The sequence below is a fragment of the Mesoplodon densirostris genome, chromosome 3 (genome assembly GCF_025265405.1).
Source record: "Mesoplodon densirostris isolate mMesDen1 chromosome 3, mMesDen1 primary haplotype, whole genome shotgun sequence".
Taxonomy (NCBI): domain Eukaryota; kingdom Metazoa; phylum Chordata; class Mammalia; order Artiodactyla; family Ziphiidae; genus Mesoplodon; species Mesoplodon densirostris.
In genome coordinates, this window is record NC_082663.1 from 147317808 (window position 1) to 147381776 (window position 63969).

Here is a 63969-nt window from a genome sequence, read left to right on the forward strand (position 1 = left end):
CGCAAAAGCGAGAACAGGGCCTGGGACACCGAGCGGCCGGATTGGTCAATTGGGCACGAGGCGCGATGGTCCCGCCCCCTGGTTGCCAGGGCCCAACCTATCCGCGTCCAGGCGGGCCTTGGTCGCCAAGTAGTTGGGGTGGGGGCCGGGGCAGGTGTGTATGGCAGGGGGTGGGGAGAGGAGGTTAGGCTGAGTCCGGGACCCCAAGGGATTCCCCTCGAAGCCCGACCGGTTGGGTGTCTGGGGTCCTCAGGCGCGGCCGCGGAGAAGCAGCCCCTCCCTCTTACGCGCTCCCGCCCGCCCTACTCGGCGCGCTCCCGCCTCTGCCTGCCGGGTCTGCATCCAGCGCGCGCGGCCCCTGCTCCCCCGCCCGCCGCCGAGGGGCCGGCCGGCCTCCCCGCGCCGCCGCCCGCCGCCCCCTCCCCTCGCCTGCCCTCCGCTCGCGGCCGCCGCGGCGCTCCCACCCTGCCCCACCCCAGGCGACCCAGCGTGGAGCGGCGGGAGGCCGGAGCCCAAGGTGAGCTCGGCTCGAGCAGGTGGAAGGGTGGCGCGGACCAGGGCCCAGCTGGGGGAGGGGAAGGGCTCGGGACCCGGCTCTTTGTCTCCCCGAGCCCGTGCGCGGGCAGCCAGGGCCGCTTCTCCTCCCGGCAGGTGCCGACATCCCTCCGGGACGGCGCTGGTGGCTGGCGAGGGGGACCTGGGCGTGTGCTCCCGTCCCCTTCATCTGGAACCTGTGGCAGTCCCCTGTCCCGACGCTGGTGGTCAGGGTCCCTGAGGGGGCGAGGGGTAGGGGGGTGGATCTCCGGTCCTGAGAGGGAGCAGGGGGGTTGGCTGAGGCTGGCATGGCCTGGAGGAAGGCGGTGAGGGTGGGACTTGGGAACAACCGTGAGGAGCTGCGCTGGTGAGTGGTGGGTGGGTGGGAAGGAAGTAGATCCAGGCAGAGGTTTGGGCGCGCATGGGTGGCGACGCTGGGGAAAGAACCGAGAGGTGCCAGGACCCAGATCCCTGCAGGCAGCTTAGCTGTCCAGGACCTGGGATGCTGATCGGTCTGTCTCCTCATCAGGTGCGAGATGGACAAGAGGGACAAGTACAGAGCAGGGGCCGCCGGTCGGACGCCCTCTTCTCGCCCTCCCAACCTTCCGACCCCCAAGCCCCCAGGGTCTCCACGACCCCCTCCCCCCGTAACCAGCGCGGCTCTTCGAGTTCTGGGAGCAGCGGGAGCTTCAGGGCGAGGGCCTCTGGCAGAGCGAGCCGGGGGCAGCCGGGGAGCCGCTCTCCCGGAGGCTACTCTCCGGGGGGGGCCACCGCGGAGTGCTGGGACAGGCCCCCGGAGCCCAGGTACTCCAGCCTCTTTCCCTGATTCAGACCCCATCTTCTTGCCTCCCTCTCCTCTGAGGCACCAGCCTCCCCTTCCTTTCCCGGGCACCTGCGTTGACTCGGCCTTCTCCCCACAGCCTCCAGGCCCCCAGCAGCTGGGAGAGGGGAGCGGGCCCCTGCGAAGACCCCAGGCCCAGGCTGTATCTCTAGCTCGGGGCATGCCAGCGGGCCCACCAGGTAACAAGCCCCCTCTCCCCTGTTGCCTTGGGCAAGGGTTAGTGTCTCCATCTGGACGCTTTTATTTAAAGTGTGTGGGAGTACTTTCTCATCACTGGGCGCAAATTGGTGAAAGCTATTATTGGTTGGCAGAGAGGGCATATGCCCTCACCCATGGGGAAATGTAGACTTGGGAGACGAAACAAGGAGCTGGAGCGCTGTCCTGAGCGCAGACCCTTTTGTCCCCAGGCCAGGCCCTCTTGGGCAGAAGGGGCTCCGGCCCCCAGCTGAGGAACCTGTGGCCAGAGGAAAAGCCCCTGAAGGGCCCAGAAGGAGCGCCCTGAGCGCTGGGGCACGGAGAGGTACGTGATCTAGGGAGGAAGGGGGTTCCTCGGATGTGATGGGGACCAGCCTAGAAGTATCGGCGACCCTTCGGTCTTCTGCTTTGTCCCCAGACTCTTCTGGGTCCACTCCAGCCGTCTCCTCCTCGGCCATCTCCCGTCGATCCCGGGCTGCGGGCGCTGAGGTGGGTGTCCCCCGGGCAGCTCCGAGTGCCCGGCCCCGGCCCCCGACCGAGGCTTCCAGGAAATCAGTGAGCAGTGCTCCAGAGCGCAGCGCCGCGGAGCCGAGTCCTGCCACCAGGAGGCGACCCAGCGCCGGCGGGGGCCTCCAGAGGCCAACCTTGCGCCCCCTGGGCTCCAGCGCCACTCCTCTGTCCTCCCCAGCCCGCTCCGGGGCTTCCCCGGCTGGAACACCCCGGGCTCTGGGGCATCCCTCGCAGCCCAAGTCCAGAGGACTGCAGGCTCTACGCCCCCCGCAGGCCACACCCCCAAGGAAGGGCGCAGTCCCCGCACAGGGCTTTTCTCCTCCTTTGGCCACCTCCTCCCTACCCTGTCCTATTGCACCGCCTTCCCATATCACAGCCACTCCCTTGAGGGGCTCGCTCCCTCCATCTCCACCGACCACGCCCCCTCCCCAGGCCCGTATCCACCCATTGGCCACGCCCCCTCCACTAGCCCCTCCTCCCTCTGCTCCACCCTCTCTGCAGACCCTCCCCTCTCCACCGGCCACACCTCCTTTGCAAGCTCCCCCCGCACATCTGGGTACATCTTTTCCGGAGGTATCCGCCTCTCCCTTGGCCACGGCCACTTTTCTGACTTCAGTCCCTCCATCAGTTTCACCCGCTCTGCAGAGTATGCCCACCACCGAAGCGTCTTTGGCTTTACCTCCTTTTCCAGCTCTCCCCTCTCCCTTGGCCACACCTCCTTTGTCGGGTCCTCTGCCACCAGCCACTGCCCCTCTACAAGCCCCTCTATCTCAAGCAACATCTCTGAGGAGCCCGTCTTCTTCTCTAACCACACCACCTCTTCAGGCTCCTGCTCTGCCCACGGCCCCTCCGCAGGCCGGTCCTTCTCTGTCTCCACCTCTTCAGGCCACGCCTTATACACTGGCCACGCCTCCCACACAGGACCCTTCTCTGGCCACATCCCCTCCACAGACCTCTCCCCCTTCCTCTCTTCTGACCACACTCTCTCTGCCAGGTGCTCCTCCTCTAGGCTCACCCTCTCCCCTGGCCACGCCTCTGGCCGCTCCCCCTCTACAGGCCACCCCTCCTATACAGACACCATCTCTGGCCTCACTGCCTCTGCAGGCCCCTCTTCCACTGGCCGTGCCCCCCACACACACTCCACCTTCTCTGGCCGCGCCTCCCTTTCAGGCCGCTCCCTCTCCTCAGAGCTTGCCTCCTCTGCAGGCTCCACCTCCTCTGTCCTCGCTCCCTCTGCAGGCCCCTCTCTCTCCCCCTGCTTCACCCCCTCTGCAAGACCTTCCCTCTCCCCTGGCCACGCCCCCTCCGCGGGCTCCACATTCTCTGGCCTCACCTCCTCTGCAGGCCCCTCCCTCTCCCCCCGCTTCACCCCCTCTGCAAGTTCCTCCCTCTCCCCCTGCTTCACCTCCTCTGCAAGACCCTCCCCTTCCCCTGGCCACACCCCCTCCGCGGGCTCCACCTTCCCTGGCCTTGACCGCTTTGCAGACCCCTCCCTCTCCCCCTGCCTCACCCCCTCTGCAAGCCCCACGCCGCCCCCCAACCCCGGGTCCCGATGCCCCAATCTCGGGCCCACGGCTGACCCTGGCGCTGGCCCCGGGCCCACCGCCGCCACCATCGCGCAGCCCGTCCAGTACGCTGAGCGGCCCGGACCTGGCGGGCCACAGCAGCAGCGCCACGAGCACGCCCGAAGAGCTGCGCGGCTACGACAGTGGGCCCGAGGGCGGCGCCACAACCTCCCCACCCGCCGATGCGGAGCTCGCCGCCTGCCACCCGGCCGCCTGGAGCCGAGGTTCCACTCCGCCGCTGGCCATCCGCGGCACCTCAGGTAAGCAGCCCTCTGGACACTGCGGACCAGTAGGAGGGGCGAGGTCTGGGGACGGTAGGAGGGCGAGGTCGGAGGCGAGGCTTTGCAACTCGGGGGCAGGACAGTTGGGTCTGAGAGCGGAGTTGAAGGAAGGGGCGGGGTCTTGTGTCGGGGGCGGGGCTTCCCGCTCCGTATGCCCAGCCTGGCTCCTCTCCTCGCAGGAGCGCCCCTGCCTTGGTCTCCTGCTGCCGGGTCGGGCTCTGCTGACGGCTTGTGCACCATCTACGAGGCTGAAGGGCCCGAGTCGTCGGCGACTCCCGCCACAGGCGCGCTGGATCCGGGGCCCGGGCCTTGCGCGGGCGGTGGGAAGGCGGCGGCTGGGGCTGGGGCTGGGGCTGGAGCGGCTTCGCGGGGAGCGAAACCGGCGCGTCTGGGCGAGCTGCCGCTGGGGGCGCTGCAGGCGAGCGTCGTGCAGCACCTGCTGAGCCGGACGCTGCTGCTAGCTGCGACCGAGGGTGCCGCGGGCGGCACCGGTGGCTCAGGGGACGCGGAAGGTGCCGGCAGCGCGGGGGGACCCCGCACTGCGCTCAGCGACGCCGAACTGGGCCGCTGGGCCGAACTATTGTCTCCCCTGGACGAGTCCCGCGCCAGCATCACCTCAGTCACTAGCTTTTCCCCGGATGACGTGACTTCCCCGCAGGGTGACTGGACCGTGGTAGAGGTGGAGACCTTCCACTGAGCGAGACCCTAGCCCCGCCCACCCGCCCCACCCCTGCCTTAGGATCCGTCCCTCAGGTTGTACATCTTTGTCTTAGATCTCCCTCTCCCCTCTTCCTGGAGTCCGGCTCCCTGTGGATTGGTCTCAGAGCCCTTAGACCCCTAGAATTTTGGCCCAGGCTTGCGACCCACCCACACCTTTGGCCAAGGCTCACCCTTGAGCCCCACCCCTTTGGCTTAGGACAAGCTCCCGCTCCCCTCGAGCCTCGTCCCTCCCTCGGCCTAGGCCCTGCCCAGAGTCCAGTGTATCATCTACCGCGCGCAGCCCGAGTTTGCAATAAAGCCGGGACACTGAAGCCTGTTCACTTTCGCCTTCGCGGTCGCGGGCTGGGGCCCTCCAGCGGCGCAGCTGACCGCAGGGCGGCGAGAGGGGCCAGGCCGGGCTGTACTGGCAGCTGTGCACAACAGGTTGTAGCTCTGGTTGAAGGCCTTCCCGAACACTCCCCGGCCTTGCGTCTTCTCCACTGAGGATACGGGCGCGCGAGGAGGGGCTGGGGTGGGACCAGGCGATGCCGAGTCCCCGTGGTCCAGCGCCGCGCATCCACCCGCGTTCGTGAACGTAGGTTTTCTCATGCCCAATTTCTCATGGAAAAATTAGGTGCAGGATGGGCCCAGGTGGGGCCGCGCGACCGAGTGAGCAAGGCGTGGGCCGTGTGGCCAGTTGACCAAGCTCTTCCCACGCTCGGCCAGGGGAGCGCGCACTCCTGCGGGGAGGGGGAAGGCTTGCTTGGATCCAAGGAGGGAGTGGTCCCTCCTCACAGTGTGCACCGCCCTACTTCGCACACCCTGGGGTGTAGGAGGGAGACAGGGGTGGCCTGAGACCCATGGCCATCTCGGGTCCCTCCAGGGCCTCTCAAGCGCACACACTGCCCTCTGCTCACCGAGGAGGCTGCAGTGCAAAAGGCGGGCCTGCAGCTGGGTCCAGGGCTCATGAAGGGCATTCCCTGCCTCCTGGGTGGCCCGCAGTAGGAGGGCCTGCAGGGAAGGAGCAGCCTCTCCCAAGGCTGGGTGGGAGATCAGGGAGTCCTCACAATGCCCATTCCTCTCCAGGTGCCCTCATCATGCCCCTCTGTGCCTCCCAACCATGGGCCTCACCTTTCATCCCAACTTCAGGTGTCCTCCCCAAGCCCCTCCAGCCAGGCATTCTTGCCTGTGTCCCAGAGTCAAGCGTCCTCACCAGAGCCAACCAATGTCTTCACTTGTCTCCCCCAGTCAGAATTCCTTGCCCTCCCAGTCCAGTCACCCTGACCCTGTACCCTTTAAGCCCCAGCCCAGGCTCTCCTTTCCAAGTGCCCCTGCCGGAAATGCACCCCTTACACCTTCCCTCCCTGAGGGTGTCCTGCTTCATACCAAGAATGATGGAGGCCCAAGGGGAACCACAATCCCCGGGGCAGGTAGAAGGACAGAGTGGGACCCTGTGTTGGGCCCTCAGCCCTATCTCTGCTCCTAGACCCAGTCCCCGAAGCCAGGTTCCTGTCAGACAGGAATCACCAAGTCCTGCCTGTCCCCCACCCCAGAAGCGGCTGCCTCCCAAGCTGGGGTCTGAAGAGACATTGGCGTTGTCGCAGTGGGACACTGCCACCTCCACCCCTGGGAGCCAATCAGTTAGGTGGCAAACTACAGAAGTTCTTTTTTTTTTGGCCACACCTAGTGGCATGTGGGATCTTAGTTCTCCTGACCAGGGATCGAACCCATGCACCCTGCATTGGAAGTGCAGAGTCTTAACCACTGCACTGCCAGGGAAGTCCACAGAGGTCTCTTTTTTAAGCTGGGTCCTGGTGAGGACCCAGGCGTCCTTGTTTCCAGATGCTGAGATAAGCCCAAGGGTAGGGGCTGACTCTTGACATGCTGGGCAGCCAGGGCTCCAAGGCCAGCCCCTGTGATGGAGCAGGGCAGAACCTCAGACACTTCCCCCAAGGCCGTGCCCCCTCCTGGGAGCCAGCCAGCTGGAGCCACCAGCTACCCGGTGGCAGCAGGAGAGGCAGACAGCAACTGTCAGGGTCTCAGTGTTAAATCTGTGTGACGGGAATGATGCATGGGCCCACAGGAGCTGTCGTGGGAGGGAATAGAGCTGGGATTCGGCTGTCCTGGTGCATAACCAGTGTCCTGCCCTGCCGCTTGGCAGGTATCAGGCAGCAGAGTGGGGGACACTTGGTGCGTCCACACTGGGTGTAGAGGGTAGGGCCTGGCTGGCACCTGGCTGGACCCAATTAAATGTCTCCTCCTAGGAAACCTTCCTTTGCCATCCCTGGCTGTGTCAGCCCTCTGCTAGCTGGGACTCCGCCTCAGCTGCATGGGCAACCCCACAAAGGATGCTGCCTCTCTGGGCCTTCTTCCCCCAGCGGAACCCCCACTGCCTGGCTGTTTTGCCTCTGCACTGCCCCCCAACACTGTAGTCTACCTGCTGGTGCCCCTCTCACCTAAGCCCTCCATGGCTCCTCATCGCCCTTAGTTCACAGTGCAAACTCTTTCTCCTGACTAGAAAAGCCCCTTCCTGTTCTGGCCATGCCCACTCTCTCCTGTTCCTTCTTCACAGATCTCACGTGGCTCCTGCTGGCCCCTGCCACGTCTCACCGCTATGCTTCTGCCCTTGTGGATCCCCCCTCACCTCCTCCAGGAAGCCTTCCCTGATCTCCTTACACATTCATCTAGGCACTTGCCACACTACTGTGCAGGCTAAGTCCCCGCCCCGACCCCAATGTCTGTCTGCTCCACTACACTTGGGACCCCTCAGAACCAGGCACAGTGGAGCACCTGGAAGGCCTTGGGAAGTGGGTGCCGAATAAACCAGATACTGAATCTTCCTGAGGCCCTAAGACCCTTCATTCCTCTGTGTCTCTCAGGGGAGGCCCCAGCTGAGTCACCCAGGTGGGAAATCATGGCCCATCCTCCCTCCCCATCTCCAGAGCCACCCTCCTGAAAATGCCCTGCTCTAAGGGTCTGTCCGTACGCCTGACGTCCCAGGTCCTTGCTGACTCGTTCCTACAATACTAACCGTCTCTTCTGACGCCCACACTTATGCTCACACTGTACGTGTGAATGTCCTTTCCTCTTCCATGCCGCACCCGACCTGGACAGCCTCTTTGGCGGCCCCCCTACTGGCCTGCTATGACCTCCACCTCTGGTTCTCTTAGATGGTGGGAGGCTCCCAAGGGCAAGGACAGCCTGCTCCCTTCCCTGCTGCTTCACTGGACAGGGGGCCGGGGACCCATGGCTGCTGGTGATTCCCCTACCCCAAGGCCTGCCCCGCTCAGCATCCCTTGTCCGTGACTGTGTAAATACACTTTATTTTCCATCTTTCCCGCCTGGGCGACATGTGGAGTGTGAACAGGCAGTGTGCAAAATGGTGGTGGGCAGTGTGGGGGGCACATGGGAGAGCCCCTCAGATGCCCACCCTGGTCCCCAGGCTTTGTAACACTGAGGAGTGGGCGACCGGGAAGGGGGTACTGAGCATGGATCCCCACCCCAGGAAGTGCCGGGGAGACTGCTTGTGATGCTGCTCTAGGCTCCAGGAGCACCGAGAGGGTCAGCCCGAGGGTCGTGAGGCCCCAGGGAGTAGGGATCTGGGGGCATCGTTGGATTTTGGCACCGTTCTTGGTTCTAACTCAGCAGAGACCATGGGACCACCACGAGCAGGTGCGGGGAGGCAACCCAACTGGGAGGCCTCCTCCCCTGGGGCCTGGCTCTGGCCAGAGAGTGGGGCCGGGGATACTGAGAAGGAACGGAAGTGGAGGCCGGGGACCCCCTGGAGAGGAGGCTAGCCTGGGTCGGGGAGCCCCTTCATCACTGGCCAGCCTGGGGCGATGGGACTGTCACAGAGGAAGATGTGGTGTGCTGGGGAGAGGGGGCTCTCTTCACTTCCTTACAGCTGCTCTGGCCCCCAGGAAGCAGGGACAGACACTACCCAGGCCCTGGCTGGTTCCGGCTGGCCACTCACACCCTGCGCGGCCCTGCACACAGTAGGGGGGGCTTTGGTTTCTGTCGCAGGGGCCACAATGCCTGCCCCAGGCAGGGAGACCCAGCCTGGCCATCTGTCCCCAGAGGCCAAGGGTCCCGAGGGTGGTACGGGGTGGTAACGATGGGCCTAGAGCGGCCTCTTCTTCCTCAGGCCTCCTCTAGCTCCTGGGTCCTTCCCAGCCGGGCCATCCTTGTCCCAGACGGAGGCCAGCTAGGAGGGGGGAGGTTCCTGCTCCTCCAGTCCTGGGACTCCTGGGTCCGCCCCTGCCCTGGCTGTTAAGAGGGGCAGACCCTCCAGGAAACTGGGCCCAGAGGGCTACAGACCAAGATGGGTAAACACTGCTGGGGAGAGTGGGCCTGCCAGGTGACTCAGGATCCCCAGAGTTCGGTCCTACCCTCTGCGCCCTGCCACGCTGGTCCTGGCCCTCAGGGTGGGCGGGACCATCAAGGGCCTGGAGTTTGTTAAGTGCGGGCGGCGTCCAAGGAGCGGGCAGGCGGCGGCCCCGGGCTCCGAGCACGCGGGGCACTGCCTCAGTTGTCCAGGCCCTGGCTGTAGGGCGCGGCCAGCTCGTCGGCATCGCTGTCTGAGCTGCCCTCACTGTCCTTGGCCGGCCGCTCCAGACGGCGGAAGAAGCGCGCGTCACGCGGGGACAGAGGGTAGAGCGCGTCCTGCAGCGCCGCGCCCACGCCCACGCCGAGCAGCTCCTCGTCCGACGACGGCAGCGAGTCCTCATCCAGGTGCCGCGCCAGGCCGAGCCCGTCGAAGGCCAGTGGGTCCTCGAAGGGCGGCGGGCCCTTCAGAAGCCGCACCTGGGGCGGGGGACCCGCGCGCTGGAGGCGTGGACCGACGTACCCACGGACGGAGTCCGGCCGCCGGGCCCCCTCCTCTCCCGCTCCCCGAGGCGCCGACTGCCGGCCCGTCACCGGCCGAGGACACCGGGGCTCTTACGCCCCTCCCGCGCTCACCTCGGCTTTCAGCTCCTCGATCTGGTCCTTGAGCTCGCGGATGTACTGCGACGAGTCCGAGTGGTTCAGCTGGCCCTGGATGCGGCCCTCCTCCCTCTGCGGGCGGGCCAGGTCGCCGGACTTCAGCGCGGGGTCCCGCCCCGCAGCCCGGCCCCAGCCCCGGCCCCGCCGCTTACCTGGATTTCCAGCTCGGCGATGCGCTGCCGCATCTCGGCCACCGCCGCCATGCTGTCCGCCTCCCTCAGGCGCACGGCCATCACCTCCTCCTTGCTCTGGGGGCGGGGGGACAAGCGGTCAAGGGGCGCGGCGGGACGGGCGGGGGTGCGGGCGCGGTGTGTGTGGGGGTGCGGCACCTTGCACTCGGCCTCCGCCTGCTTGCGGCGGCTCTCGCTGAGCTGCGTCTGCAGCCCTTTGTTCTGCGCCGCCAGGTACTGCAGCTTCTCCTGCAGCGCCGCTCGCTCCGCCTCCACGCGGTTCAGCAAGTTGCGGTGGATGTGGTCCTGGGGGCGGACGGGCGGGGGTCACGGCCTCGCCGCGGGGCCGACCCCGGGCTCCGAGTCCCCTCCCCAGGCGGCCAGCGGCCCACCTGCGTCTCGAGCTCCACCACGCGCTGCCGCAGTTCTCGGCCCTCGGCCAGAGCCTGGGCCTCGCGCAGCCGCACGCTCATCAGCTCGTCCTGCAGCTCGCCCAGGACCAGCTTCCGCGGGGACTCCTTCCAGCGGCCGCCGCGGGACAGATGGGCCTGCGGGGAGAGGTCGGCGGTCGGCCTCCGCCTGGGAGCCCCGAGGCCGCTTCGTGCGCGTCGGGCGAGGCCCTCCCTCACCTGCCAGGTGTCCGAGAGCTCCTGCAGCTGCAGTTTCAGTTCCCGTGCCGAGGCCAGGGCCTCACCCTCCCGCACCTTGAGCGCCTTCAGCTCGTCCTGCAGCTGCGCCACGTTGTTCTCGTCGGGCAGCGAGCTGTTCCTCTGCGGGGAGAGGAGCGGTCAGAGCCCAGGGGAGCTGCGCGGCCACGCGGCCCTTCCCGCAGGCCCCGCGCCCCGGCTCTCCTCTCCTCTGCGCTCCGCCTTGGGCGGCTGGGAGAGGGCGCACCCTGGACCCCAGTATGCGCTGGGGGAACAAGGACCAGGCCCGAGGCGGGAGACCCTGCCCTTGCCGCCCCAGCTGGACATCCTGGTCTGTAAAATTGGTGTAATAACAGCACCTGCTCTCTGGCACGACTGGCATAGGGCAACCCCCTCACAACACGTGACCGCTAGTAACACTGGGTGGGCTGGGACAGGACGGGTGCTACTGCCTGGGAATCTGAGATCCACACCCTCCGGGCCCAGACCCGGGACCTGGCCCAGCTGGAGCAGAGAAGACCGTGGATTTCAGCACCGTCTCCCTGGGGATGGACTGAGGGCCGGCTTAGGCCCTATCCTGGCCTCCCAAGGGCTCAGTGATGAGAGATTCGTGCTCCAGCCTCTGGGACCAAAAGCCAACTCACTGCATGAGGTTCTCCCTGACCCTCGTTTGAGTCTGGTAGTTGGGGTGGGGGGGTGGTGACAGACCTACTGGGCCCACATTTCCCTCTGATGTGGAGGGAGGGGGGTGGGAAGCCCAGCTCTGGGCAGGCGGGCAGTTGGGGACCGAGAGGCCGATGGCCCCATGCAAGGCTGTGGCAGAGACACCCCACCTGGGAGGGCACCCAAAATAACACAGCTTGGAGGTGGGGGGCATGGCTCCTGCCAGTGGGTGAGTGCTGCCCTCTGGTGGCCGGGGCACCTCCCTTCTGTCAGCGCCTTGGGAATTGAGACAATAACCGGTGTGGAAGGAGCTGGGAAGGGACCAAGAGACCTGGTGCCCCCTGAGGGCTGCAGGTGGGAGAGGATGGCCCCCTGGGTGGTGTCTCCATGGAGGGGAGCAGCCCTGATGGGCCTGGGCCTTGGCCTTCCCTTCCCCCTCTCCATCCTGGAACCCAGGGCCTGAGGGGGGACACATACAGCCCAGGGAGCCCATGAAGGCCACCACACTGGTGGCCTGGTGCCTGGCACATGAGGGCGGGCGCACCCCTTGTGGAGTCGTGTTGCTTTTTGTATGCTCGTGTGTGTGTATGTGCACGCACGTGTGTACCTCCAGGGCTTGAGAGGGTCTGAGGGTGAGGGGCCCAACTTCCCATCTGCCCAGAACCTGGTGTGGAGACCAAGGAGAAGGAGGCAGGGGCCGAGGGAGGTGCCCTGAGCTCCTTGGGGGCTGCTGGGGCAGGGGGCTCTGTCCCACTGGTCCCCCTGGCCGCCCCTTCTCCTTGGCTAGGGCCTCTTGTCACCTCCCCTTCCCCAGGGTTCCCCCAGCACCTGCCCAGTCGCACCTTCTCCATGTCTAGAACCTTGTCCTGCATCTCCCGCAGGGCCCCCAGGGTCTCGGTCTCCCGCAGCCGTGACTGCTCCAGCTCCGTCTCCAGGTGGGCCACAAAGTCCTCGGTGAGGCGCGGGTTATCCTGGGGGCGGGTAGAGGGCTGCGTTGGGCCCCAGGCTGCAGCCAGAGGTGGGTAGCCTTCCTGCCAGCCGGCTGTGGGCCCATGCCTGGCCCCACCCCGTCCACCTCCAGGGCCGGGCTGTGGGTGGAGAGGGGGGTGAGGAGAAACTCCAGATCTGCCGGAGGGGCCGGATGCCATGGGGGCCCTGATGCTCTGTGTCTAGGGGTCCTGGGAACAGAGGGGACTTTCCATAGCCTCAGGATGCCATGGAAAGGGACACCAGTGACTGGTTCCCAGGATCACTGGGATGAGGACGGAGGGTGAGTTCTCCGGGGACCCCTCCCTGCTATGTGGCCCGTGGCCTAACCACAGGGTGAGGGAGGCATGGGGCAGATGGGGAAAGAGTTTGCTGAGATTCCTTTCTTGGTCAGTGCCCAGGGGCTTCTCAAAGGTACCCTAGGAGTCCCAGGGGTGATGGGTGTGCCCAATAAAGGAGACCTGGCCGTGGGACTTCCCTGGCGGTCCTGTGGTTAAGACTCCGCACTTCCACTGCAGGGGGCACAGGTTCGATCCCTGGTCGGGGGAAATAGGATCCTGCATGCCGTGTGGCACAGCCAAAACAAAACAAACCTGGCCAGTGGGGGAGGGCAGCCCCTGGGGTCAGAGCGGGGCCTGCATCTTGCTGCCCTGGGAGCCTGGCAGGGCAGCTGCCACCCTCTTCCCCCACCTGCCTAGCTGCCCAGGTCTGCTCGCTGCCCTTGACCACTGGGGGTCTCTGAGGCCCATGGATACCAGTGGCTCTCCCTTGGCTCAGAGGGGCTCCGGGCCCCATGCCAACCTCTTGCCAGGCTGCACCTCCTCCAGGAGCCTATGGAGACGGTGCTCAGGGGCTGCACTGGCACCTCCAGCACTCCCTCCCTCTGCCTGCAGCGGCCTCCCTGCCTCACCCCTAAAGGCCAGAGCTCAGAGGTGGCAGGTGAATGTCTCTCTGACTGGCCTGACAGGGGGCATCATGCCATGGGTGGGGTTAGCCCAGCCTCAGTTTCCCCACTGGCCTGGCTGCTTCAGAGCCAGGTGGGGCTACAGCACTCAAAAAGTTGCGGGGCAGGAGGTGGATGCAGGGGAGCAACGGTGAAGTTCCACCCCCCTGAACCCGGGAGCGAAGAATCAGCGTGCATCCCTCAGGCCAGGTCTCCAGGCCTAGGTGAGGGGGCCCTCCTCAGTGAATGACCCTTCCGTCTCTCCACCCACTGTTTCTTGAGCAACCTGTGGTTTCTCCAAATCAGGGACCCGCCCCCCCGGCCCCTGCTCACTGCCAGGCCCTGCTGGGTTCAGCCTTGGATTGCAGGGAGCCTACAGCATCCTTCCCTGCCCCTCTGGGACCTGCGCTGGGGCACGCATGCTGAGTTTGCAGGCTGCAGCTGCTGGTGGGTTGCCACATAAGGCAGGCAGCCTGCTGGGTACGGCTGAAGGAAAATTCTGAAAGCCCTCTCTGGGAGAAGCGGACTCTCTGCAGTGCTCCAGCCCATGGGTCCTCCCACTACCCGTCTGAAGTTCATGACCCCACAACAGACTTGGGCTGCCCCCTCACCCCCATCCCACCGGCTCAGACTGGTGGGCACAAGCCAGACCCTCTTCCAAGGGCAAAGTGCTGGGCGCTGGAAGGGGTTACCCTCTCCCTTGTCCCAGCTCCTGCCCTGCATGGCTGGCCCCACCCCGGGAAGCCCTGAAACTGAGTCCCCCTAAAGCTGAGTTCCCCTGCCAAGCTTAGGATTAACCTCTCCATCCAAAACTTTACTGCCTTTCTGTGCCACCCCTCCCCCCATCGGGACTGACAAGCTTCAAAGAAAAGGGGGGATTGAAACCGAGCAGGACCCTGTGGGGCCTTTCCGGGTACAAAACCCCTTTGGTGTCCCCGTTGCTTGTTTGTAGAAAAAGGCTTTAGTCTCCTAGGCCTTCCCTGAGTTCCAGAATGCAGCAAGCAGTTAATGATGAGGACGGTAGGTCACAGGACACCTAGGTCCTCCTGAAGGGACACAGATGACCATGTGACACGGATCTTTGAGCTGTTCTGCAGAAACTGAGACCCCCAGCCAGGTGGAGGACAGTGACTACATGCTGAACACAAGCACGCACACCCCAGACTGGCTGGAACCAGAAGGCTGATGACAGAGATTCCCGAAACATCATCCTGTGACCTCACCACCAACCAATCAGAAGGAGGTCCCATGAGCTGATCGTGCATCCTAGGACCCTCTCCCCTAACACCGTCTTTAAAAACCCCTGCCTAAAAGCCATTGGGGACTTTATGGGTTCTTTTGAGCATGAGCTGCCTGTTCTCCTTGTTTGAAATAGATGCTTTACTTTCCCTCGCCACAACCCAGTGTTGATGGATTGGCTTTGCTGCATGTCAGGTGAGAGGACCCGGGTTTAGTTCGATAACAGCCCAACAGCCCTTCAGACCCTGGGGAGACACCAGGGCTCCTCCAAGGAATCACAGCCCCATCGGTGGAAGGAGGGGTCCCGGCAGGGACAGCTGGTCCCCAGGGGCTCTTGTGCTGAGGCTGGGGGCCGGGGAGGGTGACTGCCTTGCTCTCAGTGTGGTAGGCCAGACACCCTATTGGGGGGTGGGAAACGGAAAACACGGGATCCCCCCTGGGTGTGGGGCTGTTCGCTGCTGAGGATGGGGGAGAATCTGCACTCTGCTCTGGGTCCCCTGCCCCCCAGCAAGGAACAGGTGGGCCAGGGGCTGAGGCAGGGCTGATTTGGAGCCATGTGCTCCAGAGCCCTGCAGGCATCTGGGCACGGGGCGTGGCCTGGCCCTGGGGGCCCCGCCCACCCAGCCTGCTACCTGCTGCTCCTGCAATTGCCGGATGGTGCTCTGTGCCTTCTGCAGGTCCTCGGCCGCTGAGCTGCACTGCTGCCGCACCACTGCCAGCTCCCGCTTGATGACGTAATTCTCCTCAGCCTCCTGCGCTCGTGTCACCTGCCCCTGAGCACAGCGAGGAGAGGGGGCCGTGACCCTCTGCTCACACCCCAGGCGAGGCCCAGAGAGGGTGGAGGTGGGGCGGAAGGAAGAGGGGTGAGGCCTCCCACACTCAGAGCCTGGGATGGGGCGCCCCACGGGGCCTGGGGATGGGGGGACCGGCAGGAACAGGACACTCGGAGGAACCTGGAGGAACACAGCCACCCGGGGCCCAGGCTCTGGCTCTCAGCCTCTGTCCCAGGTGAGGAGAAAGAAGTCCTCATCCAGGGCACATGGCACAGCAGAGGCTGGGCTCGGCTGGTGACGCTGGGGATGTGGGGGTAGCCAAGGGCCCAGAGGCTGGCTCCTTAGGGCCAGGTCAGGGGGTGGGATACACCTCTCGCGGGGCCTTCTCCAGTCCTGGAGCCCGGGACTTCCACCTGCCCAAGGCCCCCCCCAGCCTCATCCCTTCAGCCCACCCAATTTAGGCCCCCCATTGCAGGCTCAGAGCCACTAGGTAGTGGGCAGAAGCTTCCAGATCAAGCCATTCACGATGAGGCAGCAGCAGAAGCAGGTGAGTGGAAGGAGATGGCGGCCTTGCAGGTGGGAGCAGAGAAGAGCGTGAGGGCCAGAAGGGGTGTACGTGTGTGTGTGTGTGTGTGTGTGTGTGTGTGTGTGTATTGGGGAGGCTCAGCCGTGCACACACCAGGGCCTGTTGCTGATGCAGCCTCAGGGTCCCCGAGCCCTCCTGGGTCCCCACCTGTGTCCCCTGGAGGGAGGAAACCTGTGCATGTGCGTGTGGGTACACTCACAGATGCACCCACACGCACCACGCGTTCACATGCACGCCCCCTCCCCCAGAGGGAAGCCTCTGTCTCCCGGGAGAAGCGGTCCCCAGTCACCCCCATGCGCAGCTCCAGGCCTGCCCCCCTCACCCCCCGGGGGACGGCAGCGGCCAGGGAAGAGGTGGTGTGGTGGTCATGTGCGGGGACCAGGAAGAAGTGGGAGCGGGAGACGAAAAGCTACAGTACCTGGATTAGCCTATCAGCCAGAGCAGCGCTCTCCTACCCGGTGGAGGGGTTCCGAGCGACAGGGGGAAGAGGCAGAGCAGAAGGCGCGGGGACAGGAGAGAGGGAGAGACAGACAAGAACCACTTGTCACTAACGCAGTGGACTGTCTCTAGAAGCAGGGAGAGAGGAGTGAGACCAGAGAACCAGAGAACCAGCAGGAGAGGACCCGGAGGAAGACCAAAGCCAGAGCGAGCTCCGTCCTGGAGAGGGGTCTGCGTGTGAGTGGGGAGGGCGGTGCCACCCATGGGGGCCGCCAGGCGGGGGCCTCACTCGTGAGTGAGGAGGTGCCATCCGGGGAGGGGGCAGGGGAGGGAAGCACTGGGCCCGGTGGGTGCATTTTAATTTGGAGGCAAAGCAAGAATCAAGGCTCTGGGGCAAGGGCAAAAAATTCCACCTACTCCGTGTGGTCAGTGGAGGGTCAAGCAAGACTGAGTGGGGAGCTGGAAGTACAGGATCCCCGTCTCTACTCCCATCTTTAAAAACAGGTTGGGGGCCAGGGTCAAGGCTATGGCAGCCCCTCCACAGTGCAAGGCCGCCCCCTCCTCCCCCATCCTGTCTCCTTTTGTCCGAGCAGCCTGCACCCAGGCAGCCCGGGAGGGCACTGGGCACACATGGATTTCCGTGTTTGCAGTTAGCAGGGTTATAACTCAATCCCTCCTCAAGCAAAGTTTCGCCACAGTCCCAAATTTATACAGTGGCCCGAATCTCAGTGGGGCTTGTGGTGGGGCCTCTGGGATTTACGCCACAGGCTTTGAGGGGGTGGAGTGGGGCGCGGCGCCCGGGGCAGGAAGCTGGCTGGCCCTCTGGCTGCTGGGTTCTGCTCGGGGCCGGGAGGGTTCGGTGCCACAGGCTGGTGGCTGCACCCCTCACCTTCTCCAGGGTCTCAATCCGCTGCTTGAGGAGCCGGTTCTCTGTCCGAAGCCTCTACGCGGGGAGAGGGGAGAGCACGTCAGAGCCCGCCGCCTGCCCCTGTACACACAGACGGCTGTCCCTGCAGGGCTAGGCCACCTCCCGGCAGGACGGCGCCAGTGTCTCACGCTCTGGGTCAGTGATTCCAGAAACCAGTCAAGGCCAATTCCCGTTCGGAATGGTCCACCAGGTGTTTTTTTTAAAAACAAGCTCTGGTTCAGTAAAAATAATGTGATCACTTTGGTGGCTATGCAGTGTGTGTGCAGGGGGGTGGGGGGCGTTGTGGGGGGGTGGTTCCTCCTCCAGAGTCTGTTTCTACCCCACGCTTGAGCCTGTCAAGGGCGAATGTGACGCCTCCCACAGGGCAAAGGCCTCTGTGTTTTGGGGGAAGCCGCTTGCAGACAGGCCCCACCCCTCACTGCTTCACTTGGAGTGCCAGGGTTGAACTCTCAGAGGACAAACTCAGAGTCTGGGTCCAGGGGAAGAGGTCTTGCTGAACACATGCTTCTTTCAGTTTGACAACTACATTTCCGCAACCCACTGAGAGCCAGCTGTACCCAAGAGTGGTCAGTTTCCCCCGGCTGCGGTTCTGGAGATGGTCTCCTTGCTTCCGCCTTCCATCCTGTGCTGGTAGTCTTGGTTACATATTTGTGGTTTTAGGTTCCCTCACAGCAGGGAAGGAGGGGAAGGTTCACATCTGCCTTGCACCTAGTTTCTAACTATGTACCCCTTAAGCAGTGGGTACAGAAATAGTTTTGATCGGCTGATTAGTGAGGGTCCTGCTTCCCTGTGGATCACACACAACACTGCTTGGTTTCTACCGGGGAGAAACAGGCGATGGAAACACCCAGAGCACTCCCAGGAAGCAACTGTGGTCAGAGAGAATTGCAGACTTGATTGATGGGCACTGACTCATGTCATGGGAGGGGAAATTGAGTCAGAGGCAGGTAGTGTCTTGCCCGAGCCTCCTGGCTCGCTGGGGTTAGAGCTGTTGCCGGCACAGGTCTCTGTTGCTCATAGGGATCCAGAACCAGGGTCCTGACCCCTGACCCCTGGAATGTCTGCCCCCTTTCTGGCCTCAATGCATTGATGCCACAAGCTCAGCCATCCCTGGAAGAGCTGGATGTGCCGACCAACAACTCGCCTCTCTCCTCTTCCTCCCAAGGGAAAACCAGACAGCGTGAACATGGACTATGGGGGCCTATGTACTAATCACACTATTAAATTTTTTTTTTCTTTTTTTGCCATGCGGCATGCAGGATCTTAGTTCCCCAACCAGGGATTGAACCTGTGGCCCCTGCAGTGGGGGCACAGAGTCTTAACCACTGGACTGCCGGGGAAGTCCCTTTTTTTCCTGTATTTTTGATGCTTTGACATCCTGCGGCCTTGCTAATCCTGGAGCCACTGCCCCTCCCAGGGCTAGCTAATTCCTAGGGAGGGTAGACAACCTGCCTGCTAGCTTGCCTTCCACAGGCAAACCAGCCAATCCAGAGCCAACGCCCCCACCCACCTCCCTTATCTAACTCTCGCACACCAAGCTAGTATTTCCCCTGCTCTCAATTGTTCCAGGACAGCTAGGGACCACCCCTATAGCCCAGAGCCTGGGAATTATTCAAACTGGCCAATCCCGAACTCTCTTGAACTTGTCTGCCTTGCCTCACCCATCCCTTCCTGTGGCAACCACAGTAAGGGCTCTGGCCCATGCTTTTCTCCTTCTGCCTCCTGACCCACCCTGGTGCTTCCTCATGTGGCCCTGCGTGCAGAGGTGTGCCCCCTCCTGTGAGTAATAAACTCTTCTTTTGAAGGCAGTTGTCTCTGTGTCTGTCACCTCACCATACCTGATTAAAACAAATCCCAGGTACATTTTTAAACAGGCGAAAGGTGAAAGGGCACAGGGCAGGGTCAGGGGAGAAGGCATCTGCCCTGCCCTTGGGGCACGCAGTCTCCTCTCGTGATAATATTCCAGGCTGGGCATGTGGTTTAAGGATCCGCTGTGTCCCTCCCTACTGCTGAGCCATCATGGTCACCATATAGCAGCAGGCCCTTGTCTGTGCATGAGCAAAACATACATACATGTTTGGACGGGTGCATCAGTAAAGCTGCCATTCCTGAGAAAGGGAGATGCTTAAAAATTCAGGACACAAGACTATTTCTCAGAAACTTACAAACAGGGCCAGGACAATGATGCCCTCTTTGGTCACTCAGGTATGGGTGGCAGGTGACCTGGATTCTAATCTAGGTTCTGTCTCTGCCTTTCTAGAGAAGGTAGGGATGACAATGATGGTGGTGGTTAATAATAATAATAACTTGAACAGGAGAGCGTCATCCCTATTTTGCAGAAGGGGACACTGAGGCTCAGAGAGGTGAATTCACCTTCTTGGCAGGTCACACAGCTGGCCTGTAGGAGAGCTGGGATTTGAACTCTGGTCTGTGGGGCTCCAGTCCCAGCCACTATGGGACTCTTGCCCCTGAAGAGGACAGAGCCAGGCTATGCTGGTGTTTGTGTTTGTGTCTGTCCCCCACCTCCGCTGGACTGGGGGCCCTCAGTCCTGCTGTGACTCTGACGCACAGTGCTCACTAAACGCCTCTTGAGGGAATAACCAAAATCACGTCTGGAGGGATGAAAGCAGAGGGAAGGAGACGGAGGGACGTCTGGGTTCAGAGGCTCTGCACACCCAGGACACACTCTATGATATTGTGATTTACAAGGAATATATACTTGGTCTTTGTCCCTGGTCCCGGCACAGGCTCCTAAAACCCTGGGAATTTCCTAAGTGAGGAGAGGAATAAAGGTGTCTTTGTTATGTTAATGAGATGACTTTTGGAAAGCCCCACCCCCACCCGCCCTTGTCACCTAAGGATGGTGCTGCTTGCCAGGGGACACAGTCCTGTGATGAGAGGGTTGGACCTTTCAGTCCCAGCCCGAGACCACCGGGAGGGGAAAGGGCTGGAGGTTGAATCTCAGTGGCCCTGTTCACCACCGTGTCCCCAATGCTGGGGGGGTGGCCCTTGCTCCCATGCTGGCCTGGTGGTGAGTGAAAGGACAGGCAGGCCAAGGGACCAACTCTCAGAGCCTAAGGACCCCCTGCTGTGTGGCCCGCGCTGGGTGGGCTGCCCTCTAGCGGCGGTTGAGGGGGCTCCCAAGGGCATATCCACCACCCCCACCACACCCCCACCCCCACCACACCCCCACCCCCACCCCGGCTTTCCCGCCAACACTGCCCAGACGAACCGGGGACTCACTTTGATCTCGATCTGCTCTTCCATCTCCTTGCTCTTCATGGCTGCGTACTCCTTCTCCAGCCTGCAGAGGGGAGGGCTGACGTGCTCACTGTCCCACCCTCGGGGACCCCCCTTCTGCCAGCACCCTGGCCTCCCAGTACTGACCTCTTCATCTTCTTGGGGTTGTACTTGACCTGGTAAGCCTTGAGGATCAGCTTGTCCGGGCAACTGTCGAACTGATGGGGGATTACCCTCTGGAAGTACTGTGGGGACACGGGTGGTCACGGACACACGGGCCCTGACCGCCTGGGGCCACCCGAGCCCCTGCGGCACCCTGCTCCCCTGGAGGAGGGCCTGGGTACACCAGGAGGGATGGCCAGAGCCGGTCGGCCTAGGCCCTCGCCATCACCTGGCCTGTTGTGTGGGTCGAGTGAGCGAGTGTGAGAAGCAGGAATCGTGAGAAGGAGCTGCCTGCAGCCAGGACCTGTGTGTGCAGGAAAAGCGGCTTCGGGAGCTCCTGAGGGCGAAGGCCAAGTGTGGGTGTGGGTGGGGTCCGAGCACAGAGGACCTTCATGGAGGAAGGGGGAGACATGCCACTGCCCTAGGGCAGTGAGAGGAGACGGAAGAGGCTGAAGGATCAGGGTGGTGTGGAGGAAGCCAGAGGGAGGACCCCTCAGTGGTCTGCCTGCTCGCCTGGGGCCCCGGGAACCTCCGCAAAGAGTTAAGTGCAAGCTGCCGGGTGGACACAGCTTGCTGCAGTTCGGGGCCAGGCTGGCTCCCGCGCCCTAGCCCAGCTGGCCCCTCTGGCAGCTGCGGACAATGGATGCCCGTGTTCGTGGACACAACTGTGGCCTTTGTGCATTCTTCCCTGAAGCACCAGCTGGAGGACGCTGGGAGGGGGCGGGGGCCTGCATGATGGGGACATGGCAGTGAGATGCAGGCCTGCCTCTTCTAAGCAGGCAGGGCAGCTGGGGTAGGCTGTGGTGGGGCAGGGCGAAAGTCTGCCCCAGACCCCTCACTCCCTCCTGTGCCCTCACCCGGCCTGGTTGCTGGGGCCAAAACCACACCCAAGGCCTCCTGGTTTGGCCAGTATTACTATTTGCCATGTTAGGTTCTGGGGACACAGAGCTGAGGGCAGGTGAAGCAGGGGGACTCCCAGGGCTCGGCCTGGGGCTTCCTTTCTCCCTGCTGCCAGGCTGCTGGCCCTGGGCTGTGTCTGGCAGAGCCTGGGGCTCCTCGGGCACCCCCCCACCCCGGTCCTCCATGGAGACATGGCTGGGGGCAGAGGTGATGGGAAAGGATCAGGGTGCTCAGGAAGTCCAGGGCCTCCCCATCTCTCAGAAGGGCTCCACCTGCCCAGGTGCCCCTGCTGGGGGGCAAGCCTGCCTGCCCTGGCCCTCCTGGCCCACCTGGGACATCCCCTCCATGTCCAGCTGCATCAGCTCCATCTGGTTCACCTGCAGCAGGGCAAGGCCCACCCGGAACACGATCTCCAGGCCCTGTGAAGGAGGCGGGGGGAGTGCATCTCTGGTCACGCTCTCCTGGGGAGCCCTCCGACCCCTCCCTGAGCCCTGCAACCGTTTCCACTGAGGGCGTGAATCACTCCATCCAGAGTGGCCAGGAGAGGAAGGGGCATGTGGTCCTCACCTCGTACATGAAGATGTCAAAGACACGCGTGGCGACGGGCAGCGGGAAGGTGGTCAGGAAGAGCGTGAGGAACCAGGAGGAGGCATACATGGACGTGTGGAAGCTCTGGGAGCGGAAGTGGGTGTTCAGGTCCGGGAGCTGCTCCTGGGGTGGGGGTAGGGGGCCGGGCGCCATGAGGAGGGTGCTGGGCACAGCTGTCGGCACCACAGGCTCCCTCCACCCGGAAGTGCCTGCACCTCCAGGGAGCCTTCCTTGACCTGCCCTGGGCAGCCCCCCGCACTGTCTCTGGGTGGGGCGGCAGCACCGCAGAGCTCTGAGGAGCACTAGGTGGGGACATGGGCAGGGACGGCAGGAGGCCTAGCTGCCCGTGGGACCCTCACCACCGGCCCCCACAATGCTCTGTGCTTTGTGCCCAGCAACGCTCAAGGGATGCCTGTCTGACTGGTCTGAACTTCAGACTGCTGGAAAGCAACCGAAGCTGGGGGAACTGAGGCTGGAGAAGGCGTTAGGACCCCCTGGAGGTCCTTCACTGGGAGAACACACCCTCGGGCTGTCCCCCGGCCTGCCCTGGGCTTCCTGACTCAGGAGCTCTCTGGTGGCGGCCAGCTCCTTCACCACGGGAGCTCTCAGCTTCCCAGCCTGGGGTGGGATTGCTCCTTCTCTGTGGCCCTGGAACACCTGCTTGCTGGCACTACCGGTCCCCTTGACTGACAGCACCTAGCCATCCTCTGGGCCTGAGGAAGGGGGCTTTCATGACTGGGCGCGTCCTGCCCACTGTGGCACAGAGCTGCACAGCCCCACCTGCGACCGGCTTCCAGGGCGGGCGGGCGTGCGTGCGTGTGTGTGTGTACACACACGTATACCGGCTCTCTCTGCCAGCCAGGAGCGGGCCTTGTGGGGCTGCCATTTATAAACAGAGGCGGCTGCGGTTCTCCAGTAATCAGCAAAGGCAGGCACACAACACCTTCCCTCCTTCTGCCACACCGGGGAGCAGACAGGAGGGTGCCGTGGGTGTGTCTGAGCCAGGCTGACCCCTCCATCCTGGCCGTAATGGTTCTGGGAGCCCCGAGCTCTGAGGAGCCCCCACTGGAAGGGGCTGGCCCCTGCCTGGTCCCTCAAAGCATCCTTCAGGGCAGTGCTTTACGGCCCCTTGGGGAGTAGAACCCCTCTCTGAGCTGGAACGTCTGGATGTGATTCTCAGGCGTGGGATTTTCAGTCAAAGAGACTCACCGGGATGGCCGATGTTAGCACCCGTAGGTGTGGGCTGGTGGAGAGGAGGGGGCAGGCGGGACCACCCCTGGGCCCACTCACCTGTAGCATGTACTCGAACTGGTAGATGCAGAGCCCCAGCTCTGCCATGCTGGGCTTGAAGAGCTCCCGCAGGCGGTACTCCTGCATCAGCCGCACGAACACACAGAAGGCCTCCTCCTCGGGCATCTGGGGGTGGGCGGGCAGGGGGCTGTGAGTTGGGGGGGGCGGGGGCGCCCACTGCTCTTCTTATGGCTTCGCTTGTCTCTGCTCCATTTACTTTTATTGAACGTGGATAGTGCCGGGCTGCCCGGACCCACACAGCAAACCTCTCTGGTAAATATCACCACCCTGTTTCAATGACAGGAAGCCTCCTGAGGCTGAAGTCACCTGCCCAAGGCCGCCTGGCAGAAAACAGTAGAGCTGGGACTTGAACCCCAGGTCTGGCCACCTCCAGAGCCCATGGTGGAGGCATCCTCTGGTGCATTCCCAGCCGTCTCCATTCTCCCTCTCCTAAGCCTGCTGGATTCTCTGGAGGAGACCCCGAGCCCCATAAACATCCCACTGGCTGACCTAAGCCTGAGTGTCCCACCCGACCCTGGGGGGTGACTGAGTAGGATGGCCTACCCCTCCCTCCAATCTTGGGATGGGATAGGGGACAGAACAGGTGGCCAGCCTTCTGTGCTCACCCCCTGGGGGCCTGGCTGGGAGACTGTCAGAGGTCACAGGTGGACACAGAGGGAGGTTCTGACCTAGGAGGACACTGGATGGAGGGAACACTCTCCTTTTGTCCACCTCCTGGGGGCAGACAGAGCCGGCATGGGCTGGGCCCAGGCCACCTACCTGCATGAGGAGCAGGCCCACGATGAAGGCGCTGCCCTGGCAGTAGCCCACCTCCCGGTCCACCAGGGAGTAGGCCTGAGAGGGAACACATGCGAGTCAGGGCAGGGTCCTGCCAGGACTGATGACCGCAGCGGTTCTCTGTGGGGCCAGGGGGCCTCACCTTCATGACGTTGAAGAGCACCTCCTGGCCCAGGCTGTCCTGGCCCTTGAAGAACTCGTGCTCTGGGTAGGTGCGGGCAATGTCCCTGCGGATCAGCTTCTCACAAGGTGAGGACATCTTGAGCAGCTCCGAATACTGGTTCTTGACTGGCATGTCTGTGGCGCTGCACAGGAGCTGCCACACGATGGCCCGGAAATGGTGCGGGATGCCTTTGCGGATCAGCTCCTGGCGACAGGGTCAGAGCGGGGGTTGGGGGGTCAGGGGGTGGGATTGGGAGGCCGGGCTGGATTCCATCCCAGAGCAGCCTCCCCACGGCCACCCAGCCCGGCCTCTGAGATTGGGTCCACCCACGCCTCACCCAGGGCCCAGAGCTCGGCCGAGCCACTGCACGGCACGCGGCGTCCACGAGGCTGCATGCGCCGCCCCAGCCCATCACGGAACTCACGGGCGGGAAGCAGGAGGGTGCCTGGGGTGCCAGCCCCTCCCTGATCTCCACACCCATCCCCCCGGCCCTGGCAAGGCACCCCGAAAGTGCCCCCACACCTCCAGTCCTGCCCTTTGCTCGTGCTGCGGCCCCTGGCAGACGTTGCCCTCCCCCGGCCGCCCGCCCAGCCCCACCGCCTGCACCACCTTGAGCAGCTTCTCCTTCCTGCGCCTCCACTCCTCCCACTCGTTGGCGATCCGGCCCCACAGGATCCACGTGTCCTCCTCCAGGTGGCTCAGGTTGGAGGAGGCTGAGGAGCTGGACACCAGCGAGGAGCCGCTGTTCCGCCGGGAGCCATTCATGGAGCGCATGGACTTGGAGTCGGCTTCCAGGAGCCTGGGTGTGGCAGTGGGGGAGGGTGGAGGCTGCAGGAGCTTCCCACCCTGGCCCCTGTGTCCCAAAGAGCCTGGCCCCTCCTCCCTGGGGTCCCAGAGGATACCAGGGATCGGGTCTAAGTTGTTTTTCCTGAGCAGGCACTTGCCGAGTGACTTCCACCAGTGCCCTAACCTCTCTGAGCCCTGATCCTGATCGCGGGAGCCCTGGAGAGGATGCCATTCATGTGTCCCATTCTGTGCCCGGCCCTGGGCTGAGAAGCATGGGGAGTAGCTCATGTAGTCTCGTACCAACCCTGTGGGGCGGGTTTTGTAAAGATTTGTTTACAGACGAGGTACAGAGAGGGTGAGATGCTGGCTGGGGGCACCCAACTAGCAAGGGATTGCATGAACCACCTATTTCTGAGGCTTTGACATCTGGGGCCTCCCTGACGCAGGAGGGACTGCCCCTCCCAGGCCTAGCAGATTCCTAGAGATAATTAAGGACTTGCCTACTAGTGTACTTTTCATATGCAAACCAACCAATCCAGAACCCACAAACCACCCACCTCTGTTAGGCTCTTGCATTCAAGGCCACTATCCCTCTGCCCTAATCACCCCAGGGCCAGGTACTAGACAAATAGGCCCAGCCCCTATGCCCCCAGCTTGCTGAAGGTATTCAGACTAGGCAGTCCTAAGCTTGATTACATTGCCTCACCATTCCTTCTGGCAGAAACCACAATAAAGGCTCTTGCCCACATTTTTCTCATTCCCTCTGCCTCCTGACTGACCCTGGTGCTTTCCCGGGTGGCCCTGCATGGTGCACGGTGTGTTGTGCCCCTCCTCTTGGAATCTGTGCGCAACAAACTGTGGGGTTTTTTTTTTTGGCCATGCCGCGCGGCATGTGGGATCTTAGTTCCCTGACCAGGGATCGAACCCGTGCCCCCTGCAGTGGAAGCATGGAGTCTTAACCACTGGACCACCAGGGAATTCCCCAAACTGTCTTTTTAATGGCAGTCATCTCCTGATCTGCTGGCCTCGCCATACTGGCATAATAATAAAACCTACACTTTAAAACGGGGTGGGCCAGAGGAGAAGTGGGAAGGGCCAACTCCAGAGTCAGAGGATTTACTCTTCCCTTCAACAAAGGCTAGAGAAGTGAAGGCCAGGTCCACTGGGCCCTGATACCGTGGCCTCCTCATCTGAATGGGAGAACCGTCTGGTGGGAAGTGATGGCAAACATCCTTGTCAAGCCTCTGCTGGGAGCTGTCACTTGGCCCAGGGCCAGGCCTAGCTCTGAGTGTGAGGTGGCACCAGCAACTTCTGTTTGGGGCCCAGGCTGTACCCCTGGGGCCTCTCCCTTTTCCTCAGGTCCCAACTCACCGGTTCTGCTCTTCGAGTTTGGCCAGCAGCTCTAGCTCATCGGGGCTGAGGTTCTCGGAGTCAGAGGTGGGGGAGCAGGTGGGGGCCGACAGGGCCTCCTGGGACGAGGAGTCGGGGCTCAGAGTGGGGCTCGCCATGGTGGGCAGGCTCCTCAGCCGCGAGCAGGGCCAGGTCACAGCTCTGTCTGGGGACCAGAAACATGTGTGGTCAGCTTTGGGCAGGGTGCCCACGCTGTCCCGCCGGCTCTGGACCAGTGAGCCTGCTGGTCACACAGAGACATTTCCTCTCCCCAGGCTTCCCACCTCTGGTCTGTCCACTTGGTCACTCCTCATCCCCACGCACCCCAGTCTAGCTGATGGCCTGGCTGGCTCCTTCTGCCCCGGGGGCTGGCTACTGGGATCCCTGCCTTTGTAGGCCAGATGCCTGGATGGAATCAGGAGGGCAACGGCCAGCGCCTGAGCTGTCCTGCTGTCCCTGCACATGAACACCAAGTCTCAACTGACACCCTTGAGTCTTCAGCAGGCTAAGGGGCCAAGGCTCCCCATCACACTCAGAGTCCCTGCTGTGACCTTGGGGGTGCCGATGCCCCTGCTTTGGTGGCTCTTCCTGACAGCTTTGGTCCCTGTCCCCAGCTGTGGCCTGTCCTGGGAGCCCTGCCTCAGCATCTGACCTTCCCTGTCTCATCAACCAAAGTGGGCTGCTGGCACAGCCAGAAGCAATTATTCTCTACTGTTAATTGTCTGGTGCTGCCAACGGACAGAAGAGTCAACTCTCCTTGGGCAGGGAAGCCAGGGACATGTCAAAGTGCTAGGAATCTGTGCTCTGATGGTGTCAGAGTGAGAGCTACAGGCTCTGATCAGTATCCTGATCTTGGCCTGCCACGTGCAGGGTGGGTGCCGGCCCATCTCTCCTACTCCTGCTGGGGATGGTCCAGCCCCACCCTCCCGGGAGCTTCAGGGACACTGGCTCCAGCTCAGCACTGTGCCGAAAGCAAAGGCTCTGGACTCAAATGGAACAGCGTCTGAAGTGTGGCTCTCCTTGGACCTCACCTGACCTGGCTCTGACAGCTCAGCCACAGAGGGGCCCTCACCCAGTTCCTGGAGAGGGGGCATCTGGTCTCCAGGCAGCAGGAGGACAGTCACAGGACAAAAGCAGCCCATTTTGCACCTGCCTGGCACCCTCAGGTCACTGAGCACCTTCCCACAGCCCAAGCTCAGCCCCTAACCAACACCTGGGGGTCCACAGGTCAGCTGGACTTGACCCTGGCCGTGCACTAGATTCTAGTCTCCCTCCCTTGCGCTCCCCTGTCAAGGGGCAGGGGGCACCATTTTTCTTTCACCTCGTGGGGGGCTCATAACCCTCCTACCCCAGGACTCTGTGGCTCCCCAAGGCCACTGGTTCTGCTTCTGGCCCGAGGGCCCCCCGAGTTTGTCAGGCACTGAGGGCTCTAGCTTTTGGTGAGTGGTACAAACTCTAGGCGATGGCTCCCATCAGAAGCAGAAGACCTTTTCCTCCTGTTGCCCAGCTGGCCAGGGACAACCTGCCCCAAAGACCAAGCCACGGTGCGCCACCAAGCCAGGAGTTAATCATTTCTGAGAGAGGGACAATGGGGGCCGCTCCAGGGCTTCCCGCAAAGTCTGTGGCTGGCCCGGGGCAGAGATGGGCCATGGACAAGGAGTGCTGACTTGGAAGGATCTCTCTGGGCAGGGAGGGACTGGGAAGGCCGTGTAGGTTTCCCAGCTTCAGAGGTGGGAGAGGGGAGTAGGTGGTGGAGGCAAGGATTGGAGCCCTATAAGCACAGCTGGATTTGGGGAGTAGTGGGGGCCTCAAAGACAAAGACCACATGTGGCCATGGCTGGGGTCCACTGTCTCCATGCTGAGCCCAGGGGACCCCAGCCTCAGAAGCACATTGCCTTCCCCTGCCAACCCCAACCCTGGCCTGCAAAGAGCCCAAGAGAATGGTTCAGTTCTGGGTTTCCGATTAAAAGAAACTACTAGGGCAATCCACTAGCAGAGTTTGCTCAGATACTTATCACAAATTAATGTGTATTTCATACAAGAAATAAAATGTATTCAATACCCAGGGCTTAAATTTGCAGTCTGAGAGGCAGAACCTTCTGGTCCCTCAGGAACTTTCTCTTGACTCATCCCCATACTCTCTAAATGCTGCGCAGCCCCAGAAGCCATCCTCCTGATGCACGCACAGATACACACTCCTTCACACTCACACCCCACACACTCAGATACACTCACACTTACCCACAACCTCACACCCACAGATACATTCACACTCACACTCACACTTACCCACAACCTTACACCCCACTCAGATACATTCACACTCACAAACCACCTCACAGTCTTGCGTGCACATGCACACACGCTGACATACACTCAGTCGCACACCTACGCACTCAGATACACAATCACACACTATCTCACACCCACACACCCCTTTGCCCATACGTGCACACGTACACACACACACGCATGCTTCCTGCACTGACCAGGTCTCGCCACGCCTGGAACCGAGTACATACAGATGGACGTGGGCTCACTGCCCTCCTAGCTCTGTGAGCAGCCCTGTCCCTTCTCCAGAGCGCCCGGACTCTCACTGCCTCAGTCCCTCCCTCCCTGGCGCTTACTAGGGGTCGTCTGAGGGCCGGGTACTGTTCTAGCGACAGGGATGTGGAGCGGAACGAGGTGAATGAGCCCCCATCTCCCCAGGGCACGCGGCCACCCTACCCTTGCTGGATGGGCACAGAGACGCAGAGACAAGGCAGGTCCCCTTGAGTGCTGAGGGGCCACTGGCCTCTGAGATCTACACACAGGCCCTCCAGGTCTGGGGTCCCAGCCTCTCAACAGCCCCATTTCAATGCCCTTTGTTTCTGCTTCACTGCAGCCACCTGAAGGGGGTTCCTGGCTCCTGCGGAGTGGGCAGTGGGCCACCTAATGCTGTCCCTGCTGGCACCACTGCCTGCCACGCCCTTATAAGGTGGCCCATGGCTTAGGAAGCTGAGCCAAGCCAGAGGGGTGGGAGAAGACTGCCGGGGAGCTGGGGGTGGGGTCGGAGGGCAGAAAGGTCCAGATGCTGGGGACCCTCCACCTCCCTTTTCCTCTCCCTCACAGGGGCGTTTGGACACTGCCAGTCATGCTTCCTCCTTCTTGAAGTCCTCTCCCATCTAGTTTCCAAGAGGCCAGGTTCCTGAGGCTCCTCCTGCTTCGGCCTAGCCTGGCGCCCCTTCCTCCACAGGCCCTGCTTTGGTCCTTATCCCGTCATGTGCTCGGTGAGTTCACTTTCAGGACTTAAATGACCAGATACATGTCGGTGATTGTGACACCCTCATCCCCAGCTTTTCCCTTCTCCTGAGCACCAGCCAAGATTGCCAACTGGCTCCAGCATGGCTCAATCACATCCACCACCGGGGTAGGAATCACCACTGTCTGGGTCCCTGCTACTTCTGCGACCCGCACTGAGCCTGGTACAACCTGAGAGTTGAGAAATATTGGAGGAATAGAACCTGCCTGCCCACCCACCAGTATTTCCTTAGTGCCAGCCAGGTCCTGGGCACCATGATAAGGGCTGAATACTGCTGGGCAAAGACAGAAGCAGCCTCTGCACGCCCAGAGCATATGGGGGTGGGGGGCGGGCAGAGACCAAGAGATGATCACCCGCACTTTCTATTACAGACTGAGAGAAACGCATGGAATAAAAGATGAGGTAGAGTGGAAAACAGTCTGGCAGTTCCTCAAAAAGGGTAGACAAAGAGTTGCGAACATGACCCAGCAATTCCGCTTCTAGGTTATCTACCTGAGGGAATGGAAAATGTACATTCACAGGAAAACCTGTACACAGTTCTTTTTTTAATTCTTTTCTTTTTCTTTTCCTGGCCGGGCCGCACGGCATGTGGGATCTTAGTTCCTCAACCAGGGATCGAACCACCATGCCCTGCATTGGAAGCGTGGAGTCTTAACCACTAGACCTGCAGGGAAGCCCCACCTGTACATGATTGTTCACAGCAGCATGATTCACAATAGCCAGAAAGTGGAAGCAACCCAAACGTCGATGGATGAATGGATAAATGAAATGTGGTCCATCCAGACAATGGAATGGTATTCAACCATAAAAAAGAAGGAAATTCTTTTTTTTCGGTGAACTCTTTCCTGGCAAACCACCCCCTGCCCCTGACCACCTCCAGGGTTCTGGCTCACTTCTCTCCCCTCTCCCCCAAAATACCTACCCCTATACCCCAGGCCAAGACACATTCTATGGCAATTCCTACTATACACGCCTGCCTGCCCTACTGGATCATGAACCTTCTGGGGGCAAAGGCCTATCTTCTTAATTTTCTACTCCAAGCCCCTAATGCAGCATCTGGCCAATAGTAGGTGCTCAATTAATGTCTGCTGGATGAAGGAAGAGAAAAACCCCTGTGCTGCTCAGCCAGGTGATCAAGGTCAACACCATCAGTGACAAGTCATGTTGAGAGCATGTGCACTTGATACGCTGACATGAGATGGGCACTTCATCTCTGGGCCTTTCTTCCCAAGACTATGAGAAAAACATGTGACCAATCCAGATTAGGAGACACTTTAGAAAATTCCTGACTAGTCCTCCTCAAAACTGTCAAAGTCATCAAAAACAAGGAAAGCCTAAGAAAACTGTCCCAGATAAGAGGAGCCTCAGGAGACGTGAGGACAAAATGTCCTATGGGATCCAGGAAGGAGTCCTGGGAAAGAAAAAGGAAATTAGGGAAAAACTAAGAAGATCTGCATAAAGTATGGACTTTAGTTAATAATAATGTATCAGTATTGGTCCATTAATTATAACAAACTTACCAGATGATGTTACTAATATGGGGAAACTGGCTGTGAGTGTGGGGTCTGTAGGAATGCTTTGTACTATCTTCTCAATTTTTCTTTTAAGAAATGATGAGAGATTACATTTATTTATTTATTTATTTTTGGCTGCATTGGGTCTTCGTTGCTGCGTGTGGGCTTTCTTTAGTTGCGGCGAGCAGGGGCTACCCTTCATGGCGGTGTGCGGGCTTCTCATTGCGGTGGCTTTTCTTGCTGCAGAGACCAGGTTCTTGGCACGCAGGCTCAGTAGTTGTGGCTTGCGGGCTCTAGAGTGCAGGCTCAGTAGTTGTGGAGCATAGGCTTAGTTGCTCTGCAGCACGTGGGATCTTCCTGGACCAAGGCTCGAACCTGTGTCCCCTGCATTGGCAGGCGGATTCTTAACCACTGCACCACCAGGGAAGTCCCGATCTTCTCAATTTTTCTGTAAAGCTAAAACTGTTTTGAAAACTAAAGTCTATTTTTAAAATTAAAAAAAAAGAAGATTCTGTACCAGGGTAGACAGAAAAGTAAAGGACAGTTTTATAACATGTGAGAGGTGCCCTAGCGAGTAGAGAGTTGCTCACTGGGTCTCCTGACGAGGTCGTAGAGGAAGAAAGGTTTGCATTTGGATTTCTTTTCTCTTTCTTTTTCTTTTTTTCTTTAAATACTGAGTGACCAAAGTATTTTTTAAAAATCATTTCTTTTTATTTTCACTGAGCGGCTTGCGGGATCTTAGTTCCCGGACCAGGGACTGAACCCGTGCCCTCAGCAGTGAAAGTGCAGAGTCCTAACCACTGGACCACCAGGGAATTCCCTGCACTTGGATTTCTGACTCCAGAGCCTTTGCCCCAAGTTGATCAGCTGAGCTGTCACTCTGCATTCAATGACTTTAGAAACAACCTACGTAAAACACCAAGTGCAGTGAGCGCTCAGTAAATGAGTTACTCTTTTTCAACAGGGAGAGTGAGTGTGTGTGTGTGCCATCTTTCAGAGGTAGGCAGGAGACCCCAAGACTCCTTTAATTTTGCTTTTCTACCTACCCTGCCCTCATAACCCACCCCCTACCAGCCCAGCTTCTGATCCTCTACCTCTAATGATTATGGGGACCCAGAGTCATTTCTAAATCTGAAGCCTTGAAAGATGCCACGTGACCCCAACTGCCCAGACTGACAGACTATCAGCTGGGCCACTCAGACCACCCCGACTCCTGGGGAGACGGCCTGACGTCTCCGGGTCTTTTCCTTGGCCATGGGGTGGGCATTTGATGGGCGAGCTGCCCCTCAGGTAACAAGGACGGCTGCTGGAATTCAGCAGTCACTGCCGGCCCTCCTCTTGTCCCCAGTTCTAGCCGCTCCTCCGTGTCACTCGTGATGTTTCCACATCCATGTACCTTCCTCCATGGCTGTGTGTGTGGATAAATGATCCCAGATCTCTTGGCCTCCCGGGAGGACTTCAGGGCCAGCAGCCTGGGTTCAAATCCCTCTTCACCTACTTTTCTATCTTTCTGATCTGGGTACAATGTGCTTTGTCTCAGTTTCCTCATCTGAAAACAGGGTTGATGATAGTACCAACCTCACAGGTTTTGTTGGGAGGAATAGATGAGCTAAAACCTGTCAAGTACTTAGTTCAGGAGCTGGCCCATGATATTTATTTCCCCCTGGGTGGAAAGTTCCATGAGGGCAGGGGCTGGCTAGCCCACTAGGGGATCCCCAGAGTCTAGTGTACCATCAGGCATCTGATATTTGTGGACTGAATAAACAAACTTTCCCTCCTCAGCAGGCCCACCCCTTATGTGGCGGCCCTGTTTAAATATTAAACGCAATAAAACTAAAATCATTGTTATTGGTAGTAACAGCAGCAGCAGCAAGTACCTTCAGGCTAAAATCAGCTGTGGAAGGACCTGTGGAATCCCTTAGGACCTGTGGAATCCCTTCTGACGTAAAAAAAATGTTTACTACCTTGCATGTCAGCAGCTACTTTCTGCCACCATCACAGGTTCCTTCCTGGCAAATCCCTGATTTCTCTATATTTCAGTATCCCTGAGAATGACAAAGGAAACAATTTAAAGCGCTCATAAGCCTTCCAGGGACAGGTGGATAAGAGAAGTGGCATCTTGTAAAGGCTCTCGGCTCTTCAAAGCCAAGATGGTATCTTTCCTGCTGCAAAGGCTGGCTGGGCCAGGGCCCAGGGCAAGGTGGGTCGGCCCTGCCTTTGGGGGCTCTCCAAGCAGATGGATCTGACCTCTTTCTGCAGAAGAGATCCAGGCGCTCTTTCAGAATTGGGTGAGTAGGGAGGACTGTCAGCTCCTAAAATCAACCAAGTGTCTACCGAGCATCTGCTACATGCCCTGTTCCTGCCTGGGACTCAACCATGAACAAACAGACACGTGCCCTGCCCTCGTGGGACTCTTGGGCTGGGAGATAGCCCTCAATGAAACAATCTCACAGAGACTTCCCTGGTGGACCAGTGGTTAAGACTCCATGCTTCCAATGCAGGGGGCACGGGTTCCATCCTCGGTTGGGGAACTAAGGTCCCACAGGCCGCGTGGCATGGCCAAAAGATAAAAAACAACAACAACAACAATCTCACAAACACATCACGGTGCGCTGAGAAATGAAAGAAAAGTGCCAGTGGAGCTCTTGAAATCTCCCTGGAAGGGATCAATCTCTTCCCCAGCCCCGGCGAGTTGTTAGTTCTCCTAACTATCCTCCCTCTTGCCCTCTGTTTGGTTTCTAGAACATGTGTGCAGCAGACGTCCCTGGGTGGAGGGGGGCGTGGGGTGGGGTTATTTGCTGCCTTTCCAAGTTCAATTCCAAATACTGGTCCCTTTTTTTTTTTTTTTTTTTTGCGGTACGCGGGCCTCTCACTGTTGCGGCCTCTCCCTTTGTGGAGCACAGGCTCCGGATGCGCAGGCTCAGCGGCCATGGCTCACGGGCCCAGCCGCTCCGTGGCATGTGGGATCCTCCCGGACCGGGGCACGAACCCATGTCCCCTGCATCGGCAGACGGACTCCCAACCACTGCGCCACCAGGGAAGCCCTCAAATACTGGTCCCTTTGACCAGGGAGCGTCCCATGGTGTGTGCCCCTTGGATGGCATTTGGGACATGAAGGCCTATAGGATGAAACCCACCAAACAAGGCACGCTTCCCTGCATGCACCATGCTTGCTCCTGCCGCCTGGGCCTCTTCCAAGCACTTGGGCTGCCTGGAACACCCCTCCCTGCCATGCCTGCCCAGAGAGCTCCTCTCCCAACTCGTATGTCATCTCTGCTCTACCTTCCCTGATGCCCCAGGGATGCGCCGGGCCCTTTTCTCTGCTCCACAGCATGCTGTCCGTTAATCTGTCTCCTGCTTCCACACGGGATGGGATGGTAAGGGCACGGGCTGGAATGCTGGTTCCTCCGGGTGGTTTGGGGGGATTAAATGAGATAGTATGTCAATGGGGCTTGGTACAGGGCCTGGTGCGCAGCACGGCCTGATCAGTGTGCGCTCCTGGTTTCAGCTCTTGCCTGCTGACATGGAGAGGGTCTTTAGATGCAGGGCAGGGGCCACCCCTGACGTTCCTTCACACCCCAGCTCCTGACTTGATTCCCAGTACGTGGTGGGGGCCTCATCTGGAACAACCAGCACCCATATTCTGCAAGAGGAAACTGGAGCACAATACTCCGTTCCCCCTGCACCCATCAAAAGCACATGCATAAAGACCTGGCCCCGGCCCCCCAGTCTAGGATAAAGGGCACTGATGTCTTTCACCAGACCTTCCCGGGAGCCTTCTCGTGTTTTCCTAAGGAGTCCACAGTCTATCCTGGGGAGGCTTCTGACCCCACTGCATCTTCACAAAGTCCCCCCTGGGGAGGCCGTGGAGTTTGTTTCCTGTGTGCCTCGTGACCTTCAGAATCTCCTCGTTCACTCCTCCCTTCAGCACGTGGGCAGAACAAACCTCTCCCCGCCCAGCGTCAGAGGTCTACGTGGGGTGTGGGCACTGCCAGCAAACAGGCACCCGACAGCCCTCTGCCCCCCTGGGAGGTCCCTGTGGGACCACAAATCCCACAACCAACTGTCTCTTAGCCCTGATGTAAACTGGCTCAGCCATGGAAAGACAGCCATTATCCACTGAGGCATCAGCTAATTCCAACCAGGGGCCCAGGATGCCCAGTGACTCTGCTAGCACCCACAGGTGGGCGACTGCCCTCCTGGACCCCACTGACCCCTTCCACATGGTGCCCAGGGGACATTCAGGGCCACATCCTAACCTCTCTGGCTCCCCTGAAGTACAAAGTCCTGGTCTCGGGATTTCTCTCCCCATTTTCTAGATGGGTAAGTCAAGGCCCCAAGCCTAGATGCGCTTTTCCCCAGAGCCATCCAGAATCCGCTGGTAAATATCCACAAAGAAGCCTGGGTTTGTTCCTCTGGGGTTTTCCAGGCATGCTTATGTCAGACAGGAAGCGCTGGCCTGATCTGGATTCCCCTCAGGCAGGACCTGGGGCTCCTTCTCAGTCCCTGCGGTCCTGGCTGCGCTGTCTCGCCAGTTCTGTGATCTGCCCTCCTCTTTGACTTGCCTCATCCCAACCTGCAGTCAAACCAAACCACCTGCAGTTGACCACAGAAGCCCAGGGGGACACACAGGTTGGACCCGAGAGTGTGGGCTGTAGGGCGGGAAGAGCCAGTACACCTGGAAAGACACGACGACATGGGTCCCCCAGATCCATCCCAGCCCGGCTGAGGGAAAAAAACCAAGCCGAGTCCTCACTTGTGTTCCACCCGAGCCTCTTCAGCACATTTTTCCCTTCTGAAAATATTCCTTAACAAAGAGCTGTCTGCTTCTGGCAGGCCCAAACCCAGCCCCACTGGGTCTCAAATGCCAGGATCGAAGGAAGCTGTTTCATTTTGGCATGACACGCCGGTCGTGGGTGAAAGAGTTCTCGGGGCTGTCAGGGGCTGCCCCTGCCATCTGAGGCCAGCGGGCGTGATGGAGTCAGGATGCTGGTCCTACCAGTCTGGTCAGACTTCAGGACTGGGGCCAGGAGCAGGCGGTACCCCTACCCCTCTGCCAGGGGTGGCAGAAATCAGGGGGCAGGCAGTGGTTCTTTTGGGGAGACTGGTGTAGGAGAGAGAGGGAGCATCCTTCCCTTTGAAGAAGGGTAAAGTGGGGGAGATGAATAAAGGGGAAGAGGCCTGGGGCAGGTGTCCACAGGGGTGCTGGGAGATTCTGGGTCACCCCGCCACCTCCAGGGCCCCAATAGGGGCACGAGCTCAGGGATGCTGGTGTGGATGGGAAGGCTGGCTGCCTGGGGCAGGGCAGGTAGTTCATGTCTCTGACCCTCTGCCTGAGCTGGGAGCTGTTGGGGTCTCCAGGAGGACCTGGGCAGGTGAATTCCAAGGAGGGGTGCCAAAGTGCTGAGGAGCCCTGTGTGTGTGTGTGTGTGTGTGTGTGTGTGCATGCGTGCGTGCGTGTGTGCGCGCGTTGAGGGGGGCCGGTCCCAATTGCCTGGCTCTGTGTTGGAGGTCTTAAGTTTTTCTGTGTGTGTTGGGGATCTAAGTGTCTGTCCGTTCGTGTGTGTGAAGGGCTCCTGAATGTGTGTGAGGGGCCCAGGGTGTCTATCAGTATGAGTTTTTGGGGGTTCCTGGGTTTTGCTCTGTTGCCTCCCAGATGTGTGTGTGTGTGTGTGTGTGCGCTTGTGCGTGTGAGTGGGGCCCTCACAGAGGTCGTGTCCCTTGGGTGAGGAGTGGGGTTCAGAACATCTGTTGGGAGGTCCTGAGCATGAGGTGAGGGTGGATTTTCAGGAAGTAGGGATCAAGACGGGTCAGGATCAGGGTGTGTGTGCGTGCGACGAGGACCCTGAGGAGTGGCTTTCAGGGGTGCCCTTGGGTATGGGGCTGCTGGGGGTGGGAGATGGACCAGCAGGCTGAGGTGAGGCCTGCGGGCAGGAATCCGGATTTACAGAGGCTGGGGAAGGGTCCTGTGCGGTCAGAAGGGAGGGGTATGGCTCTAAGACGGGTATCCTTGGGGGCGGGGGCAGGTCTAGGCCCAGAGATAGGATGTGAAGTGAGGGGAGGGATGGCGTGGCAAGGGGTCTACAGATGAAAGGGGTCTTGAGGGATCGGGACAGAGAGAGGGCGGAGGTCCTGAGCTTGCGGGGGCGCTCGTAGGGGCCGGGCTGCGGGGTGGGGACTGGGGGGGTCCTGAAGGGTCCGGAAAGGGATCCTGAGGGTCAGTAAAGAGGGTGAGCGGGGGTCACGGGCCTGAGGGGGCCTCCCGGGGAGGGGGTGGCGTGGGGGAGGAGGGCGCCCGGAGGAGTCGTGGGAGGGGCCCTGAGGGGTCGGGAAGCGTCGGAACGAGGATGGGCAGGGGCCAGGGCCCGAGGCTGACGGCCAGGGTCCGTGCTGGGAGTGCCGAGGGCTCCCGGCGCGGGTTCCGGGGCGAGGGGGCCCGAGTCCCAGTCTTGCCCGGCCCCCGTGGGCCGCAGCGCGGAGTCGCGGGCCTGAGAAGGCGCCCGGGAGGCCCGGCCCGCGCCGCCTACCTACCTGCGAAGAGCGCGCCGCCATAGCCATGCCGAGCCTCGCCGTCCCGGGCCGCGCCGCCGTCCCGGGCCCCGCCGCGTCGCTCGCCCCGCAGCCCGGCCCGGCCCCCTCAGCCGCCCCCCGGGACCGCGGCCGCCGCCGGCTCTGTCGCTGCCATTTCACCCGCTGACAGGAGCCGCTGCCCCGCCCCCGAGGCCCAGTCAGCCAATTCACCGCCCCAAGGAGCTCTGGCTCCGCCCACTGGCCAGGAGTGACGGGGTGTCTGGCCAATCCATGGTCACTCCGTAAGGAGGGCGAGGGCCCTGGCTACGGCCAGAAGGTTGCCGCCTTTAAGGAGAGAAGCGAATTGAAATTAGGGAAGCAGTGAAGGACGGGGTGTTTTGCCTATCGGAATGTGGAATCCTGTTGATCAACACTTGGCAGGGCCAATAGAAAGGAGAGAGGGGTGTGTCTCTGAGGGAAGGCTGCGTCCCTGAGGAACCCCAGACAGAGGCAGGCTAGCGTTTGGCTCTAAGCCCCGCCCAGAGCCGGGCTTTTTGCCCAATAACGAGACTTCCTGGGACGGCCATTATTATCTGCCCCTCAAACCTCGGCCATGGTAACTCCAGGGCCTCTATAAAGAAGATTGACACCTAGGGAGCCAATGACACTGAAGGAGGGCGGTGAAGTGACGCTCTCTGGCCAATGAGATCATGTGAGGTTAGCCTCCCGGGCGGTGGGGCTTGAGGCGTGGTGGTGTGAATGAAGTACGGGAGGGGCTGAGAAGGGCGTGGCCTAGATCAGTGATGGGGCGGGGGCAGATCAGGTAGAGGCTAAATGGGTTGGGTCTGAGAAGGGGCGTTGCCAGAAGTCCCTTAGGCTGAGGGACCACATCCTCTCTGAGGCCGGCTCTGTGCTGAGGGCGGGGCTTTGGGTGGTCGGAGTGTCACACCGGAGGCTCAGGCCTGTCCCACTCTCTACTCTAGGCAGGGTTAGGTATCTTCTCTGAGGCTGACAGTGTCCTATGTTCCCCCATCAAACTCACAGCACGCTGTTATCACTGCTTACATGGCCCTCCCATCCCCCACCCCTCCTAGATACATGGGGGCGGGGGAAGGCAGGGCCTAGGTCAGGGGGTCCCCGGCATTGCTGAGCGGGGCCCAGCCCATGGGAACTGCTTATAAATGTTTGATGAATGAATGAATGGCGGGCCCAAGATTATTAACAGGGAAGGGAAGGGTGGGGGGATCGCTCAGGCTGGGGAGGGAGATGTAGAGGCAGTTATGGATAGGGGGCAAGACTTAGAGAAAAGAACAAGTTTCCACCCCAAGATGCAGGGGTGGGCCCTGGAGGGGGGTGGGGCAGGAAAGGACCCTGTCACAGAAGAGAAGGTGACATCGTAAGTTCAAAATGGAGAGACAGAAATGGAAACGGGCAAGGCTGGCACCCAGAGTGGGGAGTGTCAGGACCTTCTGAGGTTTGAGATCTCAACCTTCTAAATAGTAGGTAGGGGGTTCCTTCTGGTTTTGGGAGCGGTGAATGCCATACAGCCACGCTTTCTGCCCCTGTCCATCCGTCTCCGCCTCTGTCTACATTCTGTCCCATCTACATTTTGCCTCTGTCTGTTCTCTCTTTGTCTTTGTCTCTACTCTGAATCTGTCTACACCCTCTCTGCCGCTGTCTATACTCCCTCTCTGTGTCTTCCCTCTCTCCCTCTCTCTTACTATCTATTGTACATTGCATCTATTAAAATTTTGGAACTGTTAAGAAAAGCTTCCAAGTGTATTTCTAAAAACTCTGTGGTAAAAATAATTATAATGAATTCCTTCTCCCCCACATGCCTATATAGCCCCATACCCCATTTTTTAAAACGAACATATCTTTGGGACTTTCCTGGTGGTGCAGTGGTTAAGAATCTGCCTGTCAGTGCAGGGGGCATGGGTTTGAGCCCTGGTCCGTGAAGATCCCACATGCTGCAGAGCAACTAAGCCTGTGTGCCACAACTACTGAGCCCTTGTGCCACAACTACTGAAGACCACGTGCCTAAAGCCCATGCTCCGCAACTAGAGAAGCCACTGCAATGAGAAGCACGTGCACCATAAGGAAGAGTAGCCCCTGCTCACCGCAACTAGAGAAAGCCCACGCATAGCAACAAAGACCCAATGCAGCCAAAAATAAATAAATGAAATTATATATATATAAAAAAGAACATATCTTTGATTCCCTGGCTGTCCAGTGGTTAGGACTCCATGCTTTCACTGCCGAGTGCCCAGGTTCCATTCCTGGTTGGGGAACTAAGCTCCCACATGCCACAGGGCCAAAAGAAGAAAAGAAAAGAAAAGAAAAGGAAAACATATTTTTGCCTCCCCCTCCCTTTTTTTTTTTTTTTTTTGGTGGGGGGATCTTAGTTCCCGGGCCAGGGATCGAATCCATGCCCTTTGCAGTGGAAGGGTGGAGTCTTAACCACTGGACCGCCAGGGAAGTCCCTATTTGCCTTCCCTCTTTTAAAGCTTATGTGCTGGCCATTTCATAGTCCTTGACAAATCCAAGGTGACCTTGGATTTGCAGAGTATGAAGCTGAAGAGAATCTTATGGACATTGTCCTCTGATTCCTGGGTGGACTTGGGAGGCGGGGGGAGGACCCCTATGGGCATGTTAGAGATAGGATGCAGGGTAAGTCAGGAGGGCAAGAGTGACACCAGGTTGTGGTGAGGGTCAAGTAGTCACCAAAGGACAATCTCTGAGCTGGCTGCCCGTGGTACCTCATGCGGAGGAGTGAGGAGCCATCATAAAGGACAAATCTTGGGGTTTGCCTTCAGAAAAGAACAGTTTGGTGTGACCCACAACTTCCAAGGAACAGAAGAACCTGGACTGGTACAGGAGGTGGGGGACAGAGGGGTCTGCAGAGGCACAAACCTGGGTGGGGTCCAAGGGCACCCAGATAGAGGTCATGACCAGATCGTTTCTGGGACCTTGCCTAAGAGATAAGTGGCATTTGGTGTCTGGGGAATAAAGTTAAACACTAGGAAGATGCACAGGGCATCTGACCCTCTCATCCTTACTCTAATGTATTCACACAAAGGATGGTTTTATTCTGGGGACACTTTGATTCCATTTTTATAAGCACAGTGGGGAAAAAAATCCAATACATTTCTGTTGGAAAAGACTTTTGAATCCTAAGCTGAATCTAGCCTATTAGATTGCTGGATCACTTTGCTATTCAGTGCACTTAAACCGTTCCCAATTTTTTTTCAGTGTTCATTTTTACTTGATTGAAATCATTTTTATCAGGAACATTTTTTTCCATGTGATTTTTGCAGTAAACATTTGATTCATTAATTGGACTCTTTTTGTCCAGTTTTTACCAGCTGTCAATTCTGCCTCTGTGATTTTTTTTAGGGGGTGGTGGTTGTCATTTCTTCAGAGTCAGATTTTGCATATTTAAATTTATTAAAAGACTCTTCTCAGTATTTAGCAGATAAGTTTTAGCACAATCAAAAAATTTTTTCTGGACTAAGCTTTGGACTCAAAATTTGTTTGTTGGGAATATTGACTAATATGGTCTCAGATTTGATACTTTGTCTTATAAAGAGCGAAAAAGGGGACAATATATATAGCTCCTCCTATAAAGTAGTAGGGTCTGTTTCCCCATCACTTGAATTTGAGCTGGCTTTATCACTTGTTCTGACCAACAGAATGCATCAGAAGTGATGCTGAGCTAGTTCTGAGCCCAGATCTTAAGAGGCTTAGCAGCTTCTGCTCTTTTTTTTTTTTTTTGGAGAATTTTTAATTGTGGTAAAATATATATAACCTAACATTTGCCATTTTTAAGTGTACAATTCAGTGGCATTAGCTACATTCACAATGCTCTGCAATCATCACTACCTACTTCCAAATTTTTTTCATCATTCTCAAGTAGAAACTCTGTCCCCATGAAACAATAACTCCTCATTCCCCCCTGCCCCACCCCCAGCCCCTGGTAACCTCTATTCCACTTTCTGTCTCTATGAATTTACCTATTCTAGGTAGTTCACCTAAGTGGAATCATACAGTATTTGTCTTTTCGTCTGGTTTATTTCACTTAGCAAATATCTTCAGGTTCATCCATGTTGTATTAGAACTTCATTCCTTTTTATTAAAAGCTAAATCATATTCTGATGTTTGTATGAACTATATTTTGCTTATCCATTCATCTGTCAATGGACGCTTGGGTTGTTTCCACCTTTTGGCTACTGTGAATAATGCTGCTATGAACACGGGTGCAAAAGTATCTGTTTGAGACCCTGCTTTCAATTATTTTGATATATACCCAGGAGTGGCACTGCTGGATTCTATGGTACTTCTATGTTTAGCTTTTTGAGGAACCGCAAAAGTGTTTTCTACAGTGGCTGCACCATTTTAAATTCCCACCAGAAATGCATGGGGTTTCCAATTTCTCTACATCCTTGCCAATATTTGTTATTTTAAAAAAAAGCTATAGCTATCCTAGTAGGTGTGAACTGTTATCTCATTGTGGCTTTGACTTGCATTTACCTAGTGACTAATATTATAGAGCATCTTTTTATGTGCTTATCGGCCGTTCGTATATCATCTTTGGGGAAATGTCTATTCAAGTCTTTTGCCCATTTTTAAACTGAGTTGTATGTTTTTTTTTTTTTTTTCTTCGGTATGCGGGCCTCTCACTGTTGTGGCCTCCCCCGTTGCGGAGCACAGGCTCCGGACGCGCAGGCTCCGGACGCGCAGGCTCAGCGGCCATGGCTCACGGGCCCAGCCGCTCCGCGGCATATGGGATCCTCCCAGACCGGGGCACGAACCCGTATCCCCTGCATCGGCAGGCGGACTCTCAACCACTTGCGCCACCAGGGAGGCCCTGAGTTGTATGTTTTTTGTTGTTGTTATTGAGTTGCAGGATTTCTTTATACGTTCTGGATATTAAGCTCTTATCAGATATATGATTTGCAAGTATTTTCTCCCATTCTCTGTGTTGTCTTTTCACCTTCTTGAAGACGTCCTTTGATGCATAAAAGTTTTAAATTTTGATGAAGTCCAATTTATCTATTTTTTCTTTTGTCGCCTGTGCTTTGGATGTCATATCTAAAAATCCATTGCCAAATTCAGTGTCATACAGATTTACTCCTATGTTTTCTTCTAAGAATTTGATAGTTTTAGCTCTTATATTTAGGTTGTTTTTCCATTTTTAGTTAATTTTTATATATGATGTGAAGTAAAGGTCCAATTTCATTCTTTTGCATGTGGAAATCCAGTTGTCCCAGCACCATTTGTTGAAGACACTATGTTCTTCCCCATTGAATGGACTTGGCACTGTTGTGAAAAATCAACTGGCCATAGATGTATGGGTTTATTTCTGGATTTTCAATTCTATTCTATTGGTAATACATCTATCCTTGTGCCAGACCACACTGTTTTGAACTGTTTTGTTTCTGTAGCTTTGTATTAAGTTTAAAACCAGAACGTATGAGTCCTGTCAGCTTTACATTTAAGGTAGTTATTGATGTACTTATTGCCATTTTGTTAATTGTGTGGTGGTGTTTTGTAGTTCTTCTTTCTTCCTTTCTTCTTTTGCTCTCTTTGTTTGTGATTTGATGGGTATCTTTAGTGTTATGTTTGGCTTCATTTCTCTTTTTTTTGTGTATGTATCTATTATAGAGTTTTGGTTTGTGGTTACCATGAGGTTTATATATAGAAATCTGTATATGTACATGATAATTTTAAGTTGCTGATCTCTTCAGTTTGATCATATTTTAACAACCCTGCATTTTTCCTCCCCCCAGCAATGTTTACTGTTTTTGACATCATATTTTTGTTTCGTGTATCCCTCAACTACTTATTGTGGATATAGATGACTTTATTACTTTTGTCTTTTAACCTTCCTACTAGCTTTTTAAAAAAATTTATTTATTTATTTATTTATGGCTCTGTTGGGTCATCGTTGCTGTGCGCAGGCTTTCTCTAGTTGAGGTGAGCGGGGGCTACTGTTTGTTGAGGTGCGCGGACTTCTCATTGTCATGGCTTATCTTGTTGCAGAGCATGGGCTCTAGGCGCACAGGCTTCAGTTGTTGTGGCACATGGGCTCAGTAGTTGTGGCTTGTGGGCTCTAGAGCTCAGGCTCACTAGTGACGCACCGGCTTAGTTGCTCCGCGGCATGTGGGATCTTCCCGGGCCAGGGCTTGAACCCGTGTCCCTTGCATTGGCAGGCGGATTCTTAACCACTGCGCCACCAGGGAAACCCCCTACTAGCTTTATAAATGGTTGATCTACTACCTTTACTGTATATTTGCCTTTAACAATGAGATTTTTCCTTTCATAATTTCACAGTTCTAGTTATGGTCTTTTCTTTTCTGCTTAGAGAAGTCCCTTCAACATTTCTTGTAAAGCTGGTTTGGTGGTGCTGAAGTCTTTTAGTTTTGCTTGTCTGTAAAACTTTTGATCTCTCCTTCAAATCTGAATGAGAACCTTGCTGGGTAGAGTATTCTTGGTTGCAGGTTTTTCCATTTCATCGCTTAAAATATATCATGCCACTCCCTTCTGACCTGCAGAGTTTCTGCTGAAGAGTCAGCTGATAGCCTTATGGGAGTTCTCTTGTACATAACTTCTTGCTTTTCTATTGCTGCTTTTAATATTCTCCCTTTGTCTTTAATTTTTGCCATCTTAATTACAACATGTCTTGTTATGGTCCTCTTTGGGTTGATCCTGATTGGGACTCTCTGTGATTCCTGGACCTGGATGTTTGTTTCCTTTCCCAAGTCAGGGAAGTTTTCAGCTATTATGTCTTCAAATATGTTCTCTGCCCCTTTCTCTCTCTCTCTTCTCCTTCTGGGACCCCTATAATGTGAATGTCAGTATGTTTGATGTTTTTCCAGAGGTCTCTTAAACTGTCCTCATTTTTAAAAATTCTTTTTTCTTTTTTTCTGTTCAGCTTGAGTGATTTCCACTATTCTTTCTTCCAGTTCGCCAATCCATTCTTCTGTATCATCTAATCTACTGTTGATTCCTTCAAGTGTATTTTAAAAATATTTATTTATTTGGCTGCCCTGGGTCTTATTTGCGGCATGCAGGATCTTTTGGTTGTGGCATATGGGATCTAGTTCCATGACCAGGGATCAAACCCCGACCCCCTGCATTAGGAGTGTGGAGTCTTAACCCCTGGACCACCAGGGAAGTCCCTCAAGTGTATTTTTAATTTCAGTTATTGTACTCTTCAGCTCTCTTTGTTTTTTCTTTATATTTTCCAACTTTTTTTTAAAATGCCTAACTTCTGGGAATTCCCTGGCAGTGCAGTGGTTAGGACTCTGCGCTTTCACTGCTGAAGGCTCAGGTTCAAGCGCTGGTCAGGGAACTAAGATCCTGTAAACTGTGTGGCATAGCTAAAAAAAAAAAAAAAAAAAAAAAAAGCCTAACTTCTTACTCTGTTCATCCATTTTCCTCCTTAGTTCTTTGAGCATCATTGTGATCAATACCTTAAACTCTTTACTGGGTAGGGTTGCTATAAACCTTTGACGGTTGAGAAATTTGGTTATGACAGTTTCTACTTTTTTTTTTTTTTTTTTTTGCGGTAAGCGGGCCTCGCACTGTTGTGGCCACTTCCGTTGCGGAGCACACGCTCCGGACATGCAGGCTCAGCGGCCATGGCTCACGGGCCCGGCCGCTTGGCGGCATGTGGGATCCTCCCGGACCGGGACACGAACCCGTGTCCCCTGCATCGGCAGGCGGACTCTCAACCACTGCGCCACCAGGGAAGCCCCCTCTGCTTGTTTTTTGATGTTTCTGTTGGGGGTTGATGAGAGAGCTGCCTACCCTGCCATTTAGCCCAGTAACCTGGGTGACGAGAGGCACATGACTCAGTCACCCCTGCGGCCTCAATCACCAGCCAATCAACCTCCAGCTATGAGTAAGTCCATCTGTTCCCATTTTCTATTGCTGTGCAACAAACCACCGTAGAACTCAGTAACATAAAATAGCAACCATTTAAAATATATTCATGGGTTCTGTGGGTCAGGATCCTGGACAGGGCACAACAGGGATGGCTTGTTTCTGCTCCATGGTATCTAGGACTTAAGCTGGGAAGACTTGAAGGGCTGGGGGGTGCCTAGAGTGGCTGGGAGCTGGAATTATCTGGTGGCATTTCTATTCACATGTCTGGCTTCTGGGCTGGGATCACTCAAATGATTGGGGTCTCTTGGGGGGGAATCCCTCTTTTTTTCTGTAGTCTCAGAGTGTCTCCATGTAGTCTCTCCACATGGCATCTCTAGCATGGCAGCTTCAGGGTAGTTGGACTCCTTACATGATGTCTCAAGTCTCTGGGAGTGAGTCTTCCAGCAAACAAGGAAGCAGCTTGCATGGTCTTTTATGATCTAGTGTTGGAGATCATATAATATTACTTCTTCTATACTCTATTCGTTGAAGCAGTCCAAGCCCATCCAGATTCAGGGGGATCAAGACCTCCTCTCTTGATGGGAGCATTGTCAAAGTATTTTCACTTATCTTGTAAAACTGCACTGGCTAAGTAGCCAGACTAATCGACCCACCAGCTGACCACAGATGCATGAATGAGCTCACCTGTGCTCAGCAGAACTTTCCAACAGAGCCAGACCCAAATTTCTGAACCACACAATTATGAACTAAATAGCTTTTTTATTTTTATTTTTATTTTATATTTTTTTGTGGTATGCGGGCCTCTCACTGTTGTGGCCTCTCCCGTTGCGGAGCACAGGCTCCGGACGCGCAGGCTCAGCGGCCATGACTCACGGGCCTAGCTGCTCCGTGGCATGTGGGATCTTCCCGGACTGGGGCATGGACCTGTGTCCCCTGCATCGTCAGGCGGACTCTCAACCACTGCGCCACCAGGGAAGCCCTGGGCTTTCACTTTTGACCTATTGGATCTTGGGTGGTTTCTCACTCAGTTCTGGTCTCGGTGTCTCCCTCTGACTTTGCTGCCCTCTGCAGCCTCAGGCTGGCTGCAATCCTGGAGAAACTGGACAATCAGTCCATCCCTGGTTCTCTTCCTTTCTCATCCTTCCAACAGCAGAAGGGGATTTGGATTGCAAAGGTTCATGAATGACAGGCAAATTGCAAGGTCAGGCAAAAGAAGAGGAAGGAGATGGAGCACAAGCGGGCTGGGAGGAAGGAGGAGACCCAGCAGGTGAAGCCATCAGGGGAGTCCCAGGAAAGTGGGGTTCAAGCAGGAAGGAGGGAGTGGCCACCTTTATCAAGGGTGAGGCCAAGACAATAATGGGTCTGCTGATGTTCTCGAAGGAAAAGTAGATACTGCCATTGGTGGTTTTGGGAGGGGTGAAGGCAGGAGTGAGAACAGCCCTTTTCTAAGAAGTGTGGTGACACCTAGAGGTTTTTCCCCAAAGATGGAAGAAGCGTGCCTCTGTTCCTGGAAGTCTTCCTGTTCCAAGACGTGAGGCACAACTCATCCACATCACCAGGAATGGAGTCTTCGAGGCTGGAGCAACAGCTGACCCAGGACCCTTTACTGCAGGGCAGAATGTGTGATGGGGCACGCCTTCCTTCCTGGGGCTCTGGAGAGCAGCAGTGCCCAGAAGGGGCTAAGGCTCAAGGAGAGGAAATGAGCAAACCCGGAGGACTGTGAAGTCACTCTCAAGAATAGGTAAAATATTGAGAGAAGGAGGAAGGGCAGCATGCCAGGCAGAGGGACCCGCTAATGCAAAGACAAGGAGGCAGGAAGGTATCTGTTCTGTAAACCTGTGTTGAAGCCTCCTTGACCACTGGGTGGTGCTGTCCAGCCTGGCGAGAAACACAGTAGGCTGTCCATTCCCTGATTCCTGCCCACAGCCCACAGTGGTCTCCTCCTGGTCTGTGTATGTTAGCTGAGGTTCTGGAATTCTGGTGCTGGCAGGTTTCTGTGAGGCCAGCCCAGCCTGGGTCCCATTTCAATGACACCTCTAAAGCAGCAGGTGGCACTTGTCTGAGAATCAAGGAGGAAGGTGGGGTATAACCTGGGGCAGATCTTTGGGGAAATCCTTCTGCTGTCAGGTCAAAGCTTATAAGGTAGACAGAGTCTGTGCAGCTCAACTGGTTTGAGAAGGGACTCCACGTGGGTAAGCAAGGAAGACTTCCTGGGGGAGGTGGTATTAAAAGATGATGCGATTTGTCGGTGGAAGAGAGAGATGAGAATCCAGGCGGGAATGTAGGACTGGGCAGCTACATATGTCTGTGTGGTACAGAAGATGAACTAGGCAATGGAGGGAGACAGTACTTCCTCACTCATCTCATCTGTTTACTAGACATTTGTTGAGATCTGATGAGCTTCGTGGTTGGTAAGGGTGGCGCACACCAGTTCCATGGGGACAGAAGCTCCTCCATGCAGGATCCTTCTGGACCTTGCCTTATGTACTTTATCTGGTTGCTCATCTGTCTTCTTTATAATATCCTTTATAACAAACCAGTAAATGTTTTGGTAAGTAAATGTTTCCCTAAGATTTGTGAGTTCTAACAAATTATCAGACTTGAGGAGGGAGTCATGGGAAACCCTGATTTGTAGTGGGTGGGTCAGAAGTATGCATGGCCTGGATCTACACTTGGTGTCTGAAGTTGAGGACAGTTTTGTGGGACTGACCCTTTAACCTGTGGGATCTGTTAAAAACAAGACAACAGAGCCAAAATGGAGTCACTTATAGTGAAACTCACATCACCAAACTCAGTCTTTTTTTTTTTAAATTTATTTTTGGCTGCGTTGGGTCTTCATTGCTGCGCGTGGGCTTTCTCCAGTTGCAGCGAGCAGGGGCTACTCTTCGTTGTGGTGCATGGGCTTCTCATTGCGGTGGCTTCTCTTGTTGTGGAGCACGGGCTCTGGGCGCACGGGCTTCAGTAGTTGTGGTGCGTGGGCTCAGTAGTTGTGGCTCGTGGGCTCTAGAGTGCAGGCTCAGTAGCTGTGGCGCACGGGTTTAGTTGCTCCGCGGCATGTGGGATCTTCCTGGACCAGGGCTCGAACCCTTGTCCCTTGCATTGGCAGGCGGATTCTTAACCACTGAGCCACCAGGGAAGCCCACCAAACTCAGTCTCAACGACAGTTAGAGCTCTCTCAGAAATGGAATCTTAAACCAGCCAATAAGGAATCGTCTGATAGACCCCTGCCATCCCCTGCAGGAAAATAATCTTACAATGACCCACCCACTTTTTTGCCGGTACCACTTCCTTGATCCTACTCCCTTCTGCCTATAAAACCTCTAGCTTGGGACTTCCCTGGTGGTCCAGTGGTTAAGAGACTGCGCTTCCATTGCAGGGGGCATGGGTTCGATCCCTGGTTGGGGAACTAAGATCCTGCATGCCATGCGGTGCAGCCAAAAAATAGAAAATAAAAAACAACAACAACAAAAAAAACCCAAACCAAGAAACCTCTAGCCTTGTACAGCCCTTCAGGGCTCCTTTCTATCTGCTAGACCGGATGCTGCCCAATTCATGAATCACTGAATAAAGCCAATAAGATCTTTAACATGTACACAGTTGCTTTTTTTTTTTTTTTAACAGATCTGATGCTGTCTCCAGGTGGATAGTGTCAGGACTGAGTTCAATCTGTAGGACATCCAGTCGGAGTCGGGTGAGACTGGGAGAGTGGCTTGGTGATGCTGGAAAATACTCCAGAGCTTTCTGACGGTCACGTTCTAGGGGAAAGGTTACATGCTGAAAGATGAGTTGTTTGAGAGGAGATGGAACAGGGTGTAGGAGAAAGGGTGTTTTCAGTTCAAGCTATCCGCACGTGCAAAGGTCAGGAAGTGAAAGAGAATGTGGCTTGCTAGAGGAACTGAAAGTTTTTCAGTAGGACTTTAGAGCCCCAGGAGGAAAAACGGGATGGCTGGTCCAGGATCCAATCACGAAGTATTGAACACCAGGTGGAGGGGTTTATAATGAACAGTAGTAGGAACAGCCCATCCAAGAGAGAGTATTTTGTTTCATCTTCCTGAGGGGGTTGGCTCTTTTGATGTGTCTCTGGAGATGGGAAAGCCACCACCTCCCCAGATCTGCCTCCAGCTGTGAGGCCATGAGCGTGTCTCCTCAACTCCTGAGCCTCAGTTTTCCCCATATGTGAAATGGGGACACAGAGCATCTTAGTCCTTTCAGGCTGCGATAACACAATGCCATAGACAGGGGGGGCTTAAACAACCAACATTTATTTCTCACAGTTCTGGAGGCTGGAAGTCTAAGATCAATGTGTGGGGAGATTTGGTGTCTGGTGAGGACCCGCCTCCTGATTCACAGAAGACCATCTTCTGGCTGTGTCTTCACATGGCAGAAGGTGTGAGAGAGCTCTCTGGGGTCTCTTTTATAAGAGCACTAATGCCATTCACGAGCTAATCACTTCCCAAATGCCCACTTCAGAGTATCATCCCCTTAGGGATTAGGTTTCAATATAGGAATGTGGCGGAGTGGGACACAAATATCCAGTCGATGATACAAACCCACTTCACAGGGCTGTCATGAGAAAAGTTAGGTCTCTTGGCACCAAACAGATACCCAGTAAAAGTTCTTTCCCTCCTCCTTTCTTTTTTTTTTAAATTCTTCTTCTTTTATTTTTTTGGCCGTGCTGGGCAGGCGGCATGTGGGATCTACTTCCCTGACCAGGGATCGAACCCTCGTCCCCTGCAGTGGAAGCACGGAGTCTTAACCACTAGACTTCCAGGGAAGTCCCCTTCATCCTTTCTTTAAAGAACAAAAACCCTTCCGAAAGACCTTGAACATGCCGCACAGTTGGATCTCCCATGCTCTGTTCAACCATCCACCAACACTGGTCACTCTGGTTGTGTCATTACTTTTCCATCAAGAATATACAAGGGGGCTTCCCTGGTGGCGCAGTGGTTGAGAGTCCGCCTGCCGATGCAGGGGACACGGGTTCGTGCCCCGGTCCGGGAGGATCCCACATGCCGCGGAGCAGCTGGGCTGGTGAGCCATGGCCGCTGAGCCTGCGTGTCCGGAGCCTGTGCTCCGCAACGGGAGAGGCCACGACAGTGAGAGGCCCGCGTACCGCAAAAAAAAAAAAAAAAAGAATATACAAAGGAGGGACTTCCCTGGTGGTCCAGGGGTTAAGGCTCCATGCTTCCACTGTAGGGGATGTGGGTTCAATCCCTGGTCGGGGAATTAAGATCCCACAAGCTGCCTGGCATGGCCGAAAAAACTTAAAAAAAAAGAGAAAAAAAAAGGGCATACAAGTGATAATAACTCGTTTATTATCATTGTTGGAGTGCCCACTACCTGCCAGGCAGTGTTCTTGACTTTGGGGATGTAGCAGTAAAGAAAATAGACTCAGTCTCCTCCCTGTGAACAGCTGGCTCCCAGCTGTTTTTATAAATAGTTTAGCGAAACTCAGCCCCACCCATTCACTGACATATTGTCCGGGTGCTTTCATGTTACAGGGGCAGAGTGGAGGAGCTGTGTCAGAGACTGATTGACCCACAGGGCCAAAAAATACTTGCTATCTGTCCCTTTTCAGAAAACATTTGCCAATTCTTGGTCTAGAAGGTTACATTCAGGGTGAGACAGCTAGTAGACAGATAAAATTTTGAACCTGAATCTGGCCCCCTCTCTCTCTCTCCCTCTCTGTTGGACTTCCTAATTAAGAGAGGCAAAACTGTCAATTCCCACTCCACAGCCTCCTGGCTTTAGCACAAAGTAAGTGGTGAAGGAGTGCTGGCAGGATTTCCATTTCTGTTGAGAATGTAGAAGTCCCCCAAAGACCCTCCCTTCCATGGTGATAACTAGAAAAACCCATACTTTTCAATAGGGCTAGTCAAGAGTGAATGCAAGGAAGCCTTGATGAGCTGGGTTTCAGACATAAAAATGAGCCCTTCAGGGACTTCCCTGGTGGTCCAGTGGTTAAGACTCTGAGCTTCCACTGCAGGGGGCACAGGTTCGATCCTGGTTGGGGAACAAAGTCCCACATGCCAAGTGGCGTGGCCAAAAAATTTTTTAAAAATTAAAAAAAAAAGAGCCCTTCATAGGTGAGCCAAGAGCAGTTTTAGCTTCCGTACCAGGGGGCAGGCAGACACCAGCTCTGGGTATGGATGGGCTTGCATAGATGGAGAGGTGTTTAGGGGACAGGGTAAATCATCCAGTTCTTAGATGACAAGAGTAAGCGTTCCAAATGCTGGGCACCAGTGCTGGAGTCCAAACTTGGTGAGGAGAGCATCCTCGTGGAGGGATGGCTGGTATGGGATGATGTCAGAGCCCAAGTGAGGTAATCAGGACAACAGCATGGGGGTCTGTCTACCTGGAGGGAGAGGGTCAGTGTCCAAGTGCCGTGAAGAGGGCATCTACATAGCATAGGGCAGGGGTCCCCAACACCCGGTTCATGGCCTGTGAGGAACTGGGCTGCACAGCAGGAAGTGGGTGGCAGGCCAATGAGAGAATCTTCCTCTGCCGCTCCCCATTGCTTGCATTACTGCCTGAACCATCCCCCGACCCCCACCCCAGTCTGTGGAAAAATCATCTTCCACAAAACTGGTCCCTGGTGCCAAAAAGGTTGGGGACCGCAGGCGTAGGGGATAGTGATGGGAAAATGAGATTGGCTATATATAGAGGGATTGATGAAATAAATAAATCATGCGGGATAATGGGAACCAGGTTTCCCACCATCAGAAAAGAGTGTTACAAAGATGAATGGAGTGGGAGTTCCCTGATGGTCTATTGGTTAGGATTCCAGGCTTTCACTGCCATGCCCAGGGTTCAGTCCCTGCTTGGGAAAATGAGATGCCACAAGCTGTATAGCCAAAAAAAAAAAAAAAAAAAAAAAAGTGAATGAAGGGAAAGTTAGAATGAACCTTACTGTATTTAATTGGAGGTGTTGGTGTGAACTCATGGTTTTCAAAATATATAGAGAAATAAATGTGTGTGTGTGTCTGTGTGTGTTTTCTCATCTGCCTACTCAGAAGTCCTGGGATCAGTGACACCCCAATAATAATCAGCATACTTAATACTCAGGTCTTGGTTTCTGAATGCCATTCTCTGCTTAAAAGCAACCAGGGTTCTTTGGAAAAATGGTTGATTCCAGGGTTCAGACAAGGAAAGTCTGCTCAGCAAAAAAAAAAATGATAGATTCATGTCAAAAGGACACAGAAGCCAGCATGAAAGACTTCCACTGGCCAAATCAAAGAAAATTTAAGCATCAAAAAACAGAAAGCGGTTGAGAGTCCGCCTGCCGATGCAGGGGACACGGGTTCGTGCCCTGGTCTGGGAAGATCCCACATGCCGTGGAGCGGCTGGGCCCGTGAGCCATGGCCGCTGAGCCTGCACGTCCGGAGCCTGTGCTCTGCAACGGGAGAGGCCACAGCGGTGAGAGGCCCGTGTACCGAAAAAAAAAAAAAAAAAAAAAAAAGCACGTCAGCAAAAATGGCAGCGTAAAATTTGCCTTTCCATAAAAACAATGGAAAAACCACAGAATTTGTCAGAATCAACACTTTTCGAACTCTGGCAATCACCCAAAAGCTTACAGTAATTCAGGGAGTAAAGAAAAATGACTGCCTGAAATTGAAACTGTGATTAAAAATCTTCCAACAAACAAAAGCCCAGGACCAGATGGCTTCACAGGCGAATTCTATCAAACATTTAGAGAAGAGCTGACACCTATCCTTCTCAAACTCTTCCAAAATATAGCAGAGGGAGGAACACTCCCAAACTCATTCTACAAGGCCACCATCACCTTGATACCAAAACCAGACAAGGATGTCACAAAGAAAGAAAACTACAGGCTAATATCACTGATGAACATAGATGCAAAAATCCTCAACAAAATACTAGCAAACAGAATCCAACAGCACGTTAAAAGGATCATACACCATGATCAAGTGGGGTTTATTCCAGGAATGCAAGGATTCTTCAATATACGCAAATCAATCAACGTGGTACACCATATTAACAAATTGAAGGAGAAAAACCACATGATCATCTCAATAGATGCAGAGAAAGCTTTCGACAAAATTCAACACCCATTTATGATAAAAACCCTGCAGAAAATAGGCATAGAGGGAACTTTCCTCAACATAATAAAGGCCATATATAACAAACCCACAGCCAACATCATCCTCAATGGTGAAAAACTGAAACCATTTCCACTAAGATCAGGAACAAGACAAGGCTGCCCACTCTCACCACTCTTATTCAACATAGTTTTGGAAGTTTTAGCCACAGCAATCAGAGAAGAAAAGGAAATAAAAGGAATCCAAATCAGAAAAGAATAAAGCTGTCACTGTTTGTGGATGACATGATACTATACATAGAGAATCCTAAAGATGCTACCAGAAAACTACTAGAGCTAATCAATGAATTTGGTAAAGTAGCAGGATACAAAATTAATGCACAGAAATCTCTGGCATTCCTGTACACTAATGATGAGAAATCTGAAAGTGAAATCAAGAAAACACTCCCATTTACCATTGCAACAAAAAGAATAAAATATCTAGGAATAAACCTACCTAAGGAGACAAAAGACCTGTATGCAGAAAATTATAAGACACTGATGAAAGAAATTAAAGATGATACAAACAGATGGAGAGATAGACCATGTTCTTGGATTGGAAGAATCAACATTGTGAAAATGACTTTACTACCCAAAGCAATCTACAGATTCAATGCAATCCCTATCAAACTATCAATGGCATTTTTCACAGAACTTGAACAAAAAATTTCACAATTTGTATGGAAAAACAAAAGACCCCAAATAGCCAAAGCAATCTTGAGAACGAAAAACGGAGCTAGAGGAATCAGGCTCCCTGACTTCAGACTATACTACAAAGCTACAGTAATCAAGACAGTGTGGTACTGGCACAAAAACAGAAAGATAGATCAATGGAACAGGATAGAAAGCCCAGAGATAAACCCACGCACATATGGTCACCTTACCTTTGATAAAGGAGGCAGGAATGTACAGTGGAGAAAGGAGAGCCTCTTCAATAAGTGGTGCTGGGAAAACTGGACAGGGACACGTAAAAGTATGAGATTAGATCACTCCCTAACACCATACACAAAAATAAGCTCAAAATGGATTAAAGACCTAAATGTAAGGCCAGACACTATCAAACTCTTAGAGGAAAACATAGGCAGAACACTCTATGACATAAATCACAGCAAGATCCTTTTTGACCCACCTCCTAGAGAAATGGAAATAAAGACAAAAATAAACACATGGGACCTAATGAAACTTCAAAGCTTTTGCACAGCAAAGGAAACCATGAACAAGACCAAAAGACAACCCTCAGAATGGGAGAAAATATTTGCAAATGATGCAACTGACAAAGGATTAATCTCCAAAATTTATAAGCAGCTCATGCAGCTCAATAACAAAAAAATAAACAACCCAATCCAAAAATGGGCAGAAGACCTAAACAGACATTTCTCCACAGAAGATATACAGACTGCCAACAAACACATGAAAAGATGCTCAACATCTTTAATCATTAGAGAAATGCAAATCAAAACTACAATGAGATATCATCTCACACCAGTCAGAATGGCCATCATCAAAAAATCTAGAAACAATAAATGCTGGAGAGGGTGTGGAAAAAAGAGAACACTCTTACACTGCTGGTGGGAATGTGAATTGGTACAGCCACTATGGAGAACAGTATGGAGGTTCCTTAAAAAAACTACAAGTAGAACTACCATATGACCCAGCAGTCCCACTACTGGGCATATATCCTGAGAAAACCATAATTCAAAAAGAGTCATGTAGCAAAATGTTCATAGCAGCCCTATTTACAATAGCCCAGAGATGGAAACAACCTAAGTGTCCATCATCGGATGAATGGATAAAGAAGATGTGGCACATATATACAGTGGAATATTACTCAGCCATAAAAAGAAACAAAATTGAACTATTTGTAATGAGGTGAATGGACCTAGAGTCTGTCATACAGAGTGAAGTAAGTCAGAAAGAGAAAGACAAATACCGTATGCTAACACATATATATGGAATTTAAGATAAAAACAAATGTCATGAAGAACCTAGGGGTAAAACAGGAATAAAGACACAGACCTACTTGAGAATGGACTTGAGGATATGGGGAGGGGGAAGGGTAAGCTGTGACAAAGCGAGAGAGAGGCATGGACATATATACACTACCAAACGCAAGGTAGATAGCTAGTGGGAAGCAGCCGCAGAGCACAGGGAGATCAGCTCGGTGCTTTGTGACCACCTGGAAGGGTGGGATAGGGAGGGTGGGAGGGAGGGAGATGCAAGAGGGAAGGGATATGGGAACAGATGTATATGTATGACTGATTCACTTTGTTATAAAGCAGAAACTAATTAAAAAAAAAGAAAAATGACTGAATTTCAGTAAAGAACAATGAGCTTGGTGGAATTTTAATGTACCCTAGTCCCATTCCCCACTCTCCAACTCAGAAATAGCCTTACAGACTCACAGACATAGAGAACTGACTTGTGGTTGCCAAGGGGTAGGGGTCGGGGGGAATGGATTGGGAGTTTGGGGTTAGCAGATGCAAACTATTATATATAAAATGGATAAACATCAAGGTCCTACTGTATAGCACAGGGAACTATATTCAATATCCTGTGATAAACTGTAATGGAAAAGAATATGAAAAAGAATATATTTATGTATAATTGAATCACTTTGCTGTACAGTAGAAATTAACACAACATTGTAAATCAACTATACTTCAATAAAATACATTTTTAAAAAAAGAAATAGCCTTGGAACTTCCCTGATGGCACAGTGGTAAAGAATCCGCCTGCCAGTGCAGGGGACACAGGTTTGAGCCCTGGTCTGGGAAGATCCCATATACCACAGAGCAACTAAGCCCGTGGACCACAACTACTGAGTCTGCATGCCACAACTACCAAAGCCCGTGTGCCTAGAGCTTGAGCTCTGAAACAAGAGAAGCCACCTCAATGAGAAGCCCGTGCACCACAAGGAAGGGTAGCCCCTGCTCGCTGCAACTAGAGAAAGCCCACGTACAGCAATGAAGACCCAATGCAGCCAAAAATCAATCAATCAATCAATCAATAAAAGTACAATAACTGAAATGGATATTTTACTAGAGGGCAAATTGCTATTGATTTGAGTAGGTAGAAGGAAGTATCAGCAAAAAATGAAAAATGGATCCATTGAGATTATCCAGTCTGAGGAACAGAAAAAAAATTAACAGAGCATCAGAGACATGTGGAATACCAGCAAGCATACCAACATATGCATAATGGGAGTGTCAGAAGGAGAATAAGGACAGAAAGGGACAGAAAGAATATTTGAAGAAATAATAGTTGAAAACATCCAACGTCTGATGAAAATGTTAGGCTACATATCCAGAAGCTAAATGAACTCCAAGGAGGATAAGTTCAAAGAGATCCACACTTAGATGCATAATAACCAAACTGTTCAAAGACAAAGGGAATCTTGAACACAGCAAGAGAAAAATGTCTCACTTTGTACAAGTGATCCTCAATTAGATTAACAGTGTATTTCTCATCAGAAACTGTGGAGGACAGAAGGCAGTGGGAAGACATATTTGAAATGCTGAAAGAAAAATACCTGTCAATCAAAGATTCTATATCCAGCAAAAGTACTTTATTCAACCATAGACAGGAATACAGTACTGATAAATGTCACATCATGCATGAGCCTTGAAAACATTATGCTAAGCAAAAGAAGCCAGACACAAAAGGGTGTTGAATGATTCCATATATATGAAATAGGTAAATCCAGAATAGGTAAATCCATAGAGACAGAAAGTAGATTAGTAGTTTCTGGCTCTGGGGGGAGGTGGAAATGGGGAGTGACTGCTTAATGGGTATGGGGTTTCCTTTTGGGGTGATGAAAATGTTCTGGAACTAGATATTGGTGATGGTTGCACAAAATTCACAACATTATGAATGTACTAAATGCTACTGAACTGTATGGTTCGGATGGTAAAATCTATGTTACATGTATTTTCCCACAATAAAAGAAATGAAAGGAGTATTTCAGGATGAAATGAAAGAACACTAGACAGTAACTCAAATCCACATGAAGAAATAAAAAGCACCAACAAAGGTAACTACACAGGTAAATATAAAAGACAGTATACATGTATTTTTGGTTTGCAACTCCTTTTTTCCTCCATCTGATTTAAGACAACTGTATAATGCAATCATTAGAAATCTAAGTTGATGGGCACATGTGTATAAAGATGTAATTTGTGATAATAGCTGCACAAAAGGAGGCAGAAATTGAACTAAATAGGAGCAAAGTTTTGTATATTATTAAAATTAAGTTGATATTACTCTGAACTAGATTGTTATAAATTAACAATGTTAATAGTAAACCCCATGGAAACCACTAAGAAAATAAGTAAAAAATATGTAGTAAAAGAAACAAGAGGTTTTAAATGATACACTAGAAAATATCTATTTAATAGAAAACCCTAAAGACTCCACACAAAACTACTAGAACTTATAAACATATCCAGCAAGATAGCAGGATACAAGATTAACATACAGAAATCTGTTGTATTTCTTTACACTAACAATGAAATATCAAGAAGGAAAAGTTTTTAAAAATCTCGTTTTAAACTGCAACAACAACTACAACAAAATAAAATGAAGTACTTAGGAATTAACCTGACCAAGGAAGTGAAAGACTTATAAGCTGAGAACTAGAAAACATTGAAAAAGGAAATTGAAAATGATTCACAGAGAGAAAGATATCCCATGCTCTTGGATTGGAAGAATTAATATTGATTAAAATGACCATACTACCCAAAGCAACCTACAGATTTAATGTGATCCCTTTCATATTACCCATGACATTTTCCACAGAACTAGTACAAATAATCCTAAATTTTATATGAAACCTTAAAAAAAACCAGAATTGCCAAAGCAATCTTGAGGAAAAAGAACAAAGCTGGAGGCATAACCGTTCCAGACTTCAGACAATACTACAAAGCTACAGTCATCAAAACAGCATGGTATTGGCATAGAAACAGACAAACGTATCAATGGAACAGAATAGAGAGCCCAGAAATAAATCTACACACCTACGGTCAATTACTGTTCGACAAAGGAGGCAAGAATATACAATGAAGAAAAGACAGTCTCTTAAGCAAGTGGTGTTGGGAAAGCTGGACAGCCACATGTAAATCAATGAAGTTAGAACACACCCTCACACCCTACACAAAAATAAACTCAAAATGGCTTAAAAACGTAAATATAAGACATGACACCATAAAATTCCTAGAAGAGAGCATAGGCAAAACATTCTCTGACATAAATTGTACCAATGTTTTCTTAGGTCAGTCTACCAAGGCAAAAGAAATAAAAGCAAAAATAAACAAATGGGACCTAATCAAACTTATAAACTTTTGCACCGCTAAGGAAACCATAAACAAAACGAAAATACAACCTACAACTAGGGAGAAAATATTTATAAATGATACGACCGACAAGGGCTTAAGTTCCAAAATATACAAACAGCTCGTACAACTCCACAACAACAACAACAACAAAACAACCCAATCAAAAACTGGGCAGAAGTGCTCGCTTTGGCAGCACATGTACTAAAATTGGAACGATACAGAGAAGATTAGCATGGCCACTGCACAAGGATGACACACACAAATTCGTGAAGCGTTCTATATTTTTAAGTTATCTGTAGTGAGGTGGATGGATGTAGAGTCTGTCATACAGAGTGAAGTAAATCAGAAAGAGAAAAACAAATGCTGTATGCTAACGCATATATATGGAATCTAAAAAAAAAGGTACTGATGAAACTAGTTGCAGGGCAGGAATAAAGATGTAGACATAGAGAATGGACTTGAGGACACGGGGTGGGAGGGGGAAGCTGGGGCAAAGTGAGAGTAGCATCGACATATATACACTACTGAATGTAAAATATTTAGCTACTTAGAAGCAGCAGCATAGCACAGGGAGATGTGTTTGCGATGACCAAGAGGGGTGGGATAGGGAGGATGAGAGGGAGGCTCAAGAAGGAGGGAATATGGGGACATATGTATGCATATGGTTGATTCATTTTGATGTACAACAGAAACTAACACAGTACTGTGAAGCAATTATACTCCAATAAAGATCTATTTTAAAAAACTGGTTAAATAAAAGGACAAGAGAATAAAAAAAATGGGCAGAAGAACTAAATAGACATTCCTCCAAAGAAGATGCACAGATGGCCAATAGGCACATGAAAATAGCTCAACACTGCTAATTATTAGAGAAAGGAAAATCAAAACTACAATGAGGTACCATCTCACACCAGTCAGAATAGCCACCATTAAAAATTTACAGGGGTCCTCCTTAGTGGTCCAGTGGGTAAGACTATTAGCTCCCAATTCAGGGGAGCCGGGTTTAATCCATGGTCAGGGAACTGATTCTGCAATACGTGTTGCAATGAAGATCCCACATGCTGCAACTAAGATCTGGTGCAGCCAAAATAAATAAAATAAATAAATAATTAAAAAAATAAATTTTAAAAGTTACAAATAATATATGCTGGAAGGCTTCCCTGGTGGTGCAGTGGTTAAGAATCTGCTTACCAATGCAGGGGACATGGGTTCGAGCCCTGGTCAGGGAAGCTCCCTTATGCCGCAGAGCAACAAAGCCTGTGGGCCACAACTACTGAAGCCTGAGCATCCTAGAGCCCGTGTTCTGCAACAAGAGAAGCCACCGCAATGAAAAGCCTGCACACTGCAATGAAGAGCAGCCCCTGCTCGCCGCAACTAGAGCAAGCCCGTGTGCAGCAACGAAAACCCAATGTAGGCAAAAAAAAAAAAAAAAAAAAATGCTGGAAAGGGTGAACTACTATATAAAAAACTACTATATATAAAATAGATAAACAACAACGATTTACTGTATAGCACAGGGAAGTACATTCAATATCTTGTAATAAACTGTATTGGAAAAGAATATGAAAAAAGAATATATATGTACTGAATAACTTTGATGTACACCAGAAACTAATACAACATTGTAAATCACTATACTTCAATTTAAAAAAAAGAAGAAAGTATCTATTTAACATGAAAAAAGGTAGTAACGAAGGAATTGAGGAACGAAAAAGAAATAAGACATATGAAAAACAAATAGCAAAATGGCAGATAGAAACCCTACCTTATCAGTAATTACATTAAATATAAAAGAGTTAAATTCTCCAATTAAAAGGTAGAGATTGACAGAATGAATAAAAAAGATGATCCAATTATATGCTGTCTACAAGAGACTCACTTTATTTATTTATTTTTAAAAATAAATTTATTTGTTCTACTTATTTATTTTTAGTTGCGTTGGGTCTACGTTGCTGCACACAGGTTTTCTCTAGTGTGGCGAGGGGGGCCACTCTTGGTTGCGGTGCACAGACTTCTCATTGTGGTGGCTTCTCTTGTTGCAGAGCATGGGCTCTAGGCACGCAGGCTTCAGTAGTTGTGGCACGCAGGCTCAGTAGTTGTGGTGCACAGGCATAGTTGCAGCATGTGGCATCTTCCTGGACCAGGGCTTGAACCCGTGTCCCCTGCATTGGCAGGTGTATTCTTAACCACTGCACCACCAGGAAAGCCCCAAGAAACTCACTTTAGATTAAAAAAAAAAGGTTGTAACATACACCCAATTGCATCAGATAGGAGACCAGGGTCCATACAGAAATAAATTGGAAGCTCAATACACAAAGTTTCAAAGTGACTCTCTACAAAATACTTAGTAAATACAAAGGAGAAAAAAGTAACTGCTTTGTGTAGTGGTTAAGCAGAGACTCATGGGTCAACTCCCAGCCCCACTGCTTTTGAGCTATGTGACCTCAAGCAGTTGCTTGCCCTCTCTGTTTCTCAGTTTCCTCATCTGTAAAGCAGGATAGTAACTACCTATCTCATAGGGCTATTGTGAGAACTATTAGACCACTAGGAACACACCTGTGGTTAACAAATCTGGGCTTATTACTTGCTACAGTGAGGGAGAACACACACCAGGGGGAACAGTGGGCATATGCTTAAGTGATGTTATTTCTGAGTATTCATCATTAGAATAGGCAATTTATACCCATTGCTAGTGCACTGTATTAAACCTTACAATTACAGTGTGAGGCAGGGTAATTGTCCCATTTCACAGTTGAGGAAACTGAGGCTCTGAGAATGTGAGGCTGAAGGTCCCAGGACTGGATAAGGGTTGGAACAGTGCCTTCTGGCCCCAAAGTTGCCTGCACAGCTTCTGCCCGATCCTAACTGACCTCTCAGTTGTGTCAGGCGCTTTATCCCTCCCCGGATTTTTCTGAGAGGAAGTGTTATCCCCATCCTGTTCCTCATTCTTCCTGAGTTGGGAAAGAACAGATCTGAGGAAGGGCTACAGAGGGAAATACGTGGGGTTATAAAAACCATAGTTCAGAGAGGAGTTAGAAAGAGGGGCAGAGAGGAAAGGAGGATGGCAGAGATGTGTAACCCCAAGGAACCGGGTGGCTCTGGTGAGGCTGGACCCCCAGTCTGGGGTGATGGTGGGGATGATAGGGCCCCAGTGTCCTGAGGGTGCTGGGGCCTGACCTTCAGCTTGCAGGGAAGGGGGAGGGTCTGGTCTCCAGCTTGCAGTTCTGAGAGAGGGCTCAGCAGCCTTCCAAGTTCAATTGCATGTGCTCTGTCCTATTCAGAGGAGGAGACATTTGGGGGCCAGAGATTGCCTGAGAGATACCCTGGACTCCTACACAGTTTGAGGAGCTCAGCAGGTACCAGAGTGGCTGGTTCAGGAGCAGGCAGCTCCTGGGGAAGGGGGCGGTTGGGGGTGGGGTGGGACAGGGTCTGCCCCTGAGCCCCAAGCTCTGCCCATCTGCTGGTCCTACAGGGTGTCTGACCCGGAACCCTCTGCTTCCCCTGCTGCTCTTCATCTCACTGGCTTTCTTCATGCTCCAGCTGACCACCCTGGTTCAAGGTGAGTCAGCATCTGGGGGTTTGGAGTCCTGGGTCCCTTTGGATTTTCTCTCTGGGATGGTCTTTGCCCTTTTCCACATTCCCCAGACCTACTAGGGCTGGGGCGTTTGGGCTCCGTGTCACCTTCTGTGTGACCATGGGCCAGTTACTCCCCCTCTCTGATCCTGTTTCCTCACGTGAAATGCAGTGCATCCTCCCCTATGGGGAGCTTAGTTTCCCTGAGACCTTGAAACCGGACTTGGCACCGGGTCAGGTATAGAGTCGGCGCTCATAAAGGGGGAATTCTCTGCTCTGTTGTAGTTTCCAGGATCCAGTTCCTGCAGAGAGATTTGGGGGACCACCACGCGGAGAACAACAGCCTGGATGAGGGGCTGGACGCTGGGTTCCGGAGTCAGAGAGGAGATGGGGCTCCGAGGGAGGATGACCTTGGACCAGCCATCACCACCAGGGGTGAAGGAGAGAGGGCAGGAGTGGGGGAGGGGATTGGAGCCCTGCAAGAGGTCCTGGGGGCTGGCGATGTTGGGCAAGTCACTCTCTAAGCCTCAGTTTCTTCGTGTCATGGGCTCTTCAGGTTCCTGTGAGATCCATACATAATGCTCTCATGGGGCCCTCTCTGCACCAAGCACACAGTAGGTGCTTAATAATTGAGGTCCTCTCCTTCCAGTTGATGTTGCACAGGGGCAGATGCAATCAAACCTGGAGGAGATCCTGCAGCACCTGACCTGGATGAATGCCACCCTGGGTAAGGGTCCCATGCCAAGGTCAAGAGGAAGTCACAGGATTGTGGGTGGGGCTGGGACCCACCTTCTATGGCTGCCACGCTGAGGAGGGCAGGGCAGAGCTGGGATCTTTCTCATGGATTTCTTGGGGACTGAGCTGACAGCTGAACACAGGGGCTGGCCCTAGTTTCCCAAGATCTGATGCAGGTGTCTGGGGCCTAGGAGCCAAGTGACCTCTCTGTCCCAACCCCCTTCCTCCTTCCCAGCTGGCCTGTGCCGTCCCTGTCCTTGGAGTTGGGAACTCTTCCAGGGGAGCTGCTACTTATTCTCCTGGACTCAGAGTGACTGGAAATCTGCTGTCTCCTCCTGTCAGGACTTTGGGGCCCAGCTGGTGATCATCAAGAGTTCTGAGGAGCAGGTGGGCTGGGCAAGGTTCCCCTTGGGGCTGGGCCATATGACTGGTCAACAAAGAGCTTTCTGCTGCACTCCTCTGCCCTCTGAGAGATGGAGGTCCAGGGGGTAGATGGGGGTGAGAAGTGACAGGCAGTCAGGGAAGACTTCCTGGAGGAGGAAACATAATGGACTCAGGAAGGTCAAGTGAGAGAAGAACATGTTTGAGAGGAGCCCATGTCTGGACAGAAAAGGAATTCAGAGTACCCTTGAGACCACACATAATGTATGTCAATTGAGACACAAGTTAACACATATCCACACATGTATGTATATTAACACACATCCACAGCCTCCATGC

At 54.3% G+C, this 63969-nt stretch overlaps 3 protein-coding genes and 1 non-coding gene across 10 annotated transcripts in view; 3 read left to right on the plus strand and 1 right to left on the minus strand.

Moving 5' to 3' along the window:
• The first annotated feature begins 1070 nt into the window (after positions 1–1070).
• Positions 1071–4935, plus strand: PRR36 (proline rich 36). The gene is made up of 5 exons (XM_060094482.1): positions 1071–1338; positions 1455–1554; positions 1783–1895; positions 1989–3905; positions 4106–4935. The coding sequence occupies exons 1-5, from the start codon at positions 1071–1073 to the stop codon at positions 4621–4623; spliced, it is 2916 nt and encodes a 971-aa protein (XP_059950465.1). The 3' UTR covers positions 4624–4935.
• Positions 4936–7941: 3006 nt separating this feature from the next.
• Positions 7942–37761, minus strand: EVI5L (ecotropic viral integration site 5 like). 7 transcript variants are annotated; one of them, XM_060094253.1, is made up of 20 exons: positions 37645–37761; positions 26281–26464; positions 24733–24922; positions 24103–24327; positions 23943–24017; positions 23163–23288; positions 21852–21995; positions 21614–21703; positions 20370–20467; positions 20226–20286; positions 16944–16997; positions 16035–16067; positions 14890–15030; positions 11931–12176; positions 10408–10548; positions 10171–10326; positions 9938–10084; positions 9761–9856; positions 9585–9704; positions 7942–9428 (listed from the first exon to the last, which is right to left on the minus strand). In XM_060094253.1, exons 2-20 carry the CDS (start codon positions 26415–26417, stop codon positions 9150–9152), a joined length of 2559 nt encoding a protein of 852 aa, XP_059950236.1. In that variant the 5' UTR covers positions 26418–26464; positions 37645–37761; the 3' UTR covers positions 7942–9149. The 7 variants fall into 7 exon arrangements, with proteins under 7 accessions (XP_059950236.1, XP_059950240.1, XP_059950237.1 ...); XM_060094257.1 differs by having other exon boundaries at positions 11931–12059; positions 21852–21956; positions 37645–37760; XM_060094254.1 differs by having other exon boundaries at positions 11931–12059; positions 37645–37759.
• A 21357-nt stretch (positions 37762–59118) lies between these two features.
• LOC132487340 (U6 spliceosomal RNA) lies at positions 59119–59227 on the plus strand. Its single transcript, XR_009531622.1, has one exon. It is a non-coding gene; the product is annotated as a U6 spliceosomal RNA (small nuclear RNA).
• Positions 59228–62002: 2775 nt separating this feature from the next.
• CD209 (CD209 molecule) overlaps positions 62003–63969 on the plus strand; it is a 2788-nt gene continuing 821 nt past the window's right edge. The window contains exons 1-6 of the mRNA XM_060092315.1: positions 62003–62042; positions 62223–62297; positions 62414–62500; positions 62800–62889; positions 63149–63241; positions 63485–63636. Of these exons, the coding sequence (XP_059948298.1) occupies positions 62003–62042; positions 62223–62297; positions 62414–62500; positions 62800–62889; positions 63149–63241; positions 63485–63636 (537 nt within the window). The remainder of the gene's footprint in view (positions 62043–62222; positions 62298–62413; positions 62501–62799; positions 62890–63148; positions 63242–63484; positions 63637–63969) is intronic.

Coding starts and splice junctions, on each gene's coding strand:
- PRR36 (XM_060094482.1), top strand. CDS start 1,071: ATGGACAAGAGGGACAAGTACAGAGCAGGGGCCGCCGGTCGGACGCCC. Junction 1,555..1,782: donor CATGCCAGCGGGCCCACCAG/GTAACAAGCCCC, acceptor TTTTGTCCCCAG/GCCAGGCCCTCTTGGGCAGA. Junction 1,896..1,988: donor GAGCGCTGGGGCACGGAGAG/GTACGTGATCTA, acceptor CTTTGTCCCCAG/ACTCTTCTGGGTCCACTCCA.
- EVI5L (XM_060094253.1), bottom strand. CDS start 26,417: ATGGCGAGCCCCACTCTGAGCCCCGACTCCTCGTCCCAGGAGGCCCTG. Junction 23,289..23,942: donor TGGGCCTGCTCCTCATGCAG/GTAGGTGGCCTG, acceptor GCCCACCCCCAG/ATGCCCGAGGAGGAGGCCTT. Junction 10,327..10,407: donor AGCTCTCGGACACCTGGCAG/GTGAGGGAGGGC, acceptor CTCTCCCCGCAG/GCCCATCTGTCCCGCGGCGG.